This window comes from Hoplias malabaricus, chromosome X2 (assembly GCF_029633855.1).
Source record: "Hoplias malabaricus isolate fHopMal1 chromosome X2, fHopMal1.hap1, whole genome shotgun sequence".
NCBI lineage: Eukaryota > Metazoa > Chordata > Actinopteri > Characiformes > Erythrinidae > Hoplias > Hoplias malabaricus.
In genome coordinates this window covers 47,822,633-47,894,721 of record NC_089819.1, presented here as the reverse complement: position 1 = coordinate 47,894,721, position 72,089 = coordinate 47,822,633, and the positions used below count along the sequence as shown (strand labels likewise).

Genomic DNA, 72,089 nt, shown 5'->3' with positions numbered 1-72,089 from the left:
ACTCTTATACAGTATGATAAACTGTTTCATTGGGGTAGATATAATAGGTGACACAGCCGTCATCCACCAGCATGGGCATGATTGCAAAACCATACATCCCAATGATTAAGTTCTAATTTTTATAAATAACGCAATAGCTTTACAAATATTATCTAAGGGATCTAAAAATTTCATTTCAACTGTCAGGGAAGAAGTTTAAAGATGTTAGAAAAATATCTGACTGATATAAATATCCAAAGACCTTTGATTTCTTCTCTGGATAAATAGCTTCATATATTAAATTTAACAATCAATATTAAGGGCAAACATTTTGGAGTTCTTTAGCTCTTCTAATTAATTTTTGACAGATCATGAGTTACAGATTCTTTCTATTTCCTTGTCAAGTGTTGGTAGAAACGCCTGTAGCCAATGATGTAGGATTTGTCTTTGATTTTCATGTAGACAGGTTGATTACAGAGCAAATCTAATCCAACTGAGGAGTTTTTAAGCTGTGGCCTAGATGACCTTGTGAGTAATTGTGGTTAATTTTGTGAGCTCCAGAGCTTGTAAAATGGTGTCCAAACCAGACTAACATCTTCCTCTTGATGTGCCTTCTGGCTCATATTCTTTGGAAAAATGAGCATGCTTATGTGCCACAGACACAATCCCCTGCAAGGTATCTCTCAACAGCCCTCTGATGGGTTTTCCAGACTCAGACTATGGGATGCACAGCAGGATAGTTGGCATGGATGGATAACTGTTTGGTTTGCCTTGTCTTGAAACTCACAACTGAATTGTCTGTATATTATTTTACACTATGTACAGTACACATGACTTCTGGTCACATAGAATAGCATTTCAAAGCAGTGGTTGAAGAGATGCATTTCCGGCATGTGGAGTTTATTAGGAGCAAATGTGCCAGCTTGTAATCCTAGCCAGTGGGCAACAGTGGGCCTCATTAGCATCCAAGCAGCTCCTCGTGTAAATATTTGTGAAGGAAGAGAGAGATGACTGAGGAAAGAGCAGATGTAAAGAAGTGTTTTGTCCATCACAGATGGTGGAAATATACAGCTGTAAGCTAAAGCCTGAGTCTGGTTTTCAGATATAAATCTTTGGTGGCGAGTTTCATGTTTGGTTTAGCTTTTGTTAGTTGTCAGTGGCAAAGACTTGGTGTACAGAGCATTAAGAACTGGTCTGGGTTCTCCATGTAGGTCTTAGATTTGTTCTTAGGTTGTGAGATAATGGACCAAGAGTTTGGATCATCTGTTTCGGATTTGAGAGCCTGGGTTTCTTGAGCTGATTGAGTTTTAAAGTCTGGGCTTGTGTCTCGAGGGGAAAGTGATGCTAGTGGAGTTGATTCAATTGTTCCAGTTACTGACTGATCTGTTGACCTTTGTGCTTGGAGTCTTTGGAGGATTTCATAAGTTGTTTAAAATAGGAATACCACACTATGTTCAGACTGCATCTGTTATTGGTGATGGTTGCATGGCCACAACTAGAATAAGGACACTGAGGACCAGTGCTTGATAATTTCACATACCATGATAATATCATTATCCTGCTGTTGAATAAAAAATTTGCAGCCCAATGCCATCAAATTGGCAGAAACAGAAACGGTCCTCTGCTGACCTCAAAATGTTATGACTGACCACAGACCAGAGGAGATTTCATGTCCTGAACGTAAAAGTCTTCTCCAGGCTTTTGTTCCAGCTGCCTGGCTTTTCTAATTAGGCAGAAGTATATGATGTCTTGGTACAAAATGTTCATATGTTTATGGATCACCCTTATAATAAGTTATTTCCAATATTTTTAGGTCCACCCATTGTGGACATGGTTATTCAGGTGGACACACACAGCTCGTATAATATCTGTAGTAAATGAAATTAAACGCCCTGGAACAGATGCACATGAGCATTAGGTCACCTTAAAATCCCACAGCATAAGCCACTCAATCCAGTACCTTTGGCATGAGTTGAAGTGGCATTTTGTGATTCAAAACTGACCATCCAACATGAGCACTTGACCTTTCTTAAGCTTACAAGTTCTCATAGCAATGCCAAGTGGAGAGCCTTAATGTAACCCCATTCAATTAAACAGTTTACATCTTGGTCTAGTACACATCTCACGCAGTTTATTTATCATGTGAAGTAGCTCACTTTTCCACTAAATTATTGACCTTAGTAATGACAGTAGATGCTGGTGCCAAAAACAGATCCTAGATCAGCACTTCTCATAAGAGATCCTTTGTGAATATGGCGGTCAGGGTCTAGTTAATGGTTTCGTTGCTCCAGTCTTGACTCCATCTCTGGCTGGGACCCTCACCACTGTCCTCTGTCAGTCTGAAGGTGCTTGTGTGTCAGCATGGTTGTGGTGGAGCTCATGAAGTTTGACTCTAGGCCTGGACACACAGGTCTGAGGGCCAGTAGCCACCGTGCTGAGGTTTATTTATCTGGGCAGAAGGATCCATACACAGGAAACCCAGGCGAAAGCTCGGGCCAGCTTCAGGAGCTGCTGATATTAGTGGGAGTATTAAATCGCTCTGCCACGTTAGGGTTTCAAATGGAAACTGGGGCCTCTGGAAACTCTCTTCTCTTTTCCCTCTGCTTCCTTTTGTTTCAAGAATGAAGTTAAAAAAGCTGTCTCTGATGGTTTCTGGAACAATTCCTGCAACTAGATCACAAGCTCAGAATTTTATAAAAATTGATATTAAGAGACAATTATAGAAACAAATGTGTGTGAGGACTAGAATTTAACAAAACATCAAAATAACTGAATTTATTTACCAATAATATTATCAGCAGTTTATTAGACAATTTCTTTTACCAAATATTGAACTATTCAAGAAGATTACACAAATGTAATGCTTTTTGAGAATGAGGCATAAAGAAATTTTAGAAAATCAAGAGACTTTCTATTTCTGTACCTGCAGTGTACAGGATAATAGCAACTGAAGACTACTGTGAATGTGTGTAAATGATTACACATATTACACGTGTCTACAAATTTTGGAATTATGCATATAATTGCTAAATTCAGCTACTTTAGGGTAAACCCATTGTGGGCACAGACAGTAAAATCAAATGAGATGATCCAAAGCAGCTGCACATAAGCTAAGATCATCATACACAATGCAAACTGTGAAATGTAGTCAGTTGATTTGCACTATGAGCTACTGTAACTAAAACCCAATTCTTTGTATGTGTGTGCATGTGTGGCCAACAAAGCTTGATTCTGATTCTGAAGTGTCTACTAGAAGGGCATAAACCTTCCAACATTTGGCTGTGGAGCCGTGGAGCCGAATTCTCTATGTGCTGGAGCTTAATTCGGTTATTATGGCATCAGTTCAAGCAGCATTGTTGGTCCTGAACTAATCGTCCAACATCATTACGTAGTCTCACTACTTTTCTCATGGCTGAATGCCATCAAATCAGCAGTGTTCCAACATTCAAGTCTTTCCAATAAATCTGCCATTTCAATTATTTTTTCCAGTCAAAATGGCCATTAACCACAACCTATTTATTTTTCAGGACATATTTCATGGCAGATTACAGATGCCCAAACAGTGAATTTTAATGAAAAAGAGTTTACCGAAACTTAAGCAAAAATGATTATGAGATATTAAAAACAACAGTCCTAACAATTACCAAGAAGACCCTCAGATAACGTTTTCATATTTGAGAGATGTGAAAATCAGGCACCCTTTTGCATAGTATTATTATCTGTTAGAGTTCATATACTTATTTAAGTACAATGACCTTAATATATTCTATGTTAAATATGTGCAAGTCACATCACATTCTCAATTCAAAGAATCTAAAATATACACTACATGTTTCACACTGAAATGCAGGTTGTCAGCTTCCTGGTTGAGGTACAAGAATTCTGTGTGAAGAATCCCAGGAACAGAATTGATGTGGAGATCCAAATTTCAGTGATATGAGGAAACAGTGTGAGATGTCAATTTGTCAGAAATGTCTGTTATCAGCATTGGTCTTGGCAGAGAGAGTGGTGAGAATCAGTCTGGATGTGAGAACCAACTGTTAGATTAATATTCTTTATGAATGCGCACATACCAACTCACAGTGGGAGTTCATATTGTGACATGGGAAACGGCAGGTTATTCCAGGATATTCCACTGTTCACAGCAGAAACAGCACTCCTCCTCTGACACAGGGATAAGTTACAGTGGATGGTTAGCTGTTATTATACTTTTTTTTGCCACAATAACTCCTTGTGTCCATCTTCTTTTCTTGTCTCTTCCTTTATTTTTGTTGTGGTGCTGAGGGAGATTAAAAGCAATACTTCAGTGAAGTATTAAGTTTTCCACTCAAACCAGATGTAGTTGATCAGAAAAGACATATATTGTGTCCAAAAGTTACTAGATTTATCTGTACATCCAGCATTGCTAACAAAGAGTCGGTGTTAATAGTTACTTTAACCATGTCCATACCTTTATTAAGGTTGTGCAAACTTGATTATGTGTTCCAGAGCCCTGAACTGACCTTCTCTGAACAATAAAAATTACCTTCACAGTGAGTCTGAATGCTGCAGACTTCAATCTGTTGAAATTAATATGTTTGTGGTTTCTTTATTTTTGTCTTTTTCCAATTGCTGTTCTTCCAAATCTTCTAAAGACACATTAAAAAAAAAAAAGACAGCAACTGAACGTCTTTGGTCAATATGCCTGCAGAAAGACACGTGTCCATTGACTTTTAGGTTTGTTTTTAGCATCATTAGTCTAGTAGGTCTAAGGCTAAACTAAAGATGTAGCTGTTTTAGGTAAAAAACATACTATACAATTCCTTTAATACATTTTTCTGTTTTGTTTTTCAAACAGAAAACTATAGAAACACACTTCTCTTCATTTTTCTTTTAATACATGTTATTTTATTGAATGCAGAGCTGAGCTATGAAATCACAGTAGCAGATCATTGTCTCCACTGTGGCCAAGAAGTTTAAACAAGTGGGAGTCAGTGACAGTGAAAGATGGGGAAAAGATAAACAGAAAGAAAGAGTGATTTAAAAAAGTCAGACTAAGGCTAAGAAGGCTTAACTAAATTTTCCTCCTGTCTACATATGTTCCTCATCTATCGATGCTTTGTGTGATTTAATGCAGTTACTGGAAATAAACCCCACTGAGATTCAGCCATTCTGCTTATCGCTGTTATCATCAATTAATGGTTTGGAACCATAGTCCAGCAACAGGTATAAAGCAGCTCATTTTCCTTTAAAGAAATACTTATAAGTATTATAATTGAAACCAGGGGGTGACGTATTTACTCAGATCAGCTAGAGCTTAAAGAGCAGATGAGGAGACTGAACGTGACTAGAAAACACCCTAGCCTTTGATTGAGCCTTGAACTTGGATTTTTATATCTGTCCTTAAACCACATTGTTTTTGGTTATTCCTTTGTGTTTGTCTTACTGCTGCCCATATGCTGTGATCATACTTTCAATACGGTGGTTAGCAGTGATTTGCTCTAATTCTCACAGTAATAATCTTTGATAGCAAAAAGGGTCATCCGTCTTAGATCAACCCCTAAGACACATATAGCAAGCATTTTTGAGTCTTATTTATTGGTCAGAAATAGAATTGATGGTAATTTAGTGACCTTTGTAGGCCCGACCTGTACGTATTACATGCAAATGTTTATTTGTGGTAAAGTTTATGACCAAGCAGTGATGATATGTTACTGTTACATGTAGTTTCCTTGATCTCTATTACCTCAGCAGTGTTTCATCCTAAAAGACTGCACTGGTGATCCATTAGTTGTTCATTGACTGTCCTGTTGATGGGTGATGCACATTCCTCTCAGTTTGTCTCTGGTTGATTGACACTGTCATTCCAGTACCTGACTGACATCTTCTATTAGTTCTTAAGCCTGGTGAGGTTGAATCAACCTCTATGTTGTACCATGGTGTGCTGAATGAGTGCTAGAGCTTCTTGTGAGGTTGTGAGGAAGCACAGAAGCAGGAGAAGGAAAATGATTGTCCTGGTGGTTTCAGTAGGGGACCTCCATGGGAGTGTTTGCTGCTTTAGAGGACCCCTGGGGCCCTATCCTCCAAACTTTGAGTATTTGGAATACTTTGTTAGGACGAAAAAGACTGAGTGAACCCCCTGGGGCATGGATATCATGCAAAACAACTAGTCTGCTTCTTGCATTGTTTAGAAAAAGTGTTTGCATTCTTACTTTGCTGGATTTGATCATTAAACATGAAATTAACTGAAACTTGAATAGCAAGGGGAACATTTTCTGATTTTAGTCATTTTCCATTGGGCATTTTAGGAATTTATTATTTTGGTTTCCTGTCAGAATGCAATAAAATAAATTGGCAGTGATTAAATATGCACAATGTAACATAAGACTCGGTTCATGTTAAGTCAGTAGCCAGCAAAGTTTTCTTTGAGCTCTTCTAGCTGTCAGTGGATGTCTCTTGGGTTATGTTTGGCTCACGATATTTATTCATGTCAGAGTATTGCTACCCTGTATTATCCTTAAGATGAAGCTAGCATTCAGACTGCTGTCTAGAGATAGTTGTAAGTGAATTACTTTAGTCCCAAAGATGAGGTTTCTAAGTGCATGCCTGTATCTTGCATTCATATTCTGCAAATCCAGCAGAGAGGAACTGTGTATACTGGCAGCAACTTTGTGTTTTAGCCACCGTGAAATCTTTCCATGGTGCTTTGGGTCACTGTTGGAGCTGCTGGCTCTCAGAAACCACTACTGCCAATGAACATAGATCCCTGCTCAGCCTTTTGTGGATGGCTCACACAGGAGTTTTTGATTCTTCTGGGTTTGATTTGTCTGTGTCCTTTCACAGGGCTCCATGACAGTTTCAACATCGACACAAAGAGCCACAGAATCATAAAAGGCCCGAAACAGACGCAGTTTGGCTACACGGTGCAGCAGCACACAGCCGGGGGACAGAAGTGGTAAGGAGCCCTACTTCATCTGTTAGCCTTTTACTTTTTAGTGGATGTGATGTACACCTCATGGTATATATTTTTAGACATCATGGTTTTAAATGGTAATTTATTTAATCAAGACTTTTTTGCGTATTATGTTGCCATGGTTATCAAAGCTGTCTGTGATTAGCAGTGGGGAATAATTGGCACAAAATGAAAAGAAAATGTTCAAAAGATATCAGCTCATTGAGACCTAAAAGTGCTCCTCTCTCTGCTGTTTTTGTTGGTTGAGTGCATTTGAGGTGAATGGGAGCCTAAATTAATATATTCTGCAAACAGAGAAAACATCACTCAACCTGTCCACTAGTGTCCTTCCCCCAAAACACACACAAAAAAACTCCATGCCTTAAGGTTTATTGGTTTCACCACTAGTGAATTTACATCTCCTGCAAAATGGAAAAATTTGCCTGCGGTGCATTCAGGGGAGTTATTAGATGGAAAGAGCAGGACATGTGTCATCTATCACCATGACATCAGCACCTCTCACTGTCGCTGTGATGTGATAAAGAGGATTCTGTGCTCTGCTGGCATCTTTAGTATGTCAGCTGGCCACAGAAGCTCTCTCTCTCTCTCTCTCTCTCTCTCTCTCTCTCTCTCTCTCTCTCTCTCTCTCTCTCTCTCTCTCTCTCTGTCTGTGTTTGTGTCTGAGTGTACAGTGAATTCTGACTCATTTGTTTCTCTGTTTCTTATTTGTCTTTTGGTTTGCATTCATTCTCTTACTGTATGTCATCATTTCTTTTCCTTTTGGCCCTTTGTCTGATGCCCATTAAACAGCTACTTTTAAAGTCTCACAAGTGTAATGTCATTTTGTATATGAATATTCATATTCACATACTCTTAGCCAAAATGGGTGCATGCTAGTACAAATATAAAATGATTATGTACCATTTTAAATTTGACAGACCATATTCATAAGCAAGGGCAAATTAGGGAGAAAAAAAACTTTTTCCAAAACTGAAACTCAGAAAACCAAAGGCTGGTTAGTGTATGCAGTGTATGCTTCCATACATCCACTCAATGAACTTAAAGAGCTTCTTTTGGTACCAAAGGATTACTTCAGTTCACGTGGCTTTTTGAGTAATGAGAGTGACATTCCTGCTGTTCCCCAGATCCTGATGAAAATATCTCTCCCTATTCCACATTCTCCAGATAGCTGTGTGTAATGGCTAGATGGCTGGCTGCAGTTTAAATTGGAGTGTGTGTTGTCAGTTTAGCTGCGCTGATATTTGGAGATATCAACAAAGACTTTCTCAAGTGAGCAGTTGCCAAAGAGACCCCCACTCTGTCTGCCTCTCATTCACACCACATCTGGAAATCATTTATAGGCCAAAGGGAATTTATTTCTTGTGCAAGGGCTTGTGTGTGTGTGTGTGTGTGTGTGTGTGTGTGTATAACTATAAAATTTAGAGAGAAAGGGAGAGAAAGATATAGTTTGTTACTGTAAGCCTATACAACAGAGATTTTTTAAATGCCATTATCATTCACACCAGAAAATTATTCATCAGCATATTTTGTGTAATGTCTTTATACTTGATTCATAAAGAACACACACAAAGTACTGAAGCATGCACTTCATTTTAATAGCGTCCACTTTAAAAGGCAGTGGTTTCAACCATATAATTTGTTTTCAACCTTATAATCTGTTTTCAGACAAATATCTAAAAACATCTGTGCAACTTAAGAAAAGTATGTAGAACACAATTATTATATTATACGATACATTTAACCTGCAAACACAGGGAGAACACACCAAAATGTTATTATTATTCTTATTTTTAATTAATTAATTTATTTCTTTTGTGGCGATGGACAACAGGTGCAGCTAATCCAGTTAATATGGCTATAGCTGCACTCAAATGAGCCAATCACACTGATTGTTTACGATGCTTGGCCAGTTCCCCAGAGAGAGGGACATGAGTGTAAGGACAGCATTGCTCCAGAATATCGACAGCCGATACAGAAATCAGATCTTCCTTCAGTCGATTCTAAACTAGTGTGTTTTAGTGGTTTAAATTATTTATTATTTAAATTGCCATTAACCCAATGCAACTAATTGAAACGCCACTGAGACAAAACACAGATCTGGAGTTTTTAACCTGTGCTGGGAGGAAAGCTTAGTAACTGTACTACACTGAATTTTAACTAATACCCATCCCAAATGTCTTCCTACAACCTCTGCAACCCACGGAGCATCAAGAAGTTACAGTCAGTGACGCGTACCAGACAGAAGGATATACTCAAAAATGAAGACGGTTGTGTACTCTCTGATTATTTAAGCTTCCTTTCTCATTATAAATGCTTTATGCCATTTATTGACCTCTGCACACGTCATTAGGTCATGTAGTTTTGTCCTGAGAACACTGCATGTGTTAAATAAATGCAGAAATGAGAAAGGATCATAAAAAAATAACGTGCAGACAATTATGTTTAGAGTAACACTGTTATATTCTGAGAAAGAGAGTGAGGAAGAAAAAGAGAGCTAGAGCCTTGATTCTACATATAGAACTGTCAAAGACATTTCACACTCCATAGAAATAATGGAAAAGAAGTTTGCACCGTAGGCTGCTTCATGGTGAGTTTGGAAATTACAGCATTTTTACTCTTGGTCCATGTGTGTATGGATCAAGGAGCTAGACTGTTTGCACTGGCTCAGCCCTGGTGATAGGAAGAGAGAGAGAAAGAGAGAAAGACTGATGTAGTGAGGGAGTGAGCAGACTGTGGACAGTAGCTAATTGTCTTCATGCAGTTAGACAACTTTGATCATGCTGAACAGGGGAACTGCTTCAGGCACAAAAAGACACCGCCAGCTGTGTGAATGTGTCAGTTCCACTCACATGCATTTTCCAATGAAGGAAGGCAATGTGGCACAAATATAACATCTGAATATTTCCTAATTTTTCCAGGATTAGCAAAATCTGATCCAAAAATAGGCATAACAGTTATGTTATATATATATATATATATATAAGATTAGACACCCAGCATTTCTGTGTTGAGATGAATGAGCCCAGCGGTCACAATGAGGGGCTAGTACAGGGGCTGGCAACCTATACAAACAAGTCGCCTGTGGTTAGCACGATTGTGGTTATGAATGTATGGACCTCACTGGAGTCTCTCTTTCCTTTCATTCCCTCACCCCCCTTGTCTTGGCAAGATATTGAAACATGCATTTTTTTTATTGTGTTGGGCTTCATGAAAACCTATCAAAAACTGTTCCAAGAAGCAGATGCTCTCTGTACTCTGTTCTTTTGTGCAGTCTCAGCAAGCTCAGATCATTTAAACATCCAGATGCTATTCAAGTGTAATTACATACTAACGGATTTCTAACTATCATCTTACAAGTACCCAACTCTGTGCTCCACAAATTAGTGGTAAGTATTTTAAAAGTTATTAGAACAAGCCCTGTGTTTGAACTAGAGACAAACATGCAATTAGTCAGGCAGGATTACATAAGCAGTCACAGAGGTACATTCTCTTCATCAGCAGTGGCCTTATTAACACCCTTTTAGGGGCCAAGATGCTGCCAGGATAAAATTAGGACTCCCTTTAGTGCTCTTCCAATGGGTCGCAATTAAACCCCCCCTGATCCTGATCTGTCAAAGTAGCCACACAGCACCAGCACCGTAATATTATATCTACACTTACATTTAATTTTAGTAATGTGTGACTGATGTGCAAATTTGATTCAAATCAGTTCAAAACACTATAATTTGCTCATTTTTTTCTCTGTGTTTTCTTGTAAAAGAGCTTTTTGGACACATTCTATAAGCCATAGCCATGTGTGGTCAGGCCTGGCATTTAGCGATGGAAGGATAGAATGTTTTGTGGAGTGCACATTTTTGCCCATTGTTAGAAAAGTAAAACATAGGTCTAAGGAATAGTGGCATTATGAAAATGTGTCTGAACTCATTGCATTGTATAGTGTACAGCACCACAGTACATTCACCACAGAGAGTGTCTGGAATACAAATGAGCACTGCAGTAAGAGCTCAGATCAGTGTACTGTTTATTGCATTTCAAACACACGTCCAAGTCCTAGGTTCCTAGTGGAAATTGCAACTTGGAGTTCACGAGTCTGCGTCGTGGATTGGAATTATACAGCACTGGTTTCCTTATATCCATCTCACGCCAGTCGGCCCTACTGGCATCCTGCAGTGAAACTTTACCCCTTTCTTTTTAATCTGTGATGTTGAAAGCAGACTGTGCTCCACACAGCTGGCTTTGTGCAGATCTCCGGGTCCATGCGGGTGTTTTTGGGCACAGCGTATTTTTCTGCAGTGATGAATGTGTTGGATATTTCAGGAATCTCATGATCTCCAGAAGAAACACAGGATGGTTCAGGTGACCGGATGGCTCTTTGATGTGGGGAGTGGGGAGTGGGCTCTAGGTTTGTGCAGCAAAGCTCTATACTCGGGTCACTCAGATTTAGTTCACCGAAGAGTGTATGTTGTTTTATACACTGCATGCAACATATGTGTGTGCTTTAATATGTATTCCAAGGACCCTTCTTCTTATGTTTTGACCTTTCTTTCTGTCATTTCAGTACAGCATGGCTCAGGCAATCTGTTGTTCTATAGAATTCTTTAAGATTAACACCGTCATCTTGAGTCAGATGAAGATATCTTAAATTCCACCCAAATCCACTATTTGGATTTCTGTTACAATCTTTCTTTTGTCAACATCTGCACATGCTATTTGTATAGGAACAGAATCTGAGGTCAGAGAAAAAGAGATTGACTCTGTGAGAGACCTTAGAAAGGTAGTTCAGGAGTGGAAACACAGCTGATGTTGGTTAGAGCTTAGTAAAGGAGCACTTCAGAAACAGAACTTTTTTTTATCTGCACTTGTGATATGTATATATTTCACTCCATCAGCACGGTCCATTGAAATTCAACCCCCTTAATGATGGTATTCTTCCTTGTGGAGCAAACTTAAAAGACTTTTGCTCACACTATTTCCTTTTTCTCTAGTGTCTAGATCTCAGTGAAAAGTAGTAGTTTTACTGCAGTTTAACACCAAATATGACCTATATCATAAGGTAATGATTGTTATTATAAAGATTGCTGTGCAAAATACCAAGACTATTATTGTTCAGTTATTTCATATACAATGAAAACAACCATTACATTCAAGTTTTACATTATTATTCATTATTCATTCTGTCTCTGTCATTATTCATTCTGAATCACAGAGTTGCATCAGGAAAGGCATCTGGCATGACACCTGTGCCAAGTCGAAAGTTTGAAATGTAATGAAACTCTGTGGAGACCTCTAGTTAAATCAACTGAATGACATAGAAGAAGATTCATTCTTTCTCCTGTGTATCTAACTTGACAAAAGGACATATATTAGAAGAGATCTGATGTAAAATAACCCAAACACTGGGGTTTAATTTAATATTTAAAAATTAAATTCCTGATTTCAGTGCATATTTTTTATTGATTGACTTAAGTGGTTTGTGAAAAACAGAATTTCTTCATTTAATTATATAAATTAATTGAAGGGGGCAGCATGGTGGCGCAGCAGGTAGTGTCACAGTCAAACAGCTCCAGGGACCTGGAGGTGGTGGGTTCAAGTCTCACTCTGGGTGACTGTCTGTCAGGAGTTTGGTGTGATCTCCCTGTGTCCGCGTGGGTTTCCTCTGGATGCTCCAGTGTTTCCAATAACACACGTTGGTAGGTGGATTGGTGACTCAAAAGTGTCCATAGGTGTGAGAGTGTGAGTGAATGTGTGAGTGTGTGTCGCCCTGTCGCCAGGTTGCGTTCCCGCCTTGCGCCCAATGATTCTGTGTAGGCTCCGGACCCACAGTGACCCTGAACTGGATGAGTGGTTACAGATAATGAATGAATGAATTAATTAAATGAAGGATGGTGTCTGACTTGCCCAACATTGTACAAGGTCAAATATACAGTCAATGCTGGTCTCTCTTTCTAGGGACCAGCATTGACTGTATATAGCAGTGCAGTCTTGTAATAGATGACGAAGCATTTTTGTAAGTTGCGCAGTTTATTGCTGTAAATATAAATGTAAAGTAGAGACAAGTTAAAGGCGAATTGCAGTGAATGTACTTTTCTTCTTAAATATGAGCCTAAGTTTCTTTTCCTGGTGATGAGATGAGTTTTAGAGCCCACACTTTCATATAGTAATTTCCACAGACACCCACACACATCAGTGTTTTTGTGTTTTTGAAGGTAGCAGTGTAACTCCCATGCTAGATTTTGACCTTCACATTGTTTTAGTGATTTTCTCCTGAATGCCTGAAGCAGCAGGATGCTCTGAAAATCATCCTCTCTTGTGGGTTCGGACAGAGGATTGACTTATCAGTTCAAGTTAGAACAACATCCACAACTTGAGTATTGTTTAAGTGTTAACATTAACGTTTTTAATTTAGGATGCCTTATTTTTATGAAACTAATGGAGCAGAATTTTGGATACTGTGTTATTTGCATGAGTATAGGATTAAATATATTATTGCTCTATTACTCAGCCTATGATTTTAGCAATATTTTTGATGCCATTGTACCGGTTCGCCCTAATGTTAAATCGTTTGCTTGTTAGAGTAGAAAATATTAATATGGTTCAATGAGAACAGAACACAATATGTTCTAGGTTTTCCTCTGTCAGTAACTCATTTAGAATCTGACCACAAGTTGGAGATCATTGAGGTGTGTGCTTCATGTATGTGGGTGTATTATTTCTTATTCTCCAAAGTCTGTATATGTACGAAGGTGATGAAATAGCTTGTCACTCCCTTCCTTTCTCTCTTTTAACTTGCGAAACGTGGTTTCATGTTCAGTGTCTCGGAGTCTCCTAATAGAAGTAACACACATGGAATGTCAGACCTGATGTGATACCCCTGCAGTGTTGGTCAGCAAAACCAGAGCCAAGGAGGAAGCGTAATAGCTTTACTGGCCTTCGTTATTGGTGAGGTGTATTACTGTAGTGTGTGGAGAACACTTGACCCTAATGAGTTGTATGCTGAGTGGTTTTAAATGTAGTGTTATTGGACTTGAAACTGTTGAACACCTGTAAAATCACTGCAACAGTAGCCTACTTCTAACCTTTTTTTTGTATCCTGAAATGAACTTTTTGGTGTAAAATAAGGTGCCAGAAACAGCAAAAGTGACAGTAATAATGGGAATATTAATAGCTGTGGAAATATCTGTAATATCAGAACCTGCTTAGCTGTGATTATTTCCAGAACGTTGGTGTGGAGTCCTCGTCTGCAGCAGGAAATCAGTTTCAAACACCAATTATTTTCTGGTTAAATAAACCAGAGATCTGACACAAGTTATATTCAGTGAAAGGAAGCTACTACCATTGTTTGATCCAGTGTTTGATCCAATGTTTGATCCAAACTGTGTAGAAAATCATTTCCAAGGAAGCAATGATGTGTTTCGGGGGACCAGGGGCCCAAAGGCTTGACCTCTGGCCTGCAGCTGAGCACAGATGGAGGTCTGGATCTGCAATATACGAGTGTCGAGTTTCATTTCTGTGAGCTACTGCCATTCTGGAGAGATGAGAATAACGTGTTAACCCCTACTGTCTGGATTGCCAAAACCTCTTCATGTCAGCAGAGAGTTGGTGAGCATTAGATACACACTAAGACGTGTTCTTTTCATCTTCTCTCCTGGCGCCATGTTTAATTGATGTATATAGAGCTCCCTGCAACACTGACTCATCATTCATCAATTAGAATAATGTAGAATTAAGAGAAAAGGGGCTTTGCGGTGGATGAGAAACCATGAGCATTAGTCCCCACGTTTTATTAGGCGTGTGCTCCAAATGTACTGACAAGATGCATATCATTGAATAAAGGAGCTTACTGCTTAAGATTAAGGATCTCTCTGAATAATCACTGGGCTCAAGTTGCAGTCTTAAAAGGGCAGAAATTGCTCGAATAGGGAAGTGCACTTCAGTGAAATGTATAGCACTTTAAAGTAGGACTAGGGTAAAAGTCATAAAACTGTTTGTCTTTTTCAATGAAAGGACTCTTATTCTTCAAATTGGCTGAACCATTGTGCTTATGTTACTCTTGCACTGTCCCAGTTGGGTTTTTTTTTTATCTTTGATCTCCCTCCTGCAAGGTCAATTTTAAGGGCAGTGAGAACATATCAATGCTCTCATGAACTGTTTGGAGCTACTAATGTTCTTTGCACATTATAATGTCCTTTGCTGACATTTACAGGCCCATTCTGACTTGGCTGTAGTTTGTAATTGTGAGCTCTATCAGATTTTCTTTCTCCTCTGAGACTGCTGTCAGGGCAATACCATTTGCACCGCACAATCCTTAAACAGTGCTTCATTCTCTGCTAGACCACTGCTCTGGGATTAGCATGAAACGTCCTCCTTGAGTTTTTAGTGTGAGAGAATGCCTGCTGCTTTTTACAGCTGTCAAAATCAGAAAAAAAAATTCCTTTAGAAAGAAAGAATCATCAGAGACTTCCAGACCCTCAGATGAGGCCAACTGATATCTAGGAGTTAAAGAGAATGTCTACAGTTGTGTGAAAACTCTGTTCTCTGGTTTGTTTACATTCAGAAGCTCTATGTTTTTAATAACTTGTCTGTAAGTTATTGTTCACCGGACGGAACAGCTTTGTTTTTTAACAATTTACAGAAACAGGAGCTTTGTAAAAACATTTTACTGGCTTTGAACCCCCAAAGACTGGAGAGCTAGCAAATGTTGATGAAACATCTTTAAATCATGAATGTCACTTTTAAGAAAAGACATAATTGTCATTTTAAGTTTATTTTTATTAAATAGAAACATAACTGTGATTATATCCTTTGCAAATATTGTAGTGCTACTCTTGTTTTGTTCATTTGATTAATTTGAATAGCAGAAATCCTTAAAATACCCCAAGGAAAATGATTCCGTCTCCATAGCATTCAATTAGACTAGCTAAGCTAACTCTGCCTTTGATTAGGATTTAAGAGCTGAATTTAAAGACCAACGTGTCACATTAAACCCTAACAACCTGAAAAATGTGCATAATAAAATTTGCATGAAAGGGATGTTTATTTCCTTGATTTTAAATGTACGATCAGAACCAAAGGCTTAGGTCTTATAAATAAGCTTTGTCAAAATACTTCAACCATCAAACAGAAATTGTATGATGTATTGCTGTCTGAGCATGAGAATATTTGTATAAGTTTGAGTCTTGTCTGTGATATTTGCTGATTTACAGGTCAGTGGTAATGGACAAGTGTGTTTATGTGCTGTACTATTCTGGGTCAGGACACACACCCTCACACACAACACACACTCATGAAGCCTCACAGACCTCACACACATGCACATGGAACTTCACATACCTTGCCGCCCTGGTTGTTTTTACTGATAAAGACCAACAGCACCCAGCTCAATCTGTTTAAACATCACTCTGCTTACTGTGTCCAAATACCTGTCACCTCTTCTTTAATCCTTTCATGATATCCACATTTCTGAGCAAATAGCCAGTGTTCCAACAATATTTACCTGATGTCTGAAGAAATCTTTGTTGTTTTTAAAAAATGTTAAATGTGTAGTTTTGCTCTGGAACTCTGAATCTGGGGTAGTTAACATTTAATGGAAACTTTCTCTTAGAATTGTACAAATGTCAGGCCTAAATCAAGTCATTTCTGTCACACTGGGTTAATCCTAAACAGTTTCATTCTTGCGGTCTGTCTCTGTTTGTGTTGAACATGATACAGATATTACCTTTTGTTTACTATTTAATGTCCAGTCTTTTAATTTCCAGTTTTAACAACCATCATGTAAAAGTTGTTCATTTTACACAAGATATTTCTGAAAGGTATACCTTATGATATGTCAAATGTTTAGGATTTCCCAGATCAGGAGCAGCCGGACTTGTAACCAACTTAAATTGAACTTTGGATGTGCAAAATAAAAATAGGAAAATAAATAAATGAAAGGGTGGAATTCTTGCAGAGTACTGTTCACTATATTACATTATACTATTGGAATCTAATGTTTTATCAATATAAAAGGTAATTGTGGTTTGTGCTTGCTTTTAGGTTACTGGTCGGGGCTCCATTAGAAACAAATGGCCAGCACCAAACAGGTGATGTGTATAAATGTCCTTTAAGCAGAAGAGTTGCAGGTCCCAGCTGCACCAAGCTCAATTTAGGTATTTTTGTCTTTGCTTCACAAACTCAGTGCATTATTTGTGTAAATACACCTTAAAAGGATCATTATTATTTGCTGTGCCAGTGTAATTACTTCTCAATGTTTCCCATGATCATTTGGATAAAGCCCAGCGCTGTGGTTATAGTAAAGTGTTACTAGGCAGCTCTCAGTGTGAAAAGCTGCAGGGGAGACACCACCATAATGATTAATTATTTCCTCAGTCCTCAGTTTACATACATTTCCACATATGTGCTGCTGCATGTGCCACACATCTGTGTGGGATTTCATATAAAGATACAGCAGTGTGTGTAAATAACTTGCAGAGCTACATGCAGCAAAATCTCTAAGAGCTCTTTAAACCCAACTAGATCACATTATTCTATATTTATAGCGAAATAAAATGTCCAAAATATGTAGACACCCTAATGACAAGTGAATTCAGAAAAGTATGAAATGGCACTCATGAGACTTAGGTCCCGATGCCCAATGTCATTTATCACCTTTGGAATGAGTCAGAGTGCTGTTTGTGATCCAGACCTTATACTCCAGTGTCACTGCCTGACATCAGAATTTTTCTCATGGCTGAATATCTACTTTAAAATGTTTCTAATATAATAAGGTTACTGCATCAATCAAGGGGCTGCCTCCTTTTTGACAGCTTTCGTTTCAAAAGCAGGAGTCTTTTGGGCACATAATTTGATAAAACTAGCAGTTATTTACATTGTAATTTCAATGTGTGATAACCATATTTAATGTGGCCATTTTCAGACTGGATGTATAATTAATGGCTGCTTTGCCTACTCTGTTGATAAGTTTGATTAGTTATTCATTGCTGATTCTCTTTAAGGAAAGATATCTTTGACAAATGTCTCTGAACGTAAAGATAAAATGAGGCTGGGGATGACACTCACTTCCAACCCTAAAGATAACAGCTTTGTGGTAAGTTAAAGAAGAAGTGTTTGCTTTGTTGTAGGCAGCAGAAAATAAACGGGAGGACTGGCATGTATAAACTATATATATTTTATTTTTGTGGGTGGCACGGTGGTGCAGCAGGTAGTGTTGCAGTCACACAGCTCCAGGGACCTGGTGGTTGTGGGTTCGATTCCCACTCTGGGTGACTGTCTGTGAGGAGTTTGGTGTGTTCTCTCCGTGTCTGCATGGGTTTCCTCTGGGTGCTCTGTTTTCCTCCCACAGTCCAAAAACACACGTTGGTAGGTGGATTGGCGACTCAAAAGTGTCCGTGAGTGTGTGTGTTGCCCTGTGAAAGACTGGCGCCTCCTCCAGGATGTATTCCTGCCTTGCACCCAATGATTGTAGGCTGGTTCTGGACCCACCGCGACCCTGAACTGGATAAGGGTTACAGATAATGAATGAATGAATTTTGTTTATGTTTAAAATGTATTAATGTATAACTGATATTGTGCTCTAAGAGACATGCAATCAAAATTAGCTGAATATAACTTTAAGAAATATTTGATGACAAAACAATATTTTTTTGTCAGGGCAACACACATGCATCATAAAAATTAGTTATTGTAAAAGGCTTTTTTGGGAAGTTCTGTTACTCTGTGCTGTAACATTATCTCTGAAGCATCCGTGACCTTTCCACCTAGACTTTTATCATAATATAAAGTAATCAAGTCATTTTGCCCAATTTACTCAAACACAAATATAATATTATGTTAGGTGGAATAACTGTATTATTTGCTTCATAAATCTTTAGTGTCAGTGCAGTTTACTGTTTTGAGTAGAACTCTGGCTTTTCTTCTTTGAGGCATGCGGTCCTCTGTGGTCATATGAATGTGGCAGCTCCTACTACAGCACAGGAATCTGCTCCAGAGTCAACGCCAGCTTTAAATTCTCTCGCACCATTGCTCCAGCTTTCCAAAGTAAGCACAGCACACCTGCACACTCCACCTGTGACTTGATTTAACTAGGAATATTTTGGGCTGTGAGTTATTTCCACCTACTCCTCTGCCCAAGACTTATATTTTATGTTAAATTTATCATAAAATGATCTGGAAATGACAAATTCTGTACAATTCAGTGTCAGTCTACTTACTATGCTTCTGACATATTTGAAAGTTAGATAGATCTCTATTTAACGCTCCAAATTTGTTAAAGATTGGCAGATTTTCAGGACATATATTTTGCACACAGATGTCTTCTCTGTAGTAGTCAAATAATTCTTATTTGTATGTATTTTACATATATAGCATTTTCTCTTTCAGGGTGTGAGACTTATATGGATATTGTGATTGTTCTGGATGGGTCTAATTCCATTTATCCGTGGTATGAAGTTCAAGACTTTCTCATCAATATCCTGCAGAAGTTCTACATTGGGCCTGGCCAGATACAGGTATAGGATATACATCCTGTTTATTTTGTAATGTTTGTTTTTTCATAACGATGTATAGTTTAAAGTGCTGGTATGGTCTTACTTCAGTGATAGGTTACAGATATGATATATTGAAGATATATGAAAATTTTATTTGTGTATGTGTGTGTGCTTAGGTTGGAGTAGTGCAGTATGGTGAGAAGGTGGTTACTGAGTTTCAGCTGAATGATTATCGCTCAGTGGAAGACGTGGTAAAGGCTGCCAGAAAGATAGATCAGAGAGGCGGGGAAGAGACCAACACTGCACTGGGCATCAGTGTAGCACGGTACTATACATACATATGTAAAAACACATACAGTATAAATGGGAGGCATGCTCAAATTCATGCAGAACCAGTGCAGGGAAACTCTTCCACCAATGTACTCTCTGGACTTGTGCCTACCCTTGAAAATCAAACAGAAAAACAGTATTAACAGCTGAACTGAAGATCTGAAGTCTAAGAAGTATTCAAATTGCGTTCTGAGGGTGCTTGTCCATTGCTTTTAAATTCACAATCTCTTTATTTTTTATTCAATAACTACATGGTTAAGAGTCCAACCACATGTGTTATTCTTTGGTAAGTGTAAGAAGATTTGCAAACTGACAGGTCATTTAAGGGACTTCAACTCACTTCGATCAATATTTTGAATAAATCTGAATATGTGTTATGTGTCTTGTCAGATCTCAGGGTTTCAAACAGGGCGGAAGGAGAGGAGCAAAGAAGGTCATGATTGTCATAACAGACGGAGAGTCGCATGACAGTCAGGACCTGCAGCAGGTCATCGAAGATAGTGAAAAGGACGGCATTGTTCGATATGCTATTGCTGTGAGTTTCCCATTTTCATGCATGTGTAATTCTTGTTCTTGTGATTTAGCGAAGAACTGGAAAATGTCTTCTCTCTTTTCAAACTCAAATGCAGAAGGGACGTTTATAATGTCAGTAAATTAAAACTTCTACATGCATGATTCACTGAACCACAAAAGTATTGGTTCTGTAAGATCCAAATAAGCCCAAGCAGTTTTGTGGGGGGTTAGGTATGCCAGCCACAATAATGAAAGCTATTTTAACTCATCCTGACTTAGAAATGCCATAGTCCTCAATATCAGTATTCATATTCTCTTAGAGCTTGGACTGAAGATGTAAATGACCTGTTTCAAAGCGGCATGGCTTGTGTGCCCAGCACAAAAACTGAGCCTCATGCTGGGATAATGAGGTGGACAATTAGTGTTGAGCCACAGTAACATGGGCAGGGAACCTATTGAGGTCACGTTTAGTTGCTGACACCAGCGGAATCTGTGACACTGAGTGCTGGATGTCTGAGCCTCATTTAAAGGGAACTAGTAGCTTTGGCCCTGAGGAGGAATGAGTCATGGTGGATGGAAGTGTGCTCCAGACTGGTTAATGTCTAGCAATGGCAGGATGCTGTCTGACTAAATGGACCCTGTTTGGTCTTTGTCCAGGTGCTTGGATACTACAATCGCAGAGGGATTAACCCAGAGACTTTCCTGAATGAGATCAAGTACATAGCCAGTGACCCAGATGACAAACATTTCTTCAACGTCACTGATGAAGCTGCATTGAAAGACATTGTGGATGCTCTAGGAGAGAGGATTTTCAGTTTGGAAGGTAGTGGATTTGCCATGAGGGCCAGCATTGCCTCATGTCTATAATGCAAAACCTTAAGCCTATAAAACATTTACAACATCTCAGCATTGTAGTGAATTATAAATCCACTTGGAGCAAGTCTTAAGCACTCTCTGTTCACTTTGATATACACTCAGTATCATAACTCTTCCCAAGACACTCTAAGACTCAACTAAAGTGCAGTGTGCTGAATTTTAAGCCAGTGCAGGAACCCTTCACCTCCCTTTGTGCTCTCTCTTGCTCTTGTTTATAGGGACTAGTAAGAACGGGACTGCATTTGGTCTCCAGATGTCCCAGGCAGGCTTCTCCACACATATAGTTCAGGTAAGCTTTGTTATTTGTCTGTCTGCTTTTGTTGTATTCCACATCAGAGGTTTTCTGTGTCAATTTCACTTCCGTGGACTTACCACACTCCCCAGATCTCAGCCTCAGTTGCGTCTATAAAACTTGAGGTCATCATGATATATGAAACCCTCCCATCTCTGTCCTTTCTAATGCAAATGGGATTTTTTCGATCACCATTCCAGAAAGATGTAAATAAAAGGCCCCGCACTGGCCTCCCACGGGAGGAAGGCTGTGGTGAGTGGTGAAGAGGAAGTGTTTCCCAAGTCAGAGAGAGAAAAATTATATCTCTATTTCCACCATGCGTTTGGCTCTCTTGGGTCTGCAGCTGATATCAGCGAGAGAGTTGTTGGCTCACAGGTCGACACAGCTGGCTGGCCTCCAGCACAGTCGCACAAATTCCACACTCCCCATTGTACCTGGGAGTCTGGAAGAGCAACAGTGGGAGTATATCCAAAAACTCATTCCAGACTGTACCTGAAGGTCCTAGCTGTTTCCAAGTCTCATTCCGAACGGGAAGGTTACTTAACCTCATCAGTATCCAGGCCACACCATCTGCTGATGCAACTGCTCCAATTTTCCAATCCATTGCCACAAACAAGGCTCAACCTGCCATGGGAATTATAAATATATAATCTTTACATTTTTGTGGGAAAATAAATTGATAGGAAAACTGCAGATGGTGACTAGGATGGCTGGAAATCCCATCTGCCAGACACTTGAAAGGCTGGGATAGCACTTGCTCAAAAAGAGGCGACCTGAGTGTTGAGAAGAAGGATAACTTATTGGAAAGAATATTTAAACTTCAGAAGAAAATTGTCCCCCCAATAGCACAGATGGTTTTTGCTCAGGCTGGGCTCTGCCAGCTTAAACTGTGGCAAAAGCCAGACATATTCAGATGTTCCACAGTGCTATGTGGTCTATTAGTCTTCACATTTGCTTTGCATAGTTTTTTGTGGCTATTAGTTACTGGCATGGAAGATGGTCTGAGTGAGGTTTTAAATAATTCCAGTAACCTGAATTTAAACAGTTGTATGACTTATAAATCATGATCCACTTTTGCTCTAAATCTGAAAAAATCCACAGATGTTTCTGTGCACACTTTCACTGTGAGAAGATAACTCACTCTGGGTGTGAAAGGATGTGTGTGTGGTAGTCTACTTTTTGTTTAAGGCTTTTAAGGCACTTTCCAGGTAAATTTGCTGTTTGCTTTGCAGTCAGTTAGGCACATGTGGGATTGAGCACATATGGCTAAATAGCCAAGAGAAAAACATTCGCAGATCCAGCAGTCATAAATCTATGCTTGTTTAAGCCTTGTAGTCGAACAAGTGTGTTGAGGCTAAGGTCACCATTTTGAGTGCATGACACAATGTGTTTTGAGAGGTTTCATTGCCTATATGTATCCATGAAGCAGTCATTGGTTTTTAAATAGATCTCAGCATGTTCATTCAGGACGTGGTGACTAGTCCAGACTCGGTCATTATGCAGTGTTTGACTTTTCCTCCTCCGTGAAATGAAAGGGAATTAAATGCTTGCTAGAAATCTGGGTTGTTTGGAGTTTGCGCTGTTTCTATGGCAATCGTGCTCAACACATATACACAGCCTTACCAAGAAATATGTACTGCATGAAGTGCTAGCCGTTGTGAATTACTGTAATATTGATTTAGAAACCGTTCCAATGGGTTACACAGTATTTGTGGTGTTTTGCTATCCACAAACCACTGGAAAATGTGCAGTGACCATGAAGCTATTTCACATTTGCTCTTTTCACATAAACCTGATCAGAATGGCATGAAAACTTTTGAAATATGTTTGTTAATGTGAAGCAAAAATGATTTCTACTCTTCCTATTTCGCTCTCATGGCAAACGTGGCCTTGGATATTAGTATAAGGTTAAGCAGAGTGATCATACAGTTGTGCAATTGTTTTAAAGAGAAAGAATATGTGAGTGTGCATTTGGGAAAGCTTATTATTTCAGCTCTGAGTCCTTAAATAAATCACTAATGAATGATTCATTTGGCTAAATTAGGTCTCATCAGCTATTATTCCTAATAAACTGTAATTAGTAAGAGTTTGATGATCTCATGGTCATTAAACGAGTTCGGTGTCAACCAACCAAATTACACATTGAACACAAGGAATGCAAACACATGTTTCACAGCCATGATTGTGAATTAAAGCTGTTGTCATGGTACATATGTTCTTCTTCTTTAAAGGATGGGATTCTGGTAGGAGCGGTGGGAGCATATGACTGGAATGGAGCTGTGCTGAAAGAGACTAGGCATGGTAAGGTGGTCCCACCAAAGTCCTCCTACGCTCAGGAGTTCCCTGAGGAGCTGAAGAATCATGGAGCTTACTTAGGTGAGCACATCTCAGTCCATTTAACCAGTCAGAGCCACTGATTCACCCATGTATAGACAATAGAAACAGGAAATGCATTAAAATTTGAAACACTTCATGGAAATAGTTTGTTACTCACTCACTCAACTTTATTAACTGCATCACAAGGTGCACTATTTCTCAAATACTCATTGTGCTTTGCATAAATGAAACTGTGTCCTTGTTTTTTTGTGTCCTTGTACTTTTAAACAAACATTAGTTAAATGTTTCTAATATAGAGTTTTGACATGATTCATCCGTATATTGCCTTTCTTCTTCCACTCGTCTTTTTCTAAGTTTTCACTCATCTGTCTCTGTTTAAAAGACCATGCATTGGGTGTGGAGATTTTGTGGTTCAATGGCCGCTACTGCTGCAACTCGGTCTATAAACTCACTCACTGACTACATCAACTCATTTTTAACCTCTCCACCATCTCTCTCTCTCTCTCTCTCTCTCTCTCTCTCTCTCTCTCTCTCTCTCTCTTTCTCTCTCTCTCTCTCTCTCTCTCTCTCTCTCACACACACACACACACATCTGTACTCAGTGTCTCGTTGGCACTCAAGGCCCGCTTTACCCACATTAGCAGTAGTGTAAAGGCCCCACTGTTCTTTTATTACAAAATCTTCCTGCCCAGTTTCAGGCTGATGAGCAAATGATTGCAGTGCTCTAATTCGAGCTGTGTCTTAGCCACATTTGCATAATGCAAAGCAGAGTCTAGGGGCTACTTTGCAAAGGCATTGTGGTTTGAGGCTCAGCTGTTAGCATTACTGTTATAGTAATAACTGTTCAACAAGAAATAAACTGTGGCATTTGATTTCCTTCATTTAATTCATACATATATTATAACTTCAAACTTGACTCTAAAAGTGATTAATGAGTAATAAGTAATAATAAGATCAGGGTAGTTGTCAAGACAAAACAGGTTTATTTAGAATGATGAAGCAATGAGAAATATAATTAACTTATTGTTATTTAGGTTACACAGTGACGTCTGTGGTGTCTGCTAAAAGTGGTCAGCTATATGTGGCTGGTGCACCTCGATTTAACCACACAGGCAAAGTTATCATCTTCACGCTCCAGAACACAGGAGAGCTCTCCATACTGCACTCACTGAAGGGACAACAGGTACCACAGCAGCACAGCATCACCTGTGTTCATCTATAGATGATAGAGCACACAAAAACAACACATACACAAAAACCCTCTCATCTACTCATAAGATATTATATAGAAATGAGTGTGCGTGTGTTATATGTGACGGAATGCCACACCAATCATTCATCATGTGTGCATGTTGGTGTGAAACAGCACTTTGTGTTCTTGTCTGTTCACTGTGGCACTGCTTACCATATGCCCAGGAAACCCTGCTACATCAATTAACATTATAGATTTGTATGCACCACAATTTATTAGAGGAATATTAATAAAAAAATGTATTAAAGTGGCAGACATTTGGTGAGTTATAATAAATGTGGTTCCTCTAGTAACTCTTTCCTGATTGGTGCATGGACCTCAAGTCCATTTTAGATCTGATCGGTTTTGGTTCACATGGATTTTCCTGCTCCTAAGAAGTTTCAAATTTTTAGTGCTGCTATATTCCCAAAGGCACTGTTTCTTGGCATATGGTATTCACATTTGGTTTTGCTCTGCCAGATGCTTTTAGATCACCACTGAATGGTCGAGTGACAGGAAATGCTTTCTAACTGTGAACAGTGTTTACATTTTTTAACACACTCTGGTAAGACTTAAGCTGTGTTAGACCACTCTATTGTAGCAATGTAATTCTTGCTCATCCATTTTTTATTTGGGACAGAATATGATGCAGTCTAGACTCCAGACACACACGGAATACATGTGCTTCCAATCACACTGAAATTTAAAACATAGACAGCTAGACATACACATACAAAAGCACTTATGTATGTTTTTGGCATATGATTGTGTTGTATACATATAGGTCTGTATGGATATAGGGTTTTGGGGATTTTTGGGGGTTGGATGTATTTGGATGTATTATGGATTGGTACATTCTGGTGTTAATCTGTACAGATTGGCTCCTACTATGGAAGTGAGATTGCTCCAGTCGACATTGATGGAGACGGAATTACTGATAATCTACTGGTCGCTGCCCCAATGTTCTTTAGTGGAGGCTGGGAGAGGGGAAAGGTCTACATCTACAGGGTCACTGAACAAGTAAATATACCAAAAGCCTTTTACAATATGTACAATACTATACACAACACAACACATGCGTGACAATCAGAACTCCTCAGAACACAAGCTATTTATATGGAACCCATGCTTACTTAAACCACACCTGATCACAGCTAAATAAAATGTCAAAGAAATCATACCAAGCCATGGCTGTGGCTCAATTGGCTTTTTAATTTTCATATATTTTTTTAATAGAATAACCTAACTTAATACCACACTATATCAAGTTGCGGCCACAACTTGAGTAATTAAAGTAATTAAAAATAATGGCATATTATAAAGCGCACTGCAGAACACAACACCAAAAGAAGCACCTCAAATAAAGTTGGCACCAAACCTGTTGTATAAAAGTTTTAGAGTGCTTCTCCATTAGGTGCCTTATTATTATCCCCTTAATGAAAGTGCAGACAGACATTTGACACCTGCTTACATTCAACCCATGCCAGCACCATTCCATGTCTTTATTAGACTGCAAGTGCACATTGAACTCAGTGGGAAAACATTTACTTCTTCAAGGATAATTACCTGCAGCTTGTGGGGAGACTGTGCTGTACCAAAGGCTAAAATGACTGGACAGTAACGGTAAGAGAATCATGGTGGATAGGAAAAGAACCTCAGGCTGGCCAGCTTCTTTCATCCAGTTAAGGTTTATTTCCTGTGATGTTTCCCATCAGTCGTTCAGGCCAAGAGAGAAGAGAAACCAGAAGGAAACAAGGGAAATTTCAAAGCATATACCTTATTTATTGCCTTTATCAGGGACATATGTCACCATTCCAAGTTTCAGAAGTTTCCATTCTGCATTCCGTTGTGTTGCATTTCAGAAGCTCTTTGTTGCATTGTCATGGTTTTATGCACCAGCCACAACCTCTTTTTATGATTCAGAATGAAACTGTTCATGTTCCGGTGCATTTAAGACTGATATGTCTAAAAGACCTCTGTCCTGATTGGGTAGTGCCTTATTTATAAAGTTTGAGCTGAAATGTCTAGGCTTTACACTTAGGTGTGGTTGGATTTGGGTTGTTACATCACAATTTTTTTAAATCCAATTAGACTCTTTTTGGCTATTTAATTTCTGCAAAAGGACAGTGAATGGTATGTTTACATTCAGCTGTTTCTGGAAATGAAAAAGGGGCTGCTATATCTATGTACCATTTCTTTTGTGTAAAACCCAAGGGCTGTTTTCCACTCTGATCTCCCCTTTCTCCTCTGCTTCCCTCAAATCTTTCCCCATCTTCTCCTCTTTTTTCTCCATTAAAAAAAACAAGTGATCTCATGTGGCTGCCGTCTGAGGGCAGTATATTAAGGAGAGAAGCATGGTATTTCTGAGGAGGAGGAGGAGAAGTGGGTGAGGGTGGGGTAGGGGGGGCGGGGGTTGTGTGGCTAATTGCACACCCGAATATTTGGCTGACATGTCGAGTCTTTGCTCTGAGGAATTGCACCTTTCCCTCAAACTTTCCGTCCTTATGAGACTAATTGTTTTCAAAGGCATGGCGGACGTCTCCATACTGACTTCACCTTTTTACTGTAGACGCTCTCTATAGCCAAAGATGCTTAAGTGGTAATACAGATGCATTTTATGTATTTGACCTTGTCAGTCTGGGTATGTTAACAGATCGTTTTCTGTATTTAGATATCCTTTGGGAGAAGTGTGCATACAATACTGAGTGATTCTGAACTGTAGTTTAAGATTACAGACTGTTTATCACAGGAAGCCTGAGAAATGCTGCAGTCTATAATTTGAAATTTTGGACACATTTTTATGTTTAGCTTCTGAAAGGAATTTTAAGTAATAGACATAATAACCAGACAGTTACTACTTAAGTATAAAGATTGTGTTTCTGGATCATATGGCATACCCTGAGGAGAAGCCTCTCAGACTCCAGTGTTTGGGTAGTTACGTGATTCTAATTAAATTACTTTATTATGTATTACTTCTTCTAAAAGTATTTTCATTACTTTTTGTAGTACTGAGCAATACACATCTGAACAAAAAACCTTTTTACATTGACTTCAATTGAAATATAAGAAGATTTATCTTCTTCTGTAAAATCACTATTTTGGAGATACATGTTTTTCTTTGGAGATACAGCGATGATATAGGCATTAACATGGAATTTATATATAGAGGAAGCATACAATTTAAATACATCATGTCCCACATATTTTCTTTTACTAGGAACTTATAGGTAACATAAGAACAGTAATATTATCGTGACTAAAAACAGTGCTCAGACTTGAGTGTACACCAATTTTATTCCTTCACTTGTATGTTCACAGCCCCGCTTCATCCTAGAGGGGGCACTTGAGCTCACCGAGTTGGGACAGAATGCCAGGTTCGGTTCTGCTCTGGCTCCAGTACCTGATCTAAACGGAGACTCTTTTAATGATGTGGTGGTGGGAGCTCCATTGGAGGATGATCATAGAGGAGCCATTTATATCTACAACAGCCAACGCAATAGGATCCTCAGGAAGTATAAACAGGTATGTATGCTTTTTTTCAGTTGAGTAGATACAGACCTTGACATAAGTAATGGAGTAAAAACATGGAGTAAAGAGACATTCTGGTAATACTTTAATGACCTCCATTGGTCATTGATTATTTCCCTAATAACTACCTATGTACATTTATTAACTATAACTGAAGTATATCTGTTCAGCAATTTTCAAGGAAAAAATGTAATGCTTCAGCTGGTTCAGTTACACCTCCTCAAACCACAAATAGACAGGATTGGTTAACTTTATGACATATGAAACTTTGGATGCCTGAATTTGCTTGTTTGAGACAGGCAATGCTGCAGTTTAAAAACTGAAAAGCTCAGACATAGCTGCTTATTTCACACAACATGTGTCTTCTAACAGAAATATCACCACATGGGCAATGAACAATGTAGCAATGCAAAGTTTTGCATCAATTATTCCATCTAATTTATAATGGTTTGACAGAATGCAAGATTAAATATTGGTATCATCAGCTACAGGATTCAGAATGAACTATAAATAATGCATATTGGAATATTTGTGGTGTTATTTATTTAGGCCCAGAACAAAAGCTAAACCGAGAAAGTGTGTAGATATACAGCTACATTGTTACCTTTTTCTGTCAGTTTCTAAAGATATGTAGCAAAATGTTTCCTTCAGAATTCAGCTGAAGCAACTTTACTTTAAAAACTGTCTCTAAATTTGTTTCCATTTGTTTCTGTCTCTCAGAGGATTGGAGCAATAGATCTAGCCCCTGGTTTGCAGTATTTTGGCAGGAGTATCCATGGGAAATTGGACATGAATGGTGATGGTCTGGTGGATCTGGCTGTAGGTTCATTAGGCGCTGCAGTCCTACTCTGGTGGGTGAAAACTGTAGAAAACTCAATATACTAAATCAAACAGATCAGGAAATAATCCATACACCTCCATGTTCAAAGTATATAAGAAAACTTATATCAAAAGTATATAAGAAAACTAAAAAAAAAAAAACAACAGTTGGAAGAGACCTTTTGTATATATGATGGTACATGATGTTGTTTTTGTGTTTCAGGTCTCGTAATGTGGTACGTATTCATGCTAAAATCCAATTTGAACCAAGCAAGATCAACGTCTTCAATAAGGACTGTCGTAGAGGAGGGAAGGATGCAACATGTATGTCTGCCATAGTGTGTCTCAACATCACCGCCAGGACTGCTATCAAAGCCTCGCAGGAAGTAGGTCAGTCCTCCAAGTTACTTCATCAATAAGTTTCTGTAAATACATTAAAAGGGATTAATTATTATTGAACGTCATGAAAATTTTGACAATATAATTATTCAACAATAAAAGCAATGCACCCAACAATAAAGGAAGCCTCATGCATTTCTTGAATCCTTGAATTCGATCACCTTGAAATATATTTGTATTAAGGCTTTTTAGCTTTTAAATTTCTATAACTTTATTAATGCATATCTCCCAATAGATATTTTAACACAAATGATTGTTCTGGAACCAAGTGCTTTCATAGCAGGCCCTGAATTGTTTGGATAGCCATTTCTTTTGATTCAGATGTATGAGCTTTAGTGGAAATCAAGACTATACTATTGCCTTCTCACAGTCCCTTCTTCACAACCCAGTTCATTTAGGGTAATTAGGAAGCTCTCGCCACATTTTATGGCTTAAAGAATAACACTACAAGATGATCGATTCCATGCAAAGTGGGCTTTTGATCATCGTTTAATGACTTTGTTGACTCAAGCTCTACCTTGGAACTGAAAAGCTCCAACTGGAGAGCAGACCTATTAGACCCGGATGAAACCAAAGAATATCTGATTGTAGAATATGAAAGAGGTTTGCTTTCAAAATAGCACAGAATTACAGTCTAAAATAACACAGTATTTAAGAAAGCGCTTTGTTCAGTCCTCCAAACAATGATAGCTTGCTGGGATAAGTCATTTCTCACACTTGAAATATCTTGTCTGGATGTGAGTCAGTGCTGAAACCCTAGCAATGTCTTAAATCCAGGCTAGACATTTAGAGTTCTTGTGTCGACTAGTTATTTCAGAACCTGCAGTTATGAAGACAGTGTGCTCCTTCACATTGAACGTTGTGCTGTTATTGTTGCTTAATCTGTTTATTTTTGTGCCTTTGTGCACAGTAGTCTATACTGTCATTCAGTCTATGTCAGTCTATGCTGTCAGTTGCTAAGTGGGAGAAGTCTAACGGGACCAGGAAGAAGCACCCTGCTGCTCATACACACTTTATTCCCTCAGGATATGTCTGGTGTTACTGTGGTGCTGAGAGTATTATGGTCTGACCAGCCCACCCACAGTCAGACACAAGGCCTCTCATCACAAGTTAGTTTTAAGAGACATGTAGCAGAGGTTGTGTTTCTTCCTCGGCTCTAGGCCACATGTGTTCCAGATTAACCTTTCTGACCCCGGAGCATCTCCATCACATGTGTCATAGGTGTGAAACAAGGAAATAGTCTCAGAGAGATGACACGTTTGCCTTGGAATGGTCAACCTGGGAGAAAAGGTGATAGACATTCTGGGAAAATAAATAAGGAGGCACTTCTTTCTCATGTTTTTCTGCCACTGTCATGCCTGCTGCTAATTGCATTCAGATGTGCAGGGGCTTTTGGGGACTCTGTGGTGATCTGTCATCTCACTTTGGAAATCTGGCCTCAAATATTCCAAAACTTAAGCTTTACGGCAGTTTCTGTAGTTTGCTGTCAGAATAAATCTTCAGGGTTTATCATGTAGGTCACAGTAGATTTACTTGTATCTTGTTGTGCATCTTTTGCCTGCTTCAGTTTGAGAAATCAGATTCTTATCTTTGTGATTTAGTGATGTTAGAGATTTATTTGTTGCTGGCATCTTCTATAGAGTTATCTGTTCATCAGATAGAGAGCAGACAACTAGGCTAGATGCCTGTTAATAGAGAGAGCCTACAGTCATATTAAACTGTTCTTGTCTTTGTTCTTTGCTTAAAATGTCTATGTGCACAAATATCTTCACTGCAGTATCATGTGTAAATGGACAAAATTCAGCCTGTTGTAAAGTCTACAATTAAGACTTAATCTATCATGTTCCAGATTGCCAGTATTAATCACAATGCAATATGTGTTTGTGGATACTTGGTTTGATTTGTTAATTCATTCATTCATTCATTATCTGTAAGCGCTTATCCAGTTCAGGGTCACGGTGGGTCCAGAACCTACCTGGAATCATTGGGCGCAAGGCGGGAATACACCCTGGAGGGGGTGCCAGTCCTTCACAGGGCAACACAAACACACATTCACTCACACACTCACACCTACGGACACTTTTGAGTCGCAAATCCACTTACCAACGTGTTTTTGGACTGTGGGAGGAAACCGGAGCATCCGTAGGAAACCCATGCAGACACAGGAAGACAACACACCAACTCCTCACACACAGTCACCCGGAGCTGGAATTGAACCTACAACCTCCAGGTCCCTGGAGCTGTGTGACTGCGACACTACCTGCTGCACCACCGTGCCACCCATTTGTTAATTCAGCCAATAAAACCAGTATAATCTCTAAAGAAAAAATATTGTTAAGGGAATGGAATGCTTTGAAGCCAGTGAAGGATTAGTTTAGATTTATTTTTTTCTTTATTTACTGCACAGGTATTTGAAGTATACATCTTTGGTATGAAACTGTGGACAACTTGTTTAGAGGGTGAGGACGGGCTGTGTACTTAAGGAGAGGAAATAATTCCAAAAACTTGGGCTGAAGTTGTGGGTTTGAGCCTTCTGCTTTACACAAGTGAGATGTTTAGTGTAAAAGGTTCATCACTGAAAACAGGCAGTCTCAGACCTCTTTGTCTTCATGTGTCAGAAGTAACTGACAGGAAAATTGTTACTATCAGAAGAACAACTCCTCGAAGTAAGAGAATTAGTGATCTCAGCTACTGATGCTGGATGATTCATTCTGAATCACAAACACCCTCCACCCCACCACACACACATCCCCAAGGTATTGGACTGTGCTCTGTCACCCCAGAGACACAGTTCGACTGCTCCACAGCTAATTCTAGGGGTATTTACATCCCACAAGCCAACAGTTGGCAGTGAGCCTGGTGACCTCAGTTTCTCCACAACATCCCCCTTTCATATTATGCTAGTCTTTGGAGATTATACAAACAAATGGACATCTGTGTCCACACTTGGTGCATCATAAAGGGGTCTTGTGAAAAAAAAGTGTTTATATAACACCAGACTGCATACATTTTTCGAGGTAAGAATCTTGAATTGTCTCTTTTTTCCCTATCTGTAGATCTTTGGTACAGTGCCTTTATTGAGGAGAGGCGTTTTAACCCTCGTGCTGTAATGGATGACCCAGATCGGCAGCAGCCACAGAACCTCACTCTTCTTCCTGGGCAGGAAGCCTGCGAACACATCTATTTCCACGTTATGGTGAGCTCACCTCTCATACTTACTCAAAATATTATCTTCAACTGGTTCAAATCAGTGGAAAGAGGAGCTGCTTCACAGAAAGTTATTTTATAATCTCAAGGCTCCTAAAACTCGCATCATTTCCTCTTCGTCTCAGTATTAAGCAGTATACTGGTTGCATAGCACAGAACTGTGTCAGTGAAGGTAATCATTAACAGACATTGGTAATAACCAGATAAATAACAGATGGTAATATTAGCAGCACATGCCGTTATATCACATTACATATTGCTATATTATTTTGGTTATTTTGCACACTATTACATATTAATTTTTTTCTCTACATCTGCACAAAATATTACTGATTTGAGTAGGGAATATTCAGAAACAATAAACACTATAGTAGACACTACTACACATCAAAATAGAAAAAAAAATATCCATTGTATTTACTGTTTTTATATTAAAACACACTAATTGTTTTTTCTAATTGGTTTGGTAAGGTGCATTCTTTATGTATTTAGAAAAGAGTTGATTTATTTTACCCATGTAAATACACTTAATATTCCTTTTGGCAGACATGGAAATAACAACAAAAAACAATGGAGAACAAACATTCATTCATTATCTGTAACCGCTTATCCAATTCAGGGTTGCAGTGGGTCCAGAGCCTACCTGGAATCATTGGGCGCAAGGCAGGAATACACCCTGGAGGGGGCACCAGTCCTTCACAGACACACACACATTCACGGACACTTTTGAGTCACCAATCCACCTACCAACGTGTGTTTTTGGACTGTGGGAGGAAACCGGAGCACCCGGAGGAAACCCACGCAGACACGGGGAGAACACACCAACTCCTCACAGACAGTCACCCGGAGCGGGAATCGAACCCACAACCTCCAGGCCCCTGGAGCAGTGTAACTGCGACACTACCTGCTGCACCACCGTGCCGCCCAGAGAACAAACAAACAAACAAACAAAAAGTTATTTACTGTGAAGTATTTATCAATGCTCCTTTTCTTAAATGACTTATTCATTTATCCTTTTTACAAAGGACACCACAGACTATGCCAGGCCCATCATCTTCACTGTAGAAACAGGCCTTCAGGACCCAGAGCACGGTCCTACGCTAGACGACAGCTGGCCAACCACAGTCAAAACCCAGGTCTGTCTATCAAATTCTAAAAAGTTAAACATTAAAAAAAATAGAAATAAGTTTGGTTTCAAAAGTAAAGATATGCGTTTAATGCACTTTAATGCCCTTCTGCAGCTTCCTTTCTGGAATGGCTGTGATGAAGATGACCACTGTGTTCCAGACCTTGTGATACAAGCACAGACTGACCTCATCAGTCGCAAGTATGACCACACACACAAACACACACACACAGGAACTAACAAGAAAACACATTCCTCGTACTGATTCCCTATTGTGTGTTAGGCAATTCTGCGGACAGGCCTTCCGTGCAGGCAGTGTTTTGTGCCGCAGTCCAGCCCCGGCCGAAGAGAGTGAGAGGGTGATAGAGGCGTCCAGGAGGAAGATGTTGGTAGATGTTCGTTTGGAGAACAGAGGGGAAAATGCTTATGGAGCTCGTATTAACATCTCATACTCGAGAAACCTACGCTTCTCCAGTCTTGTAGTAAAGGTACAGTATAAAATACAACCATTAAAAGACCCATTGTTTGTACACAGTGTGTGTCATTCAGTCATTTAGAAGTAAGTAAAGTCATCCAGAATTTTTTATGTGAAAATCTCCGAAGTGTTACCATATTTCCTACGAAGACACAAGCATTTCCATGCTTCCATTCCTCAGTCCTAAATTCCTGTATAAGAGCATCGAATCAGTTTTATTTTTTATTTTTTTAGCGAATACTAAATAAGCATTAGAATGTGAAAAGCCTGAGATTATCAGCACAGTACAACTTTTTGGTTTCCTTTTTTCTATAGGACAATTCAGACATAGAGCTTGACTGCCGTGGTGGAAACAAGTTAAGAAATGAGAAATACTGCAACGTTAGTGCTCCTTTTATGAGAGCTAAGACTCAGGTGAGTGTTACACACTTCATTTCTACCAAGCAGTGGAATGCTGCAAAAATTCAAATGGACTAAGCAGAGAAAAAAAAGATAACGATGAGCTTGGTGAAGATTATAAAAACTGGACTAGTAAAAATTATGGACTAGAATTGACTTTTTGTTTTGGACTGTTGGTCTGTTTACTATTATTATTATTACTGAAGAAACGAGGTATTGTTTGACAGAAAAAATGCCTACTTTGGTTTTTGAAAACATTTCTCATTCCTTTCTTTATATGAATTCAGTAGCTTTAGTCCGGATGGTCTTTAATTTTGCCCACAGTTGTATAAACCTCTGCAGACTCCTGTTTGCTCCTGCAGAATGTAATTTACTGCAGTGGTATTCTGTAGGAGTTAATGCATCACTGTGGCTGTTACACTGTTCAATTTGATCAAGAAAGATATATGGCATACATTAGTTTGTGGTTCATGCTTGACCGATGAGATTTATAAATTGCAGCCCACTATGAGCTCTATACCACTGTGACTGCATGAGTTTTAATATTTTACTCTGTGTTTCAGCTGAGGACCTGGTCTCCATGTGTGGTTAATTTCGCAGGCCACTAATGTTGCATAGATCCTTAGATCAACATTACTGTGAATTCACAAACAACAAAACATAGTTTTAAATACTGTGGAAGAACTTTCCGAACTAATTGTATTTTTTTAGTTTCAGTAAAAAAGATTAAAAAATCAGATTACAGATACATTACAAAAAAACAATAGGGTAATTTCACTACACATGGTAAACCCATTGCCTGTGTACATCCCTATGAGCTTTTTTCTTTTGCTCTTAAGTAAAGCACTCTCTCTTGATCTGAGTCTCTATCCAACTGTAATGTGAAGAAAAATATATATTATATCACATTTCAGGTGATGGCCCTGAATCTTTCACTAAAATAAAAATCAAAACTCTTCTGAGTGAGAAACTTGGCAGATCTTTTTGTCTTATCTTAGCCCTGGTGAAGCCATGGAGGGTTGAGCCCAGCAGGCAACTGCTTAGCTGTAAATCTACCGGCAGTAAATATGACAAATAGGCACCACTAATGGAGATGTTATACTGCAGTGTGTGCTAATGCTAGACATCTTGGTTTGAAAGTGATGAGCTCTGATCTGATTCTTATGACTCCAGTAGAAAGGCACAATTTTTACATGGTTACATCAAAGTACACCAGCACAAACACTTCACTTTCTTCTTCACATCACACTTTTGCAGGATCATGAAGGTCTGTCAGGCACACTCACTTTCTTTTCTTTATCTCCCTCACTCTTTCTCTTTCAACTGAATCCTTCTACAAACAAAACAAAATGCTATCAAGCACTAGACCAGACTTTATGTTGGACCAAATGACAGTTTCTTTAAAGGAACAATTCAAAAGCCCTATGTTCCCATTACCACTTGTTTCACATTCACATGTAACCAGTCTGTTTCATATAAAATTAATAAACACACACAGGAGGAGTGACTATGTATTTCAAGCTAAGAAAACAAGAGACAACTTGATGTGATCCATACCATTTTATAACTCCTGTAATTAACCAACAAGTATAAACATAAAAATCTCCCCTCATGGCACCGAGCCTTCACAGACCCATGCCAAAGTGATAATGAAGTTTAGGTCAGCCCACATTTAAACAAATTCAGTGTCAAAAAGTAAAAGAACCCCTGCATTCCAGACTGATACCGACTGCCATTATCAGCTAGGTCTGTGCCTTGTCTGTGCTGAATGAGGTATATACAGGATATGGACATTAAGACCTCATTAAGGTGGTTTTTAATGCCTGTAAGCTGGCCTTCAGGTTGGGACAGAAAGCAGTATACTGTGGCCTGTTGGACTGCAGGCTTCTCCCCACACTGGGAGGGGTTCTCCTTCAGGACGGGGTTAGAGACAGCATGGCACTATGATAGCTTTGGTATTCAAAGCCAAGATACAGCTGGAATTTAGCTCCATTTACTTTGATATGGAATTCTATATTTGTTTTTAGCAAGCTTGGGTGAGAAAAAAAACTTTGCCCATGAAGTTGTGTGGATATTGGTGAATATCAGTAGTTTGTTATGCATGGGTGCAAGTGTGTTGTGTGTCAGTAAGACAGCTGAGTCTGTAATGTCGGTGCCTGTGGCTGTTTGCTCTGAGGCCATAAGCTTACAGCAGGTTATTGCAGGCTTACTGCAAAGCTCTCTACTAACGCTCACACTGTTGTTGTTGGCAGCATTCATACACAGAGGGGAAAGTACTGCCCTTCTGGAGAGTTTCACACAACATGTAAATGCTACCGGCACACTACAATTCAGTGCTCCTGCTTATTTTCCTGCAAAAGGAATACTGTAGTCATCATCAAATCTAGGCTACAACGTGTACCATTTTTACACACCAGCCAACCACTCCAACCCTGTCCTTCTCTCTTCTGCAACAGGTCACCTTCCGTTTGGAATTTGAATTCATCTATTCCATGTTGCTGGACCATGTTCACGTGATTCTGAATACCAACAGGTAATACCACAATATCAGAGTAATTTAAAATGTATCAATGCCTTTACAAAAATGTGATTCTGTATTGCTATATGAAACCTCTGTTTGTGTATTGAGAGATTTTGTAGGCGAATAAAGTCTGTACAAAGGTATAAATAAATACTCTATAGCTATTTCAAACTACAAGTATTTTGCAGATATATGTTCTGTTTCTTGATCTGTTTTGTGTCAGAGGCAACAACACACACACACAGACACAAACAATGTGTTTCGCTAGAAATCGCCAGCTCTCATTGAAAATGAATGAATTCTGGCCGCTTTGTCACATCGTGTCACTGCCAGGGTATGAATCAGTGGCGGATGCTGGTCTTTCAAGGAGGGGATGCTCAATTTCGGCCTACGTCATAAAATGTGTCAGTTTATTTATATGTAAATTCTACCTTCTGTTCCTTTTTAAGAAAATGATCTGTGACCCTGTCGTACCAACAAGGCGTCTTTTCCAGGGACTTGACTAGTGTCCTCTCAATGGCCAGCAGAGCTAGGCTGCTTACACGGCCTTGGCCCATGTGAAGTGTGTCCGCCTGTGCTCCCACGGATCTTTACACCAAAGGATCGCTGATTCGCTCAATTCGCTGTCAATCAAAAAGGGATTCAGCCTCAGAGAGATCATCCAATCATCATGCAGAAGCTGAGCGTCCGGGCCAGCCGAGGCCAGCCCACTGCCCCATAGACCCCCAGAGACGCTGAGCGTCTGATGGGTGGGACAAAGCCCAGCATTTATCCAATGACTCGTCGCGTTTCGCTGCACTTCGCTGCTACGCTATTGAACTCTGTTAGTGTTTAAAGCACTGTGAAGCTGCTGGAATGATTGAGAGGAAAGCCGCGTCTTTACCAGTGATAAGAAGCTGATTCTGAACAAACGTTTGATCACATTTATTCACTGACATGTACACACAACAGTAAATATTTGATCACTTATTTTTTTGACATTTTAGGGGAAGCTGAGCTTCCCTTGCAGTCTTAGAGCAATCGCCTCTGGTGTGAATGCAGAGTAATAGTTATTGCTTCCTTATAGGGATAGAGAACCAGTCCTCCTCCAATTCTCTCATGCAAGATTGTTTTCAAAATATAGCAAAGTATGAGGTGATGGCTTTGGAAATATATCTCACTAACACATTTTATACCAGGCGATCTTCATGATATCAACAGCACACTGATGATAAGTTATAAAAAGCTTATTTTCATATGTTATCCCCTAATTCCACGCCTCCAAAAGATTATTTTAAAATCCTTCAGCCCTTACTGTCAAGATCCTCTTAACCATTTCAACAAATTACACAGACTTGAGGATATAGGTGGTTTAACAGGGATTTAACAGACAAACTGTGTCACTGGCTCTTGTATAGGGCTTTAGGAAATATCATTAGCCAAACCACTACAGTTCAGGATGTCCTCTTACTTACCACTGCATTACAGCTCATTTCCAATTTTATTAAGTTTGACTTCATTGCACATCGTCTTGGCCAAGACATGTGGGTTAATAAGTGTACAGTCAGTTAATAGCAAGAAGCACATAGGAAAATTCTGGCTTATATTAAAAGCTGGTGACGGTGCTGGTCAGAGGGACAAGAATTTAAGGCCTCTACAACCTACATCACACAGAGTTATAACATTCCAGATATGCTGCCTGATATCTGAAACAGTTTTGAGATAGATTTTTGGCCGGAAATGTAGTGTTTTATACATTAGTTTCAGTGTGGAATTACTGTCATTATCAACAATACATCTAATGCTCTTTTGTAAAGCCATACAAAGGCTGCATTTGATCTGTGGACATTGTGAGCCCAGGTTCTTATCATCACTAATAAAATCCAATTTGACATCTGAAGTTTGACAGTATGTGTTTGTGTGTGTGTGTGTGTGTGTGAGAAAGAGAGAGAGGGAGAGACAGGGGTTCTTTGAGTTTAGAAAGACACTTCTTTCATATCATTATGACAGAGCTGGAATGAAAACCCAAAGTATTTACATATGTGACCAAGTGTCACTTGACCATTCCCAGAGCTGGCATTTGGCATTCCTAAAGTATTTCAGTCTGGGCACTGTCTCCCATTAATTCTATGTTAATGGCCATAACAGTCCACAAAAAAATCCAAACTGATCCCAGAACAACATTCCCGCTCCAGATGATGATGTTTTTGTAAATAAACTCATATTTCTGCAGTGTTAAAGTGTTAAAATACCTGGAATGTGTCTTTATGTATGTTTGTCTTTGTAGTGATGGAGAGGAGGTAGCGTTACATGACAACAATGATGACATTTTCTACACTCTGAGATACGAGGCTGACCTGCTGTTCACAAGGTCAGTCACTGAGGGTGTATGTGTGTCTGTGGTTAGGGAAGTATGTGTGGGAATTATACTTCAGTAACAAACAATTACTACAAGTAATCAGAAGCCTGCTTTTCCTTGTCTCTTTATGACTCAGAGACTCCAGTCCGTCGCGCTTTGAGCTCAAGGCTGACCTCTCCCTGGAGAAACCTGGGAACATACATCCACCTTTTAACTTCACCTTCCAAGTGAGCTCAGCCTGTGTTTCTCTGCTTTTCTGTAAACTCTGCCATTTCAGAGTGAAATGCGGGTAAATGAATGTTGACCACCACTGAAAAGCACGTTATTGTCCTGTGTTGTAGATTCAAAACCTGGGCTACTTTCCTGTGAGAAACCTGCAGCTAAACATCGTGATCCCTGAAGTGACCAAAAATGGCAACCAGCTGCTCCAGATCCAAGACTTCGATGCAGATCCAGTAAGAAGAGAGGGCATTATTTAATAATATATATTCATTCATTCATTAATTCATTATCTGTAAGCGCTTATCCAGTTCAGGGTCACGGTGCGTCCAGAACCTACCTGGAATTATTGGGTGCAAGGCGGGTATACACCCTGGAGGGGGCGCCAGTCCTTCACAGGGCAACACACACACTCACATTCACTCACACTCTCACACCTATGGACACTTTTGAGTCACCAATCCACCTACCAACGTATGTTTTTGGACTGTGGGAGGCACCCAGAGGAAACCCATGCAGACACAGGGAGAACACACCAACTCATCACAGAGAGTCACCTGGAGTGGGAATCAAAGCCACAACCTCCAGGTCCCTGAAGCTATATACATATACATATGTATACATACAATATATATATAGGCTCTGGACCCACTGGACAATGAATGAATGAATATCTATTCATCTATTTGTTATTATTCCAAATTCCTACAAAATTTTAGGAACTTAGTTGGGTTTACAAATTTTTTTATTCATATAGTAAGTTGTGATTCTGACAGAAAGGTTATTAGATTATAATAAACTACCAAATAATTAGATTATTTGGTAGTTATTTTTTTTATTTAAATTTCTGAAAGTCGTTATTTTCAGAAAACATGCCAAAATTGGGGCCTACCTCAGCTGCAAACCGAAAAGAAGCCCAAACATATTGGGAACACATTCCATTCCACCTCACTGGAATTGGCATCCATAAAAATCGGTTATGTTTCTCTTCTTCCTTTTCACCAGATTCTTTGCAGGAATTCTAAGTGTGAGTCAAGTTAATGGAATAATAAACACCATGCACTATGTTTCAGGTCTTAAAGCTGTAAGCTGTCATAACATGCAGCACACAGAGAGAAAACACCAGGCAAATAAGTTTACATAATGTCTCCATGCCGTTCACGTGTTCTCTCTGTCTGACTGTAACTTTGAGATATATTGCTGTCCTAGAGTGACACTAAACTCTGCTCTTCCATCAGGAAAATGGGATTCAGTGCATTCCGCCTCAACACGTAGCCCACAGTCGTGCATCACCTGAGGATCTGACCCGTGTCTCACGTCTGGTAAGACTCACATTTGGCTGCTTTTCTTTATCTTTACACAGACATTGTCCCACACTAGTCTCCTTTTAAGCTGATGTTTTTAAAGCTTCTATAATTTTAAAGTCTTGTCCTGTGATGTCACTGCTTGTGAAAATCATTTTCTCCACACATGTGGCAAAGAGTTCGTACTTTAACCAAACTACAGTCATCTATCATGCAAAATGCCTGGCTTTATATAATGCAAAGCAGAAACTCCACAGAAGTGGTTTATCCTGTAAAATGCGGTGACTGCTTTTTTATGTGAATGAAACTGTAAATAAGATTTATTCTTAGCAGCTCTTGTTCTTATCTTTAACCAGCTTTATTAAACAAAGTCATTAAGTTGTGCAATCCCTTCATATCGCTGAAAGAGGCTTTCGCAATGAAACGCTCAAAGTCAGAACCAGGTTTCTGTGTTCCAGACTATCTCCACAAACAGCTGTATCTGATCTGCCAGTGAGAGTGTCTGTGAACTGAAAAACATAGCAACTTGTTTTTGTATGTTTGTGTGCACAGAACTACACCAACACCCTGACTGTGCCAGTGCAGTGCAGTGTGAATCTGACCTCTTTAAAAGGTGTCAGTGCAAGGATCAGCGGGTCACTGCGTGTTGACTCTCTACATGCGGTGAGTAACATTCATTCATTCATTGTCTGTAATCACTTATCCAGTTCAGGGTCATGGTGAGTCCGGAGCCTACCCGTAATAACTGGGTGCAAGGCAGGAACACACTCTTATGGGGCCACCAGTCCGTTGCAGGGCAACACACACTCACACGTTCCACAGCCACTGTAACCCTACAGTTTGAAATGGTAACATCAAATGAATGAATGTATCAGTCAATTAAATAATATCTCACACACACAGATACAAGGATTTATCCTCACAGCAGTGATAATCTGGTTTAAGAGACTTTTTGTAGATCTTACTTCATACTCTTAACCCAATATTAGCACTTATCTATGATAACTTGTTTTGTCCTCCACTGTGTGCTAGCATCTGCTGTTCTGTATGACAAGATGATAGGGGTTATTTTAAGGTCAGACTTTCCAGAAGCTATTAGGATCTGTCAAAACAGACAGCACATACAGAGCGAACACCACACAACTGGAACAAGACTGTATTGGCAACACAGCAAAGTAGAGTTTACATCTAGTATACATGTCTCTGTGGTGTGCATCTGCACTCTCTCACTTCTTAGTTCTCTGGGAAAAAGTCAGAAACCACGCTTCACCCTCACAGTTAAAGGATTAATTTGTAATATTCTAGCTTTGGAAATTTTCATTATTTCGCTGATTTTCCTTTGACGTCCGCCATAGCCATTTTGACTATTTAAATAAATAGTGGAATACATACATACATTATTTGATACTCATCTGGTGTTTACTTTCTTCCCTTTGCCCCCCTTTCAGTAATTTCCATCTCTCTCTCACTCTATCCATCTGGGAACTGGTGAAAGTGTGGCAGAAAACTGATTCTGTGTTTTTTTCTGTCATGCTCAGCTGAAGTTTAAAACTCTGGAGCTGGTGACGACAGCTTCAATGGAACTGAGGCCAGAGAGCCCTATGTTCCTTCATGAAGAGAGGCCCGTCAGACACGTGAGTCTATCTCTGACATGTCCACGTGGACAGGAAGCCACACATTACCTCACACAAGCTTGAGCCATGACACTGCGTAAACAGGCTACTGCAGGACCGATCTGAAGAAATCAGTGTGTTAAGATGTCACTAGAACAGGGGAATATACAGCTTGAGAGTCATTCCTTTTATAAGTCTAGAAATATAAGGCTAGTTTAGCGACTACACTTTTTTCAGTTGATCCACTTTAAGAGTAATGTAAACATATTAAAAATGTGCTGATAAACATTTAATAATAATGATTTCATTTGTTTACGTGCTCAACACATACAGCACAGAGACTACAGCACATTTTAATGCACAATGACTGCTTACTGACTCAGGAGATAATTGTGGAATAAACAACACATAATGTAGTCTGTGCAGAAGTTAGGACCACATATAGGTCTTTTTAACTAACATTTTAAAAAGTATATATTTGTCCCACACATAAACTGTCAAAACAAAATACAGTCTAGGGTAGAACTAGCAAACATCTGTGTGATTTCTGCCTTGTATACAGCTCAGAACTATTAATAATATCATGCACATGGATGCAGTAAACCTGGGCCAAACTGAAACCCACATAGTAATGCAATGCAGGCGGTGAACATTCTGTTTGTTGAGTTTAAATATGTGGGAGCTCTGGGGAACAGAAGGCATCTTCACAGCCAACACGGTGGAGGGTTTGCAGTCCACCTTCAGCACTCTGGAACCAAAGGACCGAAAGGACCAGCAGACCACCATGCTGCCCTTCACTCTAACAATGATCTCTGCTGCCATCTATGGGCATGCCTGCAGAAAACCACATTTAGTGACGTCTGCAAAATTCACACAGAATAAATCTTATTCTTATTAAATTTATAAATCACTTTATTTCAGAAAATATATAGCTTTATGTGGTTAATATATATATATATATATATATATATATATATATATATATATATATATATATATATATATATATATATATTAATACAGTTTTCTAAAGTTTCTAAAGGAGGGTACATCTTAATTTATTGTCCACACCATTTTTGTGTTTCCTCTCAGATAATTCTGGAGATAAGGAAGGAGGAAGATTACCGTATTTCTATCTGGATTATTATTGGAAGTACACTTGGGGGGCTGTTGCTACTCTCTCTACTTATTTTAGCTCTGTGGAAGGTAATAATCTGCACTTGACTCCTGTGCTTCACAGTAGCACTTACCACATAATTGTCCTTATGGCTGTCATGTTTAATGGTGTATTTAACCCTTTGAGACACAGCTTATTAGGCTGAAAGATGTAATACTACTACTGCTAGCCATGTGCCAGCATTCAGTTCTTAGCATTCAAAAAGCTTTTGGAGGTTCACTGACACTGTTCTTCTTACAGAAAAACATCCATATGTTATTGCTATGAAATATATAATATATTTCATGTATTGATTACTGGCTATTTCTGAATTTTCTTCTAGCTGGGTTTTTTCCAAAGACAGAAGCCCAGGGAAGAGTCAGAAAATGAGGCCAATGGGAAGGTGGCAGAGGAACGATAACGCAGGCTGTCCATGGGGATCAACCTTCAACCAACTCTCAGGGAATGTCCAACAATAACACTACACGTCTCAAAACACACACAGACAGACAGAGCGCGAGAGAGAGAGAGAGAGAGAGAGAGAGAGAGAGAGAGAGAGAGAGAGTAAAAATGAGTGAAAGGAGGTTGGTGACTAAAATTAGAATAAAAGGAAAAAGAGAAGTCAGTGATTAATGGATAAGACAGACAGAAAAACATGAGACGTAGTGAGACAGAAAACAAAAGATCTGCTCTGCACTGAATGATCTGTTGCTCATTCATGAAAAAAAAAAACACTGCATCACCTTTCACCTGGCCTGCACTGCTTACTGAGCCAAACCCATGGATCACAGACAGATCATGTTCTCATCCTCTAGCATGCCCTGCAGTGGCCCTTGTGCTTCACACTAAGAAAAAACGAGAGAGAGAAAAACACACATGGGACACCCTTCAAAACTATGACATTTGGGAAAAATCGATTTGGAAAAGATTTCTGGGAACATGAGTTTATACATGGTATCTCTGACTCGGAATCATTATCTTCTGCCAAATTATATGTTGCATTCTACAAATATACAAGAGAAACCTCAGAGAGCTCTGACTGTCCACAACAGCCATGTATCCTGGTGCTTTTTCTCAGAAAGTAGGACATCTTTGAAAACGACGGTGAGGAATAGGAAAGCGAAAGTTTGTACAAGAGCTGGCTTGCTTTTTGTAATGACATTGACAGACACACAGTACTGTGCTAAAGTCAGAGACCACCATTTATTTAATAATCATAAATAAAAGGATGCGTCTTCCGTTTTTGCACAGTACTTGAAGATGTCACATTAGGCACTGGTGTAACTAGCTCTTTGTTCTTGCAATGTTTATAATTTATTGATATTAACAAATAGGTTTTTTTTATGTTTTTCCACAATGTTTCAGTTGAATTACTCCTGTTGTATTCGCAAACTATAATACATCCACAATGCCTTAGCAGGGTATTTTGGCCAATTATATGAATTCCCATCTTTTCAAGAGAATGTCTAATTTCCTTGGCTTTGTTTGTCTTGTCTTATTTTGATGCACTTTTTGATAATGTAGAAATACAAACTTGAAATGTTGTAAATATACAATTATCTTTTTTTATAACCCAAATGGTGCAACATTGCTTCCACAAGGTCTATGGCATAATCTTGCAGCTTTAGTGACATCAACCTTCACCTTCATAGAAACACCACTTACCTTCAGCACATCAACAAATAGCCTTTGAGAAAGGGTATGCTTATTGTACAATACCAAGTCATCCACACAATTCCTCTATCTACGCTGATGGCACATCTAATTAAAAATGTCCGGCTAGGTGCCAAATATTAAGATGGTCATTGTTTATATTCCCAGAATGGAAAACTGTAAAATAGGAAGTGTATTATGCTTTTTCTTATCTATTAAGGTGTATGTCAATTTAGGACAGCAATAAATATTTGTAAAAAAAAAAAACTGAATCAAATAAAAAGCTGATTTATCAGCCAGTTAAAATCTTTCATTGTTTCATTGTCTTTTTTGGTGAAGCACTCTTCAAGTATTTATTTATATAATCCAGAATGTGAATTGTAAAATCAAGTTTCAACATGAACCAAGACACTGATTCAAGCTCAAACAAGGCTTAAAACGTCAGTACTAAAGGTGGTTTACTTATTTTGAGAAATTTCTGATAACTAATAACGTGGTTTTTAAAGTGCTGGAAAATGGCTCCCAAACTGACTTTTTTTTTTTACCAGTTCACCAATTTAGAACACCCCTCCAACACGGATAAACAGAATTCCAAGGAGCAGCTGAAATAGATGTTAAAAGCTCAGCCAGGTGTTAAAAATTGTGTCATGTCTGTCAGGCTGTGCCCTCTAGTGGCGAGGCGAGGTATAACCGGCTGCCTCTTGGAAAAATGGATTCTTGATTGACCACATGGTTTAAATTACAAAAATAGAATAAAATAAGATACACCAAATTTAATTTGCTTGCAAATGTGCGAAGAACATTTACACAGGCAAAGCTGACAGCAAACGGAGGCTTCATCTAAAATTATCCCTACATCGTACGGAGTGCACTTTTTAGGAAATAATATAATGCCCCCTGCAGAAATCTGTCGAACAAAGGGTCATTTGAGATTCGGCTTCGTTTTCACTGTTTGGGTGCAGTCGGCTGACATTTGGGATTAAGCCAAAAGCCAATCAACAGTGTCGGTACGGGTCTGAACCAATCACAGTCGATTTTGTTGCAAGGTGTGAGAAGAACCGTTTCCACGGTGACGGGTTACACACAGTTGAGGGTGAGTGTGGAGTGAGTTTGTGTTTTGTTGCTCAACGTGCGACTGGCGGGTTAACCACAGTTCAACGAAAATGGTAATTAATATTTTTGGAGTTAATATGATTTGTTTCATTGTTTTATACTCTGAACTACTGTAATGTTATTCTATAAAGTCGGGCAGGCGTTCACTCACTGTCCGAGTAGCGCCAGATTCCTAGCTATGCTATCTACCATGTTTTCATTTTCTTCGGGTAATCTCTTATATCACAGGTCCCCCAAGGGTCTCATCTATGCGACTTTACTTTACTGGTATAAACTCTAAAACAACCACAGCCGTTTCTATGATAAACTATTCTAGCGGCTACAACGTTCAGGAGACACCTGTTACTTTAGATTGGTTTCGTATGGAAGCTTGTTTCACCTAAAGACGGTTCCGTGAACAATGCTTAAAAACAATTCTTTTGGAAACAATTAAGGAAATTAAGCCCAAAAAGCGCGAGTATTTTGATCAATCAGATTGTCAGGTCTTAAGGATCCAGAGAAAAATAATCAGTTATTTATTTATTTATTTGTTTGTTTGTTTTTTATTAGCTAAATGTAAACTAGGCAATTTGATTTGTATGCCTGTCTGTTGAATAATAATAATAATAATACATAGTAGTTATGCATAGGTACTAGTCTAGTCCAGAGCACACCAATTTGAATGTTTTTTTCCATTGTGAGTTTGAGGTGTTTCAGGAGGTATAATCAACAGTGTTGACACTTAAACCTTGTTGACACTGATTGTAATACTCAGGCTTCCACAAAGCACTTCATGTCTCACAGCCACCACCAGAGGACGGTGATGGAAAACCGGCGTCTTGAGGAACGGCGAGAGGATCAAGTCAGACAGATCACCAGAGACAGACATCTGCAAGCCAACCTGAAGAGTGAAGAGAATCTTGAGAGGAAAATATATCTGCGCAAGCTGCAGGATGAAGAATACGAGAGACAAATAGAGGAAGCTTACATGAAGGTCATTTTTTCACCACTGCAAATGTAGACAGACATTCTGGATAACCTTGAGTCATACCAACCTTTTAAAACCCTGTAATTGTTTCAGAATGATTTCAGTCCGGTTCTATGTAAATGTAACCAGTACGTTTAGCCCAGCTTACTGCAATCACCGGAAACAGAATCTCTTTTAGTATTCTGAAATAATTCTTGGAGCTGTTGATGATTATATTTTACCAGCGTGATTGCCCATAATTTCACCACGTTGCTTTGTTTTTTGTCCAGTGGAAGCTTTAGTCTCTCTTATTTCTGCAGGCAGAGGAAGACCGAATATTCAAGGAGAAGCAGCTGGAGCAGGAGGAGAGGATGGCTAAAGAGCTAGCACGCATCAATTATGAAAAAATGCGAGATGAAAAATTGAGGCAATACATCAAAGAAAACAGGTGTCTGGACTTTTGCATCAAAACTACACTAAATTGTGATATCTGTTAGTTCCCTGATTTTTAAAAATGTTTGATTTTCAGTTTGGAACTTCGTGAGCTGGAGGCAAAGCTGAAGTCGGCTTACTTAAACAGAGAACGGGCGGCACAGATAGCTGAGAAGGAGGCCATGAGGTATGAGGCCATGGTGAGTGTCAGTTTGGAGCTGTATCTGTTAAAAGATGGGACGGGTTTGTATTAGCAGCTAACATTCTTGTTTTGTTGGATTTTCAGAGGGAGGAAGCTGATGTTGCTCAAAAACTGAAGATGGAGGCGGAGTATGCTGAAGTGGAGAAGGAGAAGCAGGAACAGAGGCGCTATGAGGAGCTGGTACGCTATCAGCAGGAGCTTGAACATCAGCTGGAGGAGAAGGAAAGGAAGAGGCAGGAGGCCTACGAGGAATTCCTCAAGGAAAAACTCATGGTGGATGAAATTGTACGGAAGATCTACGAAGAGGATCAGAAGTGAGATGAAGTTTAAAATACTTGTTTTAACTTTATAGGTTGTATTTACTGAGACTGCATAGTGCAAGGACACCATTGCTGTCCTTGCTCTGTCTTTACTTAAATGTCTGTAATCATTGTACATTGATAGAGAACTGACTTTAAAATCTCTGCAGTAACCCGTGGATGGTTATTTGATGTAGAATCAGGTTCATTATCATTAATATTTGAAGTGAATCGTGGTTTCAGGGAACGTCATCTCCGCTTGGAGAAAATCACGGCCACACAGAGATACATCGAGGAGTTCAAAAGAGAGCAAGCTAAATGGAGACTCATGGAGCGGGAGAAAATGGAAGAGGAGAACAGGAGAATTTTGGAGTTCGCCAAGTACCAGCAGAGGAAGGAGGAGGACAGATTGGCCAGTGCTCGAAAGAGGGAGAAGGCTAAAGAGAGCCTCCACAAGATGGTAAGTATTAGTACAATATCCTCAAGCCTGGGTCTCCATATAAAAAGTTAACCTTGCAGAACTGTTACAGGCTGAATTTGAATGATTATTAACAAGTCAAATAATCTCATGGCAGAGTTATGAAAGACTTGTTTGCTTTCTCTTTCTTGGAATAGCTTAGTGACAAGATTGAAATGGATCGTCAGCAGCGTGAGGAGATGGAACGTGTTCGGGAGGAGCTCTACCTGGAGGAGCAGGCAGAGGCTGCCAGACAGAAAGAGATTGTGAGTATTCACAATTTCTGGTTTATTTCCATTAAAATTCAACAGTTAGTTTTCTGTGTCTGTCTCCAAAGTAAAAAACATGCAGTAATTTTTTTTATTTCACTTTCCTAGGAGGAAATGAAGCAGAGGATTCAGCAGAGGCTGGAGATGCAGCAGACGTGTCGAGAGCAGCTGGCCTTTAAGCAGCTGCGCCAGCAGGCCGAGAAAGAGGAAGAAGAGGCGTTCAAGCAGATGATGCTTGCCAAGTTTGCTGAAGATGACCGCATCGAGCAGATGAACGCCCAGAAGCGGCGCATGAAACAGCAGGAGCACAAACGTGCTGTGGAGAAGCTGATTGAAGAAAGGAGGCAGCAGTACCTGGCTGACAAGGTGAGGCTCAAATAAGACAAGTTTAAGGATCCATCATTTTCATCACTCAGAGAATTGTATTTTCTTTTCATATCTATTTAAAAAATTGTATTGTCTTTTTCCCTAGTCCTGTTTTGTTTAAAATAATATTTATATGTTAAATAAATGCCATAAAATTGTGTGTAGGAGCATGAGGCCGAAGAGAGAGCAATGGAGAAGGAAAGAGAAGCCCTACGGCGACAGATTATTGAGGAAGAGAGACAGAAGCTCCTCAAACTACATGCTACAAAACTCCTGGGGTACCTACCAAAGGTAGAGACTTAAAAATACATTGTGTGTGTGTGAGTGTGTGTGCGCCCGCGTGTGTGTTCAGCAGAAATAGGCTATTTTCATGTCTGATCTGAGTTACCAGTAAGCACTAAATCATTATAATTGTTTTATTTATTTTCACCAGGGTATTTTCAGGGAGGATGACTTGGAGCACTTTGATGAAGATTTTAAAAGCAATTTCAAGAAACGCCAGGCTGATATATTCTCTGAAGAGGGCTGGGGAGAAGATGAACCGTTCCCCCTAAATGGCAGGCATTCTCAGTAAAGTTTACTTGATATCTTGCTAGTTCTTTGCATCTAATGAAACAAGGAAGGATTCACAGCTGTTTTACTGTTTTTTCAAAATCTTTTAGAGATATATTAATTAAAAATTAGCTCTATTTTCTAGATGACTAAAAAAAACATTAAAACATAGTACTTGGATCATGCAGATGCAAATTACATGACCCTCCAGTTATAGTTCCTGTTATTGAGCAGTACATGTCTGATGTAGCAAATACAATGTGAATTTTTATACACAATTATATGGAGAAAAACATTAATAAAATCTTCAATACTTTGAAATCAGTCAACTTCAAAATCTATTTTTCCATCAGTGAATAGAAAACTAAGAACTCAAGTGCTGTAGCTTTAGTTAGATCAGTAGTGCAGCTGGTCAAAGAAAGTAGTATTAAAATTCACGTTGTTTTTAAAATGGAAGCACTTTCAGGTTTTTAGAGAGCTTAATGGTTTGAACAACGGTTTTTGTTAATCCTCCAATTAGGTTTGACAACCCTCCAGAAATCAGGTGCTCATCATTGACCTGCACAGAGAGTAGCAGGCAGTTGGTCATTGAGCAGAGTGTAGGCTGCAGAGTCTAATCAAATGTGGCTGCTCATGTACAGCTGAGCCTTTGAGCGTACATTCAACTGTCAGTCATTCACAACTTAACCCACAGCAACTGAGTTGATTGAGCAACTGTTTTCTTCCCTGAGCATATGTGGTCTGTACTGATGATTTAAAATAACATCAAATCCTGAATGAATCTCTGCTCTTCAGTCTTTTTTGACTGAAATGGACAAGTGGATAAGAAGATGTATATATGTATTTTTTACCTGTTTCCCTAAAGTAGAATTCTGCATAATTACAGACTTATTGAGACAGTGTGTTCACAGAGAGAGAACCAGATATCTGAAGAGTTGAATGTGTATAAGCAAATCATAATCATTTTTTAATCAAGAATTATGTTAAAATGTCTCGGATATGTTTTGTGAGATGGCAGAATAGTATGTGCAGGAGAAATTTTACTCCCACACCAAAAAAAAGGAAATATTCTAGGATATATTCTAGCTTGCCTTTGTCAACATAACAAATTATTAATTTTTTCATTCATTATCTGTAAGCGCTTATCCAGTTCAGGGTCGCAGTGGGTCCAGAGCCTATCTGGAATCATTGGGCGCAAGGCAGGAATACACCCTGGAGGGGGCGCCAGTCCTTCACAGGGCAACACACACACATTCACACCTACGGACACTTTTAAGTCACCAATCCACCTACCAACGTGTGTTTTTGGACTGTGGGAGGAAACCAGAGCACCTGCAGGAAACCCACGCAGACACGGGGAGAACACACCACACTCCTCACAGACAGTCACCCGGAGCGGGAATCGAACCCACAACCTCCAGGCCCCTGGAGCTGTGTGACTGTGACACTACCTGCTGCACCACCGTGCTGCCCTATAACAAATTATTCACTACAAAAATTGTTACTTTATTCAGTTTTTCTGTTTCACGTTAGATCATAGTACCATAACTCTGGTTAAACCAAAATGAGAAAACTCCCCCACTCTCATTTACATAACATTCTGGAAATTCCCCAAAACGTGATGTAAGGTCTAATCTTTCATCTACAAAGGCATTCTACTGAGGTCAACAGCAGAAAAACAAGTCACCACTGTGGTAACAGCTGAATTAGGAATTATTGTAATGATTGTATACTCAAGGTATGCTTCCTGCCACAAGAAGTATGGGTCAAAAGAGCTTCATAGTAAAATGAATCACAGACAAGCCCTAGAAACTTGGCTGAAGCTTCAAACCTCGCAATGTTGTATTCTCTATGAGCACAGTGAAACATCATATTACAAGTCTAGTGTTCACAGAATGACCTGTCTGATTAAATCAAAAGAACAAAATATAGAGGACGTGCTCCTGAGCGCTTTTGGGCCGTGAAAAGGTCACGATTTAAAGTCACATGATAGATAACCCTCTGGTGTTTCAGTCAACCTGGTCCTGACCGCACTGTTGTCCATGAAGAAGGTACTGGAGTGTTTAGTATGCCAGATGCACGCAGGCGGAATGCTGACGCACAAGTTCATGCCCCAGCTCGCATTGCCTCCATAAGCACTGAGGGCCACTGAGCATAGCCTGAATACAGTGTCTCTAATATAATCAACGGCATCCTGATCCATTCATTGGAATTAAACTCAGTTTTTGCAGAACCTTTTTTTTTTTTCATTTTATTTTCCAAAAGGTCAGCGAACACTTACAGGGTGTGAGTGCTTGTTAAAAGTTTACACTGTTCCAGAAGTTGACTCATATGCTATTTAGCTCTGCTCAGTGAAAACATTAATTAGTGTTGATTCTCCATTTTTAAAATGAGCTGTCATTGCCTTTTAAAATCTTGCTATAAGAAGTTTGACTGTATTTTTCCTCCTTTGCTCCAAAGCAGAGGGTTTGGAAATTTAAAAAAAATCCCATAAGTGAAACTCAGTGAACATGTGAAGACATAATTCTAACTGACATTGTTCTCAATGGGAAGGCTACTTGGGCTCACCTGACCGAACTAGTAACACTGATACCTCTGGGTATGGCTGGGGAAAATCTGAGATCTGAGCTGTCACCACTTTTATTTGAAATATTTGAAAGCGTGGTTCTACAGACACTGAACAACTTTATCGTGGATTGTTGATTCGCACCATAGTTCTGCTGGAAGTCCTGACCAGGGCCGAGTTTTAGCTTTGTGGCGAAAGGAACCCAGGCTTGCTTTTTTTAAAAAAATCTGGTAATTAAATAAATGAAAGTATGACGACTTAGTGACTCCAAAATGCTATATTTCTCAAACCTGTATCCTATTATTGCTTTTCTAACCATCATTAACAAATAATGGGGTAAAATTTACGCATTCTTCCAGTTTGCTTCATCACAGCTTTTAACTGCTGTGATGTTTATTGCCACTGCATGAGCTGTTAGGGTTAAAACATTATCGTGTGATAGAATTAGTGTAAGGAAAGAAAGGGCTATGAACATGTGCTGATGGATGGCTGCTATAAAGCTTGTTGCATCTGCCTTTACATTTACATTCTCTAACTTTATTATAGTAGATATAGAATAAAACAGGTTTTACAGCCGTGCACTATTAGTGGCCAGGCTAATATACAGAATGAGGCATATGGAAGTGTTCTGTGGTTTTATCCATTTCCTATGTGTCTGGACCCAAGGACTGCAATAATCATCACATCACATCACGTCCACTTACTTTTTTAATGGGGCAGTTCATGACCTATGATGAGCCTATCGCATTCAGCACAATCATGTGGCTTGTTAAGCAGTCTTAAAAATACCAATGACCACATTTGGATCCCTAAAGAATTGTTAAATAGATGTTTCTTGATAGAACGTAGATGTGTGTGGTCTAAGAACATTTTAAAGAACCTCTAAATAAAGGTGCATACCTTATACCTTTTCTGGAATGTTACATTCATTATCAACAAATTTCACCTTTAAGAATGAAGCTCACTGACAATTCATTCAGTTTCCCTAGTTGGATTGTAGAGGTCAGACCTTTTTGGATTGGAACCACCGGCCTTCGGAATGTCTGTGCACTGTACATGGGCTTGTATGTTATGGTACGCTTATAAATATAAAAGTGCCAAAAAGGTTTCTGACAATAAAAACTAGGGGTACCACTGTTTATTAATGATTATTTATTGGGGTTTTAAATGCTTTAAAAATCATAAATAATTATTTAGAACACATAGATAGAAGGGCAGGGCGCAGCAGGTAGTGTCACACAGCTCCAGGGACCTGGAGGTAGTGGGTTCGATTCCTGCTCTGGGTGACTGTCTGTGAGGAGCTTGGTGTGTTTTCCCTGTGTCGGCATGGGTATCCTCCAGGCGCTTCGGTTTCCTCCCACGGTCCAAAAACACACACTGGTAGGTGGATTGGTGACTCAAAAGTGTGTGTGTGTTGCCCAGTGAAAGAATGGTGCCCCCGTCCAGGGTGTGTTCCTGCCTCGATTCCAATGATTCCAGGTAAGCTCTGGACCCACCGCAACCCTGAAATGTATAATCGATTACAGATAATGAAAAAAAAAAATACATAGAAAGTGAAACAGTGACCTGCTGTTTGCCAAATAGTGAACCAACATCCATTTACAATGTTAAATCTTAGATATCTGTATACATGCCTTACTTTGCCTGGTCATAATTTACAGTATTTACTTTATCTGTGTTCATTTGTGTGTAAATTAAGAACATGAAGTATTGGCAAAACATGGCTTCAGTCATTTAGTGCTTGTGAATCTGGATGTGCTTCAGTAGGTGGTGGGCCCTTCTTATGACCTGGTTTAATGAGATGTGTGGTTATGGGGCTAACTACAAAAGGCGCTATTTACAGCAGAGAACGGCCACGTAGGTCTTTTAGATCAATGACCAGGCCGTGGGAGGCAGAGACAATAGACCAATAAAGAGGAGAGGTAGCGTGAGAATGAATAAGGATGAGTCATGTGTTTGAGTTGGATTTACATCAGCAACTCATTATATTGCACTTTTGGGTTAATTAATTGCTTGGGGGAGCTCATAAAAAAAAACACTATTGCTCATAACTACCAAATCATCATTAATCCAGTCAATATTCCTTAGTCTGACCCTGCATCTAAACACCAGTTTTATTACTTTCCACCTTCCCAAATTTGGAACAGCTTATGCTACCTGATCTATGGAGCAGGATGCAGTGTTATTTTGGTCTTTAGCAGGGGGTTTCCTGTGGCAAGTGATGAGCAAATAAGTTGCCTTCAGCGCTCCCTTGTCAAAGCTCCTGGTCTGTTTGGTTATTAGCAGCTTTGACCATCACCCTTTCAACACGCATTTGTCCTGTGAGGCCACACAAGTCCAGGCATGGAAAAAACGTAGACAGGTCTAAAATTAATGTCTTCAAATGAGCTGAGATGAAAAGGGTGTATACCCAACAAATGCCAAGGCCTGCACAGGTTTGTGTGGGCTAATAATTGCACCCACACTTTAGAGGAGCTGTTCATGTGGCAGTGGTGCTGAAAAAGTACCCCACAGTATGTGGTGGAAAGATATTAAAGCACTCATCACCTCAAACACAGACACCTATAGCATATGGCAAAATGCTGGAAAAAGTTAATCATCTCAAATCTGAACTATTTCTTGCATTTAAAACTATACTAGGTTTCTCCAGGACTTAGCAGGCTTGGCACAAGAAGGTCGCTGGCACATGATAAGATATTATTGTGAGTTAAATTTGCAGAAATATATAACCCACTCAAATGCCATTTGACTGCACTAGCTTGTCAAAGCTTGCTAATATTAGTTTTCCAATATCATTTCAGTGTGAAGGTTGAAAAGAATCTAGAGCATATCAGAAGTTAATCTATTTAAGAACTTTGTAATTCACTTATCAGGGTAATAATATCTATCATCCTATAAATAAATATGTTCTTTATATATATATATACACACAAACACACACACATTTATTTATTTATTAATATATTAGTGTGGGGCGGCATGGTGTTACAGCAGGTAGTGTCGCTGTCACACAGCTCCAGGGGTCTGGAGGTTGTGGGTTCGATTCCCGCTCCGGGTGACTGTCTGTGAGTTGGTGTGTTCTCCTCGTGTCCGTGTGGGTTTCCTCCGGGTGCTTCAGTTTCCTCCCACAGTCCAAAAACACACGTTGGTAGGTGGATTGGCGACTCAAAAGTGTCCATAGGTGTGAGTGAATGTGTGTCTGTCTGTGTTGCCCTGTGATGGACTGGCGCCCCCTCCAGGGTGTATTCCTGCCTTGCGCCCAATGATTCTAGGTAGGCTCTGGACCCACCGCGACCCTGAACTGGATAAGCGGTTACAGATAATGAATGAATATATTGAGCTCTGTGTGTGTGGCCTTACAGGGAAAAAAAACACTTTTACTACTCTCAAAATGGTCTATATGCATTGTACGTACATGGGCTCTGTAGAAAAATAACATATTCGGGCATTAAAGCATTTGCCCAGATTTACACTGAAAACCAGACACAAAAAACAGCTAGATACAAAACAATGTCCTCAACAATTTACTGTTCAGAAAGGAAACCTCTTTAGATTTCACCTTTGAAGTTGGGCCTTAAGTTGTCTTTGATAGATAACTGTCCAGTCTAAAAAACTTTTACATTCATTATCTATAAGTGCTTATCCAGTTCAGGTGGGTCTGGTGGATTCCAGAGCCTACCTGGAATCATTGGGCACAAGGCAGGAATACACCCTGGAGGGCAACACACACACACACACTTTTGAGTCGCCAATCCACCTACGAACGTGTGTTTTTGGACTGTGGGAGGAAACCCACGCGGACACTGGGAGAACACACCAATTCCTCACAGACAGTCACCTCACCTGGAGCGGGAATCGAACCCACAACCTTTAGGTCCCTGGATCTGTGTGACTGCGACACTACCTGTTTCACCACCGTGCCGCAAGGCTTGTACAGTGAAAACTAATAGAATCATCGCGCTCCTCTGTGACTGTCCGCGCCGCCGTGTGCCGGGGCTGAGGCGTAGGTGCGCGAGCCCAGCCCCGCCCTCAGGGAGCTCGCGCCATTAAAAGCGCGGTAGGGCACGCGCCCCGGGAGAAACAGGGAGAAAGCACACGGAGCAGTGTGAGACTCCACACACCTTTATAAAACACACACACCTTAAACCTATACAGAGCTTAAACTGCGGGGGCATGTTCTCCAATAAAACTGACGGACCACGCCGAGGACGCTCTTTCGACTCCATCAACCAATATGAGGAGAAACAGCTCAACAATGAGGTCAGTCACATCATATCCCTGTGGTCCCGTGGTCTCTCGTGGTTTTCTGTGGTCTCGTGTATTTTTGTTATTAACATCACATTGAGTTTACTTTCAGCTTAAGTCATAGACACTTTAAATACCAATAATACCTAGTTTGACATTTACATTTCTGAGACCACATTCATATATAAAGTTCATTAAACCTTAATCTTAAAGTTGTTAAAGAGTTATTCATTGTAATTTGTCTATCCATGAGTCAGCAGAATACCAGTCAATCATCAGACACCAATAAGGCTCAGGTGTAATATTCCAATACAACAGTGTTGTTGTCCTTCCTTTTCTTATTTTATTTATTTGTTATTATTATTATTATTATTATTATTATTATTATTATTATTAGCAGGAAGAGGAATAATAGCAGCATTACTATTAGATGAATAGTTGCTAATAATTTTACCTACAATAACCATACTTTATTAAAAATCTTTACCTAAACCTGCTTTACTCATATGACACGTATTTTAAATAATATTACGATTAAATAATATTTAAATAATAAAACAATTAAAATGAAACCATAAATAATGACTACTGCTTATTGACCTCTAAAGCTGCTGTCAAACTCATTTCTTTCCTACAAACCTAAGAAATGGTTAACGGATCTAGTAAATGTTTGTAAAGAGTCTGACTCTTCTTGACCTCGCACAAACTGAACAGGAGTGATTAATATGTTATTTTATTATTTTATTTTCTCTGTAATGATGGAATTACATTTTTTCTAGTATGTGTGCTGCTCGGAAAACTGCCAGAGTCTCTTCAGATTAGTACTTAAAGAATCGCTGTAAGTGCATTGCACTTTTATTTATATTTGAACAAATCATTTTTTCAACATTATTCAGGAAAACCAAGACAAGATTCTGTCCTCCAAGAGAGAACATGCAGCAGTTATCTTCTCCCTGAAGAACGAAGTTGGTAACCTTGTGAAGGCTTTAAAACTTTTTCAGGTGTGTGATCTTAAAGTCATCCAAAAGAATATTATCCAGATCCAGGAGTTACCAGAGATTTTAAAAAAGGCTAAGTAATGAATGTTTCAGTTTTCTTCCGTATCTGGGAAGGTCTCAGAGCTTAAAGGCTAAGCACCACTTAATGGACCTCCATGAATATTTCACATTATTTTAGTTACTGACATATATAAGTATGAATTAAAATGAAAATAGCAGCTTAATTTGCTTTAAAACTGACAATTTTATTAAATTGACGGAAAAACCCGAGCTCGGTACGGAAAATCTTGAACGCAACCGTGACGTCACTGGTGGACAACAGCTGAATGAAGCCGCGGTAAAACACCGTTATGACTGACTGTTATGACAGTATCTAGCTAAATAACCAACATTATTCATGACAATAGCCTAGCAATAAGCTAAACTCAAATGTAGAGGTACCGTTATTCTTGTAAATGTGATCGAAGTCGAACTCGAATTCATCCGACACTATAAACCTCCGTAATGCAGCTACGTAGCCGAGTGTAATCTGAGACACCGAGTTTAGCGAGTCAAGCTAACGTTAACTAACACCAACTAAAACAGGCGAAGTGAGTGTCCTTACCCTGTTTACCTCCATGTTACAGAGGCTCTTCAACACCTTTCGTTGGTTTCCTTACATTCCCATATTGTTGGAAAAGCGCCAGTGCAGTCAAAAACAACACACCTTTTCGTCATTAAATTAAGTGCAACTTCTAGAGTTGTTGTCCACCATCTACGTCAGAGACAAGACGCCTGTTAGAGTTTCCGAACACCGTTGGGGGAAGGTCTTTTAAACCTTATTCCTTGAATTAGTAAGAAATAACCGGTTTCCGATGTGGAAAATATTATTAATAAAAGTAATTGTATGGTTTGCCTTTAGTGGACATTAAAGTAACCCTGCAAGATTTAGGCAAAATGACTATGTGCAGGACAGTTGTCAAAACAGGAAGGTGAGGGGTTCATAGCAAGCAATATGCTCTGCATATGCGGACAGTTAATCTTGAGCAATCTTGCTGCTTCTTTTGCACTTACTCATATTGCCTAAGCTTTGCAACACAGGAAGTAGAGATACTGGAGTCAAGCTATCCGCACTTTGGAAACTGACTGTCAAGTCATCCGCGCTTCAAATCCGAATGCACGTATAGGCGCGTCATTACGGTTTTTCATTGCGGCGAACACCACATCCGCTTTGGGACAGATAGAGAATCTGAAACACACGTTTGAGCAGCGATGTCTCTGTCACTAAAAAAAATGCACGCAATGCTAAAATGGACTAAAATTAACAAGCCATTAGGAATATATTTCGTTAAATCACTTTAAAGAGGCAAAACACGCATTGATTATTTCATATATTTACGTATTTTTACTTTTCTATAAACACTTGTTACGACCTGGTCTAGGTCAGACCGCAACACAAAACAAATGAATTAACGGAGTGTGAGGAGTGCAAAAAAAACTACAACTTAGGACAGTTTTTTGTGAAATGTATTGATGTGATTGATACAGTCAGTGACCAGAAAAATGACTTCAGGAGTGACCCAGGCCAAAACAACAAACAAACCCCACACTAACTACCTTTAGGTACACTAACTAACCTGTGAAAGACGACAAAACAAAAACAATGTGCTAACCTTACTCCCTTGCTGTGTATAAACAGAGACAAACCCCAGTTCCCAGTTAACTGGCTTTGAATAGTAATCCTGGTGGACATGTAGAGATACAGATTACATTTTACTGTCATTAAACAGAGGGACCTCACTGTATAATTTTCTCATGAATTTATACTGAATACCTACTGATATGGATTTCTCAAAAATTACCCATAATGCCTAAACCATTCCACTGTCATTAAACAGAGGGACGTTATGGCTATCAACTCTATGATTTTGGTAAGATTTCACTGTGTACTTTTCTCATAAAATCATACTGAATATTTACCAATATGGATTTCTCAAAAATTACCCATAATGCCTAAACCATTCCACTGTCATTAAAAAGGGGGGGACTTCTTGGCTTTCAACGGTATGATTTTGATAAGATTTCACTGTATACCTTTCTCATAAAATACTGAGTAATTTCCAATATGGATTTCTCAAAAAATACCCATAATGCCTAAACCATTCCACTGTCATTAAACAGAGGGATTTCATTACAGTGAAATCTTACCAAAATCATACCGTTGATAGCCAAGAGGTCCCTCTGTTTAATGGCAGTGGAATGGTTTAGGCATTATGGGTAATTTTTGAGAAATCCATATCGGTAGGTATTCAGTATAAATTCATGAGAATATTATACAGTGAGGTCCCTCTGTTTAATGACAGTAAAATGTAATCTGTATTTCTACATGTCCACCAGGATTACTATTCAAAGCCAGTTAAGTGTTTATAGAAAAGTAAAAAATACGTAAATATATGAAATAATCAATGCGTGTTTTGCCTCTTTAAAGTGATTTAACGAAATATATTCCTAATGGCTTGTTAATTTTAGTCCATTTTAGCATTGTGTGCTTTTTTTAGTGACAGAGACATCGCTGCTCAAACGTGTGTTTCAGACTCTCTATCTGTCCCAAAGCGGATGTGGTGTTCGCCGCAATGAAAAACCGTAATGACGCGCCTATACGTGCATTCGGATTTGAAGCGCGGATGACTTGACCGTCAGTTTCCAAAGTGCGGATAGCTTGACTCCAGTGTAGAGATGGCGGGGCGCACTGCTAATCAGATGGATCAGCTTAAGCAAAACAGAATATTCAATAACACTTACATATCCAGACAGAAAAACAGTTATACACACATAGCAACCGCCTAGCAAGTCTGATGCGCACAAATTAAGGTCCAATCACAAACAGACACCTTGTTTAAAAGTCAGACAGAACATAGTATAAGAAGAGGAGTCAGAGAGCGAGGTCTTCGGAGACCAGGAGGTAAAAGGCTAAATGTATTGAATGTACTGTTCTCCCCGGAATTCCGTCTAAAAAAAACAGTTTTGATTGTTCACTCAAACTCTGTGTTAACCTCTTCTGTTCCAATTATTTGCAACACGCAGGACAGATTCAGTCCACACTGACTATCAATAAACACAAGTTAGGAACTCAAATTCCACTGTATTTATTTGTTTGACACTTTCATAGAGCTGGTGCTTAGCCTTTAAGATAAGTTCTGTTACTAAAAGGTTACTGTTAATGTATAATAGAGGGAGGTGAGAAGTATCTTTTTTAATAAAAACACAAGATTTTTTATGCAAGGAACTTTGGTTTATTTAACAGTAAATAATGATCAAGATAGTTGTCTTTTAAATGGTAAGATTATATGAATTGTAACAAAACGAGGCACAGAATCTGAAAAGAAAAAGTCTGTGGATAGCTCTTATTGTAACAAATGCGAATATTGAATAGTTAAAACTATCAGATACACTACTGAGAGTTGCAATGTGTTATATTTTATTTCCTTTTAATTATTTTCTTCTTCTCATCCATTAACCACCAGGAAAACCAGGTAAAACTCTTGCATATAGAATCACGGAGATCCAGAAGTAGTAACTCAGAGCTGGAAGTGTTGGTGAACTGTGACAGTGAGCAAGAAACTCTGAATGAAATCATCCAGCTGCTGAAGAAACAAACTAATACCGTCATCATGGACACAGAGATACTCTGCTCTGTGGAAGATGGTACATTTCCTTTATGTAGAGCATGTTATTATGAAGCCTCATCCAGGGTGCATTCCCACTTTTAGGCCCAGTGATTCCGGGTAGACTCCGGACTCACCGCGACCCTGAACTGGATAAGACAATGAGTGAATTAATGTTATTATACGATGAAAAAGTAAGAGTGAAATTGCAAATGTAACACTATAATCGAAGAGCTGCAAAGTTTTAGAAGGCATCTAGAAAAAGCTATGTGTACAATGTCATTATTTTTCTATTTCAAAAACTGCTTTAGTGAATAAACAGAACATCTCTGGTTGTTAGTTACTAAGCAGTTCGAGATATTATCCCAAAAATTGACTGATGCAGTGTGTCTTTTTTTTTTTTTTCAGACTTACCTGAAGAACCATGGTTCCCCAGGAAGATCTCAGACCTTGATAAGTGTGCTAACCGTGTTCTGATGTATGGCTCAGCTCTGGACGCTGATCATCCAGTGAGTGCTGTTGTCCCTGACCTTTTATAATAAAAATTTATATTTTTGTATTTCTTTTATTATATGTATACGTATATGTTTTTCTAAATGACTGTTTGCATGTGATTTCTTCTCAGGGATTCAAAGATAATCTGTACAGAAAGAGACGGAAATACTTTGCTGACCTCGCGATGAACTATAAGCAGTATGTTTCACAAAAAAACCTGTGTAATAATCATTTATTCTCTTAAAAAAACATATTTCTTTAATCCCTCTCGCATTGATCTCTGTGTTAGTGGGGATCCGATCCCACGAGTGGAGTTCACAGAGGAGGAGGTGAGGACGTGGGGGGTGGTGTTCAGGGAGCTGAATAAACTCTACCCTACACATGCCTGCAGAGAGTACATGTGTAACCTGCCTCTGCTATCTCAGCACTGCGGATACAGAGAAGACAATATTCCACAGCTTGAAGATGTGTCCCGTTTCCTTAGGGGTAAGATTGACCCCCTACACCAGCGGTAGTTCTACATAATCAAGCATCTGTTCTACAACATTTACACCGGGCTTATTATTCAGTTAATTTAAAGATTAATAAGAAACTATGAGGGTACTGTGGGTGAGATGATTGAATGTCTTCAAATGAGCTGAGGCATTCTGTATACTTGATATGCTTTTTTTTTTACATACACATCCTATATAGGGAATATATTTCATTGTAACATAATGAAGATGATCTATAAAATGTGCAGAACTTTTACATATGGCAAAAATAAAACAAAAACTAAGTTGACCAAGTGTGTGCAAACATGAGATACGGTGGAAAGTGGATATTACATACCGATAGACTGCAATAATATTGGACTTGTGTGTGTGTGTGTGTGTGCACGTGCATGCTTGGTTTAGAGCAAACTGGCTTTACAATCCGTCCTGTGGCTGGGTATCTCTCCCCTCGTGATTTTCTGGCTGGACTTGCCTTCAGAGTTTTCCATTGCACTCAATATATCCGCCACAGTTCAGCTCCACTCTACACACCAGAGCCGTGAGTACCTCACACACATTACACAAAGGCACAATGACCCACTATCACCAGGCTTACCATGGCCCTCACTGCTGCCCGTTCAATCAGTTCAAACCTATAAGACTCATTCACTGTGTGTGCTTTATGTTCCTTGTAGTGTTCTTCTCATCTAATTGATGTGCACATCCAACGAACGTCATTTATTATCAAGTTGCTCAAGTCTCATTATCATCTAGTGGCCTGTTTTTGTTGTCTGTGTGAATGTGTTTGTTTTCTAGGGACACGTGTCATGAGCTGCTGGGCCATGTGCCACTGCTGGCTGAGCCAAGCTTTGCTCAGTTCTCTCAGGAGTTAGGCCTGGCTTCTCTAGGGGCTTCTGATGATGCGGTGCAGAAACTGGCAACGGTAACTAATTTAATCAAATGGATACAAACACATTATGATGGTGGTTGAAATTGTAATCCTAGGATTTTTAGTCAATCAAAATTGAAAAATATAAGCATCAGTACATCTGCCAAAAACAAAAGACAAAAGAATTTACAGACTACAAAACAAAATACCCTTCTCATGATGAATGTGGGAGACATTTGGGACTGCTTTCAGTTAATATTTGGGGTGGGTTTTGAAATACCTTTTTGTTTTTGTGTTTGTGAAAGCAGGAGGATGGCTATTTGAAACTGGGCCAATTAAACAGCTGGATCATTTTATGACTAGCACAATTTGCTTGACATCAGATCATTCAGAGAATTGTGTTTTGCTGTATTTGAGGTCTGAATGTAAGTTTGCTTGTGTTTTCTCATGTGTGTTTACAGTGCTACTTCTTTACAGTGGAGTTTGGACTTTGTAAACAGGAAGGTAAACTAAGAGCATATGGAGCTGGCCTTCTTTCCTCCATCAGTGAACTTCAGGTAAAACAAAGGTGTAATGTAGTAACTTGCACAGGGGTGGGTTTGAACCAGGGACCTTTTGTGTAAGAGACCAATGATAACTGAGTGAGGTACCAACAGAGTTGTTTGAATGGACTCAAGTGTGGAATAAACAGAAAACATGAAAACATAAAAAATATAATAATAACAAAGGCACCAACCAGGTGTTGGTGAGATCCAGGAGAGAAAAAGAATCTGAAACTGAGTGAAATCAAATTCAAAACAACTGAGAACTGCCCGGCTCCAACCTCCTCACTTAGAGGCCCGTGTAATCCTACTGCACCACTGGGGGCAGTGAAACCAAGGCTATCAGGGGAAGACTGAACAGTTCAAAAGCTGTTCGCCTCTCAGCTCAGAACACTCACCTACCTATCTTGAGTTCAAGTCCCATCTGGGTGGAGTTTCCATGTTCTCCCTGTGTCTGTGTGGGTTTCCTCCCACAGTGCAAAAAAAATAGAGGGTAGGTGAATTGGCTTCTCTAATAACTGTCCTGGTGTGTGAATGAATGTATATGTGCCCAGATATGGATTGGCGCTCTATTCTGGGTGAAACCCTAGTGCCCGAGGCAGTCCTCCAGGGGGAGGCGTTGCTCCTGGTCGAGAGCACGCTGTGTGCGTTTGGCTGCCGCTTCTCACCAGTGTGTGTGTGGATTGAGTGCTCTGAGCATTCTGAGCAGTGTCTGTGTGTGTAGATTGTAAAGTGCCTAGAAAGGCGCTATATAAGTGTAACGATAGAACGTTTCATTACAAATGGACATAAAGTAACTAAAATTACTGTGACCTTATATCATTTGTATGAATGTTATGTATGGATTACATAGATATTGGGTTTGTTTCTGACTCTAAAAGACATATAAACTTGTAGAGATTTAATACAAAGTAGAGCTCATAATTGTAAATGAATTTGCGCCTGAAATTATTCTTCCATTTCAGCATGCACTGTCTGGAAATGCCAAAATTATGCCATTTGAGCCTGAAACCACCTGCAGGCAGGAGTGTCTCATCACCACTTTTCAGGATGTCTACTTCATGTCTGAGAGCTTTGAGGAGGCCAAGGTTAGGATGAGGTAAATGAATAATGCAATTCTCTTATATTGCATTTGACTTCTAAAACTGGATTAAGTGCTGGTTATAGTTTCAGTTTGAGATGTGGAGAAAAGAAAAATTCAAATAGAATGGTACTCCAAAGACGCTATTCCAGTCTTCTCCTCAAGGGGGCTGTCATTACATTGACCATAATATAACTGTTTTGATCATTTCAATTCGGCAGAACTTTTGAGCACTAATTTTGGCTACACTTGGAAGTACAAACCATAAAGGGAAATTAATGATACTCAAAGTACCATGTGCACCATGCTGTGCATTTTAAATACGGTTAGCTGATCAATAAAGCATCTGTATTATAAAGTTCAATCAAAGTCATATGCGATTTATGTGGCTGATGTATAAAGTAAATATTTCATTCCAAATGCTTAGCTTCTCTCATCACTTCAAAGAAATCTTTGTGAAAAAATTGTGGACGATAAATCCAACTTCTATCCTTATACAGGGAGTTTGCTAAAACAATCTGGCGTCCATTCACTGTGCGCTACAACCCATACACACAGAGTGTGTGTGTACTGAAGGACATGCCCAGCATCAACAGTGTGGTGGAGGAGCTCCGACATGAGCTGGACATCGTGGGAGATGCTCTGCATCGACTCCACAAACACCTTGGCATCTGACACCAAAACACACACACACACACAGGACTGCAGTCTATCATCTTTAGCATTACTGCTAAACACTATTAATGCTTAGCACTTAGCACTCTGCACTTAGCAAATTAAACAATATTTCACTGCTGTTTAAAGACAAATGACAATTTGAAAATAACTGAGAAAGTCTCTCTTTCTATACTGTGGTCTATCAGCATTTCAGCAAAATCTGTCCCCTCCGATGAAGTAAAGCTAAAGCTAACACTGGAGCTAGCCAGAGCAAAGGTAGATGCTGAGAAGGATTTGGTAGTTTGGCCTAATAATTCTGAATAATTTACTGCCACCACCATTCTGACTTCATTCTGACTTTGTTGCTTGAGAGGGCATCAGTCATAATTTTACAAACAGTCAATTACACTTCACACGGCAGCTACTAATTACTCATTACCCTGATAAATAGCATCAACTGCATACAGCTCTCAACACAGTAAAATCAATGCTGATTGAATGTTGGTAATCTGAGCCCAACACACTTCACTGCTAACAAATTCTCTCCAAGAAATAGTGCTCATCTGTCTGTGTTATCAATTCATTCAGTCTGACAACTTTTGGTCTTTACAATGTACTCAGTCAATAATAAAACATTGGATTTTATATTAATTTATGTTGTTTTGATGAAAAGTCATGCTTGTGTAATACATCCTAAAATTCTCTGTGACGCAGTACACTTAAAACAACGAGTATAAGAAAGCAACATTTTGGAAAGCAGTCAGTCAGCTTATGTGATCGACAAAAACTGTAATAATAATCACTTGAAAACCTTTAGTTTTGTATGCATTGCAATTCCTGACTCACATCAGTAATCAGCATGTGAATGTGAATACAGAATTCATAACAGATATGCAAATGTTCAGTAAAAAGCTTTTCCTCATAACTCAGTATGTGAAATTATTATCATTTACATCAGCACTGAATACTAAATTCCCTCTCAAATTGTAGTACACTTGTGTGACCAGCAGAGGGTAGTGTGCTACAAAAAACCCCAAAAGCATGCGAGATGGTCTTTATCAGAATATCCAGAGCTTTAATCATGACTCAGCATCAGTTTTAAGAACCACGAATGGTGCGTTTTGAGCTGCATGGTGTTTTGAGTTTGGTGTGAAGGGGCTGGTGGGAATTTTGTTGCACTGAGGCCTACTCATGTTTGTGAGGGAATGCATTTCCTGAGCGTAATGTACATTTAGAGGGAAAAGCATGTCACACAAACAAGCACATGAATCTTTGTATTCACTGTTTATGTGGCTTGTCTGCTTTTATGCATTTCTGTCATTGAATGGATGAGATGAAAGCTGGTGGAGCTGTGAGGGGAGACTCAGTCCTGGTGATTAATATGACAGCTGTGCTTTGGCTCCGCATGAGCGCGCATGTGTGCATTACATGAAAATCATGGGAGCCATAAAAGCCCTTAAAGGAGTCACATAAAGTGTCCACCTCCAGGTCAGGCCTGATGTATGGAGTGACGTCATGTTGGTTGTCCACTAACAGGTGAGTGGTTGAAGGTGACCTTCCAGCTCCAGCACTGATGACAAGCACAGATCATATAAATAGAAGGGGAATCCTGTAAAATCGCTTCAGGCTACTTAATAGTCTGGATGGGTTTTCTGTGTATGTTTATGTTTCATGAAGAGTCTATAGAACTTTGAAAAAATGAATGCAAGTTAATGTAAAGGGATTTGATGCGAAGTTATTTGACTACATTTTTCTATCATGAAATTTACACATTGTATAAAGAACTGCTGATGTGTTCAAATTATTTAGAAAAAAAAACGACAACAGAGATATATAGTTTTTTTTTTTTTTGGGACAGTGCACATATCCGACATATGTATTGTATTGTATTGCAATTTGTGAGTGTGTAACAAAATTAGCATAACTTACTTTTATATGACCATTTGCTAACCATGATTTGTAACCATGGACATGAACAGAAAACCCGATTTGGACTGCGCATGCGCGGCAAACATGTCTTTTCCTTTTTGGTTTTACAACAGTTTGTGTGAATATTGAATGATTTTATAAGTTGCACCCCTGTCAACACATTATATTTGAAGGTTGATATGCTAATGAGTGGTTTCCATATATTTTACCCAGTGGTAAAATACTTACTCATATATAATTTTATAGTAGTAGTAAATACAAAAAAATAATATATTCATAATATTTGAAATATGCATCAAACTGTGTTATAATTATTAATGTAGTGCACAATAAAGGTCCTGGACGGCTGCAGTGTGAATTCTAACATTGTATTAAAGTGTGAGAAATGTGTGAGTAAATATATTCTAAATATAAACAATAATCTAAATATAAATTGTAATATAGTAAATTAATAACCTATCAACATTCAAATATGATGTGTTTATAGTGGTGCAACTTATAAATTCATTCAATGTTCAAGGCCGTTTATTGACACTGTGGAAACAGTTCAAAACCCACAACACAACCACCAACAAAGTAGGAGACTGTTTCTAAATCTGATTTATTGATAAAAGCACAGCTTAGCGATGTTTGCTAAGTTCGCAGTTGCGCACTTCGAATCGGGTTTCCTGTTAAAATTGGGGAACAACACCCCCCTCCTCCTCAGACGTGAAGCTCGACCAGGTTGCCAGTTTGAGGAAAATTGAATAACCAGGCAAGAGATCAGTTCAAGAATTTGGACCGTAATAGCTAAGACGTATGTGCCATAATCAACATAATTACACAGAAAAGTGTTTATCATTTCACTAAAACAGCTACCTACTCAATAAAAAGACAAAAAGGCCAAAGAGAACGGCCGCATTTTCCCTGCATTTATTAGGGTGGGGGGAGAGGGGGTGGACGACTACTGACGTGCAGACTGACAAATTAAATGTTTACAGAGAAGGTTATCGACCAATAATGGTAGCGCTACAGTCAGACCGTCCATTCAGAACATTTTAGCCTACTTCACCACGCCCCCTTCTCAAGTGAACCAAACGGAGTAGGGGAGGGCGGGACTAGTTTGTGAACGAAACGCTTCTCCAAATTCTGTTAGCTCTAGAAAAACAAAATCCCGGACGTTTGTGAAATTCCGCCCGGACATTTTTTTAAGTCTAAAAAAGAGGACATGTCCGGGTAAAAGAGGACGTCTGGTCACCCTACATTTATAAGCCTTTATTGTCCAAACCCACCTTAAATATTTAGACTCAACTAGGCTGGTGTTACTTACCTATTTTCCCTTCCAGCATAAATGTACTTCAGCTTTGCGTCTTATTCGCAATTTTTGTAGTCAAACATGTAGTTTTAACTTACATTTACGAGTCTTATTGGCGTTATTTGCTGGCTTCTTGAATTATCTGTTCCACTATAAGAGCTAAAGCTTTTGAAACAATTTGAAGCAACTGTTATTCCAGTTTAACCGTTTAAAACACACAAACAAATTGTATGTGATGTCACTAAACATATGCGAACTTAAGTGAAAGGCATAAATGAAAATAAATATTCGCATTAGCCATTTCCCTGAATTGATAAGAGTGTACTGTCTCAACCACATTAATATTTTAGATTAGACTAGGCCGGTTATTTTCTCTACAACCATAAATCTCATTTTAAGAGGCAGATCCTTGCTGCTTATTCACGGTTTTCATATTCAAGCAATTCAAGAGTCTTATTTGCAATATTCTCCAGCTTCTTATTGAATAATCATTTCCACGTTAAACAGCAATGTAAAGCTAAAGCTAGCGCTAGGTTTTATAAACAAATCCATCCGTCTCCTTAATTTCTTTAACACACACACACAACATGGAGAAATACACATGAATCTGCATCATTTTCTTTAAAACTAACAATCACGGGTATTTACAAAATCATATTGTTATTCACCTTCTTTGTTTAAAACAAACAAAAAAGTCCTGATACTTTTCAAACGTCGCTATGCCTTTCTGTATATAAAGCACAAAACCTATGGGCTTTACTCCTTTAAATCTATACATAGGTGTCTGTACTTCTGTATTATTATTATTATTTTTTTTTCAGAAACTATTTGCTGTTACCTGTTAAGAAGAAAATGATCCAGCTCTGGCTCTGTTCTGTACTGTTTCTGCTTCTAAACTGCCTCTCTCTGGTAATGGAGATTTGTAGAAGGGCAATGGGGGTGGGGTCCGCTAAAATATAACATTAACTCTGTTCACTTCATTTAATGGCTGCAAGACACTATGTTTGTACACCTAGCAATGCCATGTTTTTGGACTGTAATGTGATTGGAAATTCCAGTAGAGCTCCACTCAGGACTGGGCACTTCTCAAACTTCTCAATATTCTGCTCCAGCACTGCTCTTGAAGATGCAAGTGCTTCATTCTACACTGTTTCCTTAATCCATGACCCTGGACAGTTTATGACCAAATACAGTAAATATATTATAGATTGCTTCTTTAAACATACGTGTATTATCAGCCAAAAAGTGCTGGGCCAATGACTATTTGATTTGGATAATGTAAACTGTTACACAACAAACATGACACTCAGTAACAACACACACTGTCCAAGTGTCTTTTAATATGTTTTGTTGATACAAACCTACAACACTGTAGATTGATACTGGATTAAAACCATGGATCTTATCAAATATCAAGTCTCAACACCTTGTCATGTAAAACTTACATGCAGCAGGGCTTAAAGATTGTGGGGAACTGCAGTTCTCTCAGGTATGTTTACGTTCAGAAGCACTGTGTCTTTTAAGGAGCAATGGTCTGAGGAGGAACAATTACTGAAACTTAACTTGTAAAGCCCAATTTATACTTCTGCAGTGACCCTACAATGTAGCCTGATGCACACCTCTCCAGAAATGTAACTGCGTATTGCGCCAATGTAGACTGTGATTGGTCCGAATTCGGATGGACATAGTTTACGCAGAACCGAAGAAGTACAGAAACAGGAACTCAACTCCTCTCTACACACAGTGACACAGACAGCAGCACACTCATAGCGAGAGATTTCCTCAGACATGGTGTGGGCTTCAAAATGTATTTAAATATTAGTTACTTTCCTGGCACCTCATCTATACTCTGCTCTGTCTCAAACAATGACCTACTCCTTACAAAGTGCACTTCTACTGCACAGTGTAGAGCAGCAGCAGTTCTCATTCATTCATTATCTGTAACTGCTTATCCAATTCAGGGTCGCGGTGGGTCCAGAGCCTACCTGGAATCATTGCACGTAAGGTGGGAATACACCCTGAAGGGGGTGCCAGTCCTTCACAGGGCAACACACACACACTCACACCTATGGACACTTTTTGAGTCGCCAATCCACCTACCAACGTGTGTTTTTGGACTGTGGGAGGAAACCGGAGCACCCAGAGGAAACTCATGCGGTCATGGGGAGAACACACCAAACTCCTCACAGACAGTCACCCGGAGCGGGACTCAAACCCGCAACCTCCAGGTCCCTGGAGCTGTGTAACTGCGACACTACCCCCTCAATTTTGTGGATGGTAAGTTATAAATCTGCCTTAACCCTCCTATTATGTTGCGGGTCAAATTGACCCGTTTTAAAGTTTGAAGATCTAGGCAGTAGTAGTTAAAAGTAGTTAAAAGTATTTTTTCAATATGAAACTTCTTCTGCTTGCCTTAATTAGTGTAATCAACATATAATATGAAAATGGTTCCTCTCACATATTTGCAACCACCCCCTGCATGTTTATATTACATAGATACTGTTCGGGTCAATTTGACCCAGCAGTCAAACTGGAGGTAAAAGGTGTCAGAAATGTCAGAGTTTTTATTTGTTTGCAACTGTGAGAAATATTTCAGCCAAATCACACACACGCACATACACACACACACACACACACACACACACACACACACACACACACACACACACACACGCACATACAGGTACACAGGTGCAGATGTTATGACTTTTGACATGAACTATTCATGTTCCCACGTTCAGTGGACACTCAACAGGGGAGGGGCAAAACATAAAAGATTCTCTGCATGGGAGTCCTACCAACATTACAATGTATCAAAAGGACCTTTACAAAATGAGCAGCCGAAGCAAAAGGATGACAGTCCAGGAGGCTCTGGAAGTCATAACTGATCA

At 39.2% G+C, this 72,089-nt stretch overlaps 3 protein-coding genes across 5 annotated transcripts; all 3 read left to right on the top strand.

The window, feature by feature from the left end:
• Positions 1 to 16,972: 16,972 nt before the first annotated feature.
• LOC136676700 (integrin alpha-11-like) lies at positions 16,973 to 45,821 on the top strand. Its single transcript, XM_066653884.1, has 28 exons — positions 16,973 to 17,076; positions 17,923 to 18,014; positions 18,850 to 18,964; positions 19,307 to 19,434; positions 19,590 to 19,738; positions 20,134 to 20,278; positions 20,914 to 21,079; positions 21,351 to 21,421; positions 23,656 to 23,800; positions 24,796 to 24,944; positions 25,869 to 26,012; positions 28,311 to 28,514; positions 29,241 to 29,371; positions 29,563 to 29,729; positions 32,795 to 32,934; positions 33,971 to 34,081; positions 34,187 to 34,272; positions 34,355 to 34,559; positions 34,862 to 34,960; positions 37,402 to 37,478; positions 39,733 to 39,816; positions 39,941 to 40,031; positions 40,146 to 40,259; positions 41,262 to 41,345; positions 41,880 to 41,990; positions 42,866 to 42,961; positions 44,033 to 44,146; positions 44,440 to 45,821. The coding sequence occupies exons 2-28, from the start codon at positions 17,964 to 17,966 to the stop codon at positions 44,515 to 44,517; spliced, it is 3,255 nt and encodes a 1,084-aa protein (XP_066509981.1). The 5' UTR covers positions 16,973 to 17,076; positions 17,923 to 17,963; the 3' UTR covers positions 44,518 to 45,821.
• A 713-nt stretch (positions 45,822 to 46,534) lies between these two features.
• LOC136677125 (meiosis-specific nuclear structural protein 1-like) lies at positions 46,535 to 50,667 on the top strand. Of its 3 annotated transcripts, none has more exons than XM_066654547.1 (10): positions 46,535 to 46,842; positions 47,646 to 47,835; positions 48,129 to 48,256; positions 48,338 to 48,440; positions 48,527 to 48,756; positions 48,985 to 49,201; positions 49,357 to 49,464; positions 49,576 to 49,833; positions 49,999 to 50,124; positions 50,267 to 50,667. In XM_066654547.1, exons 2-10 carry the CDS (start codon positions 47,665 to 47,667, stop codon positions 50,405 to 50,407), a joined length of 1,482 nt encoding a protein of 493 aa, XP_066510644.1. In that variant the 5' UTR covers positions 46,535 to 46,842; positions 47,646 to 47,664; the 3' UTR covers positions 50,408 to 50,667. The 3 variants fall into 3 exon arrangements, with proteins under 3 accessions (XP_066510644.1, XP_066510643.1, XP_066510642.1); XM_066654546.1 differs by having other exon boundaries at positions 47,617 to 47,835; XM_066654545.1 differs by having other exon boundaries at positions 46,536 to 46,915; positions 47,617 to 47,835.
• A 6,380-nt stretch (positions 50,668 to 57,047) lies between these two features.
• On the top strand, positions 57,048 to 66,498 carry LOC136676421 (tryptophan 5-hydroxylase 1-like). The gene is made up of 11 exons (XM_066653424.1): positions 57,048 to 57,211; positions 58,093 to 58,197; positions 61,698 to 61,878; positions 62,247 to 62,347; positions 62,464 to 62,531; positions 62,623 to 62,819; positions 63,230 to 63,365; positions 63,623 to 63,749; positions 64,157 to 64,252; positions 65,203 to 65,336; positions 65,819 to 66,498. Exons 1-11 carry the CDS (start codon positions 57,125 to 57,127, stop codon positions 65,991 to 65,993), a joined length of 1,407 nt encoding a protein of 468 aa, XP_066509521.1. The 5' UTR covers positions 57,048 to 57,124; the 3' UTR covers positions 65,994 to 66,498.
• The last annotated feature ends 5,591 nt before the right edge of the window (positions 66,499 to 72,089 follow it).

Excerpts from the sequence above, each read along its gene's own strand:
- LOC136676700 (XM_066653884.1), top strand. The coding sequence starts at position 17,964 with ATGAGGCTGGGGATGACACTCACTTCCAACCCTAAAGATAACAGCTTT. Across the intron at positions 40,032-40,145 it reads CTTTTAACTTCACCTTCCAA|ATTCAAAACCTGGGCTACTT; the intron begins GTGAGCTCAGCC and ends CCTGTGTTGTAG. Across the intron at positions 44,147-44,439 it reads TTATTTTAGCTCTGTGGAAG|CTGGGTTTTTTCCAAAGACA; the intron begins GTAATAATCTGC and ends ATTTTCTTCTAG.
- LOC136677125 (XM_066654545.1), top strand. Across the intron at positions 49,465-49,575 it reads CTGCCAGACAGAAAGAGATT|GAGGAAATGAAGCAGAGGAT; the intron begins GTGAGTATTCAC and ends TCACTTTCCTAG. Across the intron at positions 50,125-50,266 it reads TCCTGGGGTACCTACCAAAG|GGTATTTTCAGGGAGGATGA; the intron begins GTAGAGACTTAA and ends TATTTTCACCAG.
- LOC136676421 (XM_066653424.1), top strand. The coding sequence starts at position 57,125 with ATGTTCTCCAATAAAACTGACGGACCACGCCGAGGACGCTCTTTCGAC. Across the intron at positions 62,348-62,463 it reads CTCTGGACGCTGATCATCCA|GGATTCAAAGATAATCTGTA; the intron begins GTGAGTGCTGTT and ends ATTTCTTCTCAG. Across the intron at positions 65,337-65,818 it reads GAGGCCAAGGTTAGGATGAG|GGAGTTTGCTAAAACAATCT; the intron begins GTAAATGAATAA and ends ATCCTTATACAG.